The 72,089-nt window shown below is 39.5% G+C and overlaps 3 pseudogenes; 1 reads left to right on the top strand and 2 right to left on the bottom strand.

Moving 5' to 3' along the window:
• Positions 1-3,672: 3,672 nt before the first annotated feature.
• LOC130033757 (uncharacterized) lies at positions 3,673-3,769 on the bottom strand (annotated as a pseudogene).
• Positions 3,770-10,355: 6,586 nt separating this feature from the next.
• LOC130033765 (uncharacterized) lies at positions 10,356-10,466 on the top strand (annotated as a pseudogene).
• Positions 10,467-39,185: 28,719 nt separating this feature from the next.
• Positions 39,186-39,284, bottom strand: LOC130033843 (uncharacterized; annotated as a pseudogene).
• Between the last annotated feature and the right edge of the window lie 32,805 nt (positions 39,285-72,089).

A 72,089-nucleotide genomic window follows, 5' to 3' on the forward strand; every position in this document is an offset into this window, starting at 1 on the left:
TTCCTCTTAGCTATTTCTTCGACGTTTTTGAAGGCATTCCAAGCCGCTCTCTTCCTCCTGCACAGCTCGGGTGCCAGGTCATTTGTCATGTTGACCTCTCGACTTAGGTACACATAGCTGTTGCATTCGGAGACAGTCATTCCATTGAGAGCGAATGGGGCATCAGGAACAAGGCTGTTTCGCATAAACATTGTCTTCGTAAGATTCAGCTGTAGTCCTACCTTTCCACACTCACGGTCAAAGTCGGCCAGCATTTGTGCTGCTTGGCTGATGTTTGGTGTTATTAAAATAATGTCATCAGCAAAGTGGAGGTGGTGTAGTTGCCGAGCATCTATCTTCAGTCCCATTACGTCCCATTCCAGTCGTCGCATGATGTTCTCGAGGGTGGCACTGAAGAGTTTTGGTGAAATGGTATCACCCTGCCGCACCCCTCTCTTGACATCAACGATCACTTCTTTGTAGAATGGTGAGATCCTGCTAGTGAATCTGTAATACAGCTCACGGAGGATCCTGATGTACTGGTCTTGAATGCCCTGATTGGCTAGGGCTTCAATGACCACTTCCGTCTCAACAGAATCAAAGGCCTTGTTTAAATCAATGAACATTAAACAGCGGCATCTTGAACTCTAGAGAAACCTCAATGAGCTTGGTTATCGCGTGGATATGGTCGATGGTGCTGAATCCTTTGCGGAACCCTGCTTGCTCGTATGGTTGTCCGTCATCTAGTGTTCTGCCAATCCTATTTAGGATGACTCGAGTGAACAACTTGTAGATGACAGACAATAGGCAGATCGGGCGACAGTTGCCAATGTCATGGATGTCTCCCTTCTTGAACAGTAGTACGGTCCTGCTGGTTTTCCATTGAGACAGAAACTTGCATTCAGACAGGTAGCGAGTGAAGAGCCGAGCCAGTGTATTGATGAGTACTGACGGCAGGTTCTTCAGGTGTTCAGGTCTGACCTTGACTGGGCAGGGTGCTGTTGGTTTCTTTACCAACGAAATGGCGTGTCGGATTTCGGAAGGGAGAACTTTGGGAAGGACATATCCATCCTGTGTAATTTGGTATGTCGGCAAGTGGACATGGTTATCGAAGAGATTTGAGTAGAAGTCATGGTAATCTTCTCCATTGCCGTCCTGGAGGATGTGATGGATCCATCAGGACGTCGGAGGGCAGTCATCTTGGTCTTATAGTTGGCGAAGGACAGGCGGGCGTTACGAATACTTTTGCTGGCTTCTGCCGCATCTACCAGTACTTCTGCTCTTCTCTCTTTGAGGTCTTCCTTGATCGCATCTCTGCACTGCTTTGCGAGCTCGGATGTTAGCTTGCGGTTGCCTGAGGCATGCGCCAAACCACGCTGGCAAATTAGCTCAAGAGTTTTCGAAGATAGGCCATTTTTTGTGGCTATCTCTCTCTTGGCTTTCCTCACACATTCATGGAGGTGCTGAACCAGTGGATCGTATTCCTCGTCAATGTTGTCAACAATGGCATATTCCCATGTTGCCGCAATAGTACCAAAGTATAGTTCCTTAACATTTTAGTTGATTCTAATATAATATACTCGATTTTCTGAGGTATTATTGTGAATGGGATTGTTTTTCTCTATCTCTTTTTTTCTCTTTCATTTGAAATATATGGGAAAGTCATGGACTACCGGATATTGATTGTGTAATATGCTACTTTACTAAACAAATCTATTGTTCCCAGGAGCTTTTTTGTAGGTTCTTTGGGATTTTCCAAGTATAGTATCATGTTATCTCCAAATAGTAAAAGCTTGAGTTCTTCCTTTTTTATATGGATGCCCTTGATATCTTTTCTTTTTACCGAAATCCTATGGCAAGTACTTCAAGTACTATGTTGAATAGGTGTGGTGAGAGTGGGTAACTTCTTTTGTGCCTAATTGTATTCTGGGATTCTAGCTCATTGATTTCTGCTCCAAACCTTTAGTTTTCTCCCCGTTGAGAATAATGCTTGCTGTGGGTTTGTGGTAGTTTGCTTAGACTAGATTGAAGAAAGTACTTTCAACTCCCATTTTCTTGAGAGTTTTTCACCATGAATGGGTGCTGGATCTCATCAAATGCTTTATCTACATCTATCGATATGATGATATGACTTTTATCTTTATTTTATTGAGATGGTGTATTATGTTGATTGACTAGAGAATGTTAAGCCATCCTTGCATCCCCAAGATAAACCTACTTGGTCATAGTGTGTGATATTTTGTTGAGTTTCTGGATTCTCTTTGCTGGTATTTTCTTGAGAATCTGTGTATCTGTATTCATCAAGGAAATAGGTCTGTAATTTTCATTTTTTGTGGTGTCTCTGTCTGTTTTGAGTATTAGGGTGATCTTTGCCTCATAGAAGCTATTTGGGAGCATTTCTGTTTCTTCAATTTCCTGGAAAATCTTAAAAATGTTGTCAGCAGTTCCTCTTTAAAGGATTGAAATATTTCACTATTGAATCCATCTGGGCCAAGGATTCTGTTTGGGGGGATATTTTGACCATCATTTCAATTTCCTTGGTAGTGATAGGTTCAAGTATTCCAAATCTTCTTGATTCAGCCTTGGGAGGTAATTGGAATCCATTAATTTATCAATTTGTTAAAGATTCTCTCATTTCCTGCTGCAAAGATTCTCAAAATAATCTCTGATGATCCTATGGATTTCTGTAGTTTCTATTAGGATACCCCCCTTTGCATTTCTGATTCGATTTATTAGAATTCTTTCTGTTTCTTTGAGAGGCTTCTAGAGGTTTATTGATCTTGTTTATTTTCTCAAAGAAACAGCTTTTGCTTTTATTGGTCTCCTGGATTGTATTTTGGGTTTCTAGCTCATTGATTTCTACTATAAATTTTATTATTTCCTTGCTCCAGCCTAGTTTGCACTCCTTTTGTTGGTCATTTTCCAAAATCTTGAGCTCTAATTTATTCATGTAGGCCCTTTCTTTCTTCCTGATAAATTCTGGCAGAGGTATAATCTTTCCTCTTAACACTGCTTTTGCTGTGTCCCACAAGTTCTGGTAGCTCGCGTCCTCATTCTCATTTGTTTCTGGAACCTTTTTATTTCCTCTTTGATTTCTTCTCTAAGCCAACGGTTGTTCATTACTTCACTTAAGTAAAATATTTCCTTGCTGAGATTTATTCGGTTTGATCTATTGAGAAGTGACAAAGTAGTGTTGAAATCTCCACCTAGTACTGTTTTGCTATCAATGTTTTTCTATAAGTCTATTAGAAGTTGTTTTTAAGTATTTTGCTGGTCTGTCATTGAGCATCTACATTGAGGAGGGTGAGTTCTTTCTGATGTAAAGATCCCATGATCATGCAGAAATGACATTCACTGTCTCTTATAACCTTTAGCCTGAAGTCCATGTGGTCTGATACTAGTATGGCTACTCCAGCTTTGTGGAGGTGTTCTTTTCTTGAATACTTGTTTTCCAGCCTTTTACTTTTAGCCCATGGTTGCTTTGATTGCTCAGATATGTTTCTTGCAGGTATCAGAATGTTGGGTTCAGTGTTCTAATTCATCTTCCTATTCTGTGCCTCTGAATTGGCACATTTAGTCCATAGACATTGAGAGAGATTGTTGTTATGGGGATTTGTGCTATCTTTATGTAGAATTTTTGTACTTGTGGGAATTGCCTTAGCTTAAAGTAGCCATGTTAGTTCTTCTTGCAACAAAAATATGGAACTCTTTACAAGTTTGCATGTCATCTCTGTGCAAGGACCATGCTCATCATTTTATCATTTCAATTTTAGTATATGTGTAACCAAACCTAGTAGGAGTTATTTTTTCTGTTCTGATTAATTTGAGTGTTGTCCTTACTTACCCTATGGCAGACAGTGGTACCTAATCAAAGAAAGTATTTCAAAGCAGCTTGATATATTTAGAACTTTAATGTCCCAGAAAGAAAAATATGGTTTTTACCATATTATCTTTTACCATAATCAAGGCATCAGTTTTACAAAATAATTCTTTTGGAAGATGTTATATGAGTCCTGTTTAATGCACTTCCCTGAAACCTTCATTAAGACCATTAAACTAGAGCCTTTTGCTGTTCTCACCTCAGTCCCGTGTACATCTCCAGGAAAAGGTGGATGGTGTTGTCTGCACTTTGACCACCTTGAATATAAGTAGGATTTTTCTCCTGAAGGAAGAGGTGAGGATCATATTGATGATTTCATTCCACATTATTATAAGTTCAACTTGAATGGAAGTTGACACTTATGAGGCTCCTGTAAAGGACAGAATAAAGGGTCTCAGTGAAGTTTAATGGCCAACACACATTAACAACACAGATGACTCAAAGCAGCCTGTGTGCATCTTTGTGTATAGTGAGTTTCATATCTAATGATAGTGATTCTCAGTCATGACACACAGGCAAAACAGACCTATAATTAAAAATCTAGTTATCTGAGCAGAGTGGGGTTTCTTAGGTGATTGAACAAGTGTGTAGTAATTTATTACTAAGCACATACATAGTTAGAATGATGTGTACTTTTTGATCTAAAATTAATTCCAAATATGTCTAAAATGACAGTCTCCTGACCCCACACCTGGCTTTCTTCACCAGGGTCCCTTGGAGGCGGTGTGTTGTGTTTCCCTCACCGCGCCGAGCAGAGCCCCGGCACCTGAAGACCTCTGCAACCAGCCATAGGTACGCTTTAGACCACTCTCCCCAAGCTTGAAGGAGCCTCATGCATGAACGAATCTGACAGAGGAACCCAGGTGTGCGCAACCGGGGGATGAGATCTCCAAGGCTGCTCAGATCAAGACTGGGCCCCCTCCAACCAGATCCCCCATCTCCTAGTAGCTAAGTGTTACAACCATGAACTGCCCCTGGAGCCATGTAATCCCATCAATGGCCAAGATACAGAGACTGGATTTTGTTGATAAGACAACAATTATTGTCCAGTTCTCAATCTGAGAGAACCTGGTAGGCATTTGCGAGTGTCTTGCCCTTGTGTTTACCAGTCATTTACACTTCTTTCAATACATTTTATATATGATCATGGTTTATGCTTATTTTTAATATTGAAGTTTAATAGCTAAATACTGATTTTTTTCACAGCACTAATTTATTAAGAACATTCATACTTGGCCTATCATATTAATTGCCAGTATTTGTTAGTTTTGCTTGTTTTTTGATTACTTAAATTGGTTTTGGTCCTTTTCTTTCAGGTTGAAAAATTTTGACACAAATGAGTATATGTTTTTCTTTATCTTCTACAGTTTTAAACTGAGAACAACTGTTTGTTTTGTACAAATAAGATACCTGTGCATTTACTATTTCTTCTCATTTTATTTACATTTTCACACATCTCGATTCATCTACAACTTAACCTAGTAAGTGTTGTCATATTGAAAGAAACCACCAATTTTTTCAATCATAGCACTGTAGCACTGTCCTCCCGTGGTTCATCCATTTGCTCGAGCGGGAACCAGTAACATCTTACAACAAATTGTGAGACTTGTTGTCACTAGCTATGGCCTATCGAATACGTCATGGGTAGCTTGCCAGGCTCTTGCTATGTGGACGAGATATTCTGGGTAGCTTGCCGGGCAGAGGAATCGGAATCAGGGTTGGTCTCCTACAAGGCAAATGCCCAACCCGATGTGCTGTAAACGTTATCTAAAATATACTAGTAATAACAAATGTTGTTTCTTTAACAGTGCAATATAAACAATTATTTAGTAATTTTCTTGATTTGTTAATCAAATAGCTAAGCTCTTGAGCATCATGGGAGTATTTTTCTAACACAAGAGTCTGACGAAGGTGAAACTGTTATAACCGTCTTGTAGAATTCCATCTCCCTAGCCTGCTTCATTCTACCCCACTCTCTATCCATTCCGATCTTCTTCTGGGATTCTGACCTCCTGATTGGCTAGCCTCTACCTTTCACCTGCCTACTTTATGACATCATTCTCCCACCAAACGAACCACCAACTGGTAGAATCTTGGGGGTCCCATGTATTTGTTTGTAAACAAATTTGAATCTTCATGGCAAGTGACGAGTGACCAATGACCAATCACCAGTGAGCAGTCCTCTCTACTGAACACTTGTGGTCTTAAGCTGCTTCAGTGTTCAGACGTAATCTCCTACTGTCTCCTCTTCTCGTCTACCTTTCATCGGTATTTCCTCTTCTCTGACCATGTCAGGTAAGGAATAATACTTTTCAAAGTTTTTCATTAGATTTATCATCCCTAAACTTAGCAGTCAAGTAAAAACAGCACGTAGTAATGAAAGAAAATATTCAAGTAGAATTTTATAAGCCTCATTTTAGCTTGACTTTGACATTTGCTGTGTGATTTTAGACACTGGCTTACTTTCTCAAACATACAAAGTGTTTTTCCTCATTGATTACATTATATTTTACACATACTTAGGAGCTCAAATACACAAACAAACATACACACACACACGAACATATATATTTATATATATGTATATATATATATGAGGTTTGATTCTCTGTGTTTCTTTTTCCTTTTAATATTGAATTTTACATGATATTCACTGAAAACAAGTAAATCAGAGACAGTATTTTTACAGAAATAGAAAATATAGATGCTGTGAAAAACTGTTAATATATACTAGCATGTGTTCTCTGTAGTGGTCTCTCCACTTGTATTTATACTTCAGTATTGTGAATATAGTGATATTACAAAGTAATAATCATTGATCTTTGAGATTTCTATTTAAACCAGGTAATAAGAAAATATGGGGCATGGGGAAGGTGCGGAGTGCTGAGCATTAGGGAGGCAAGACCTCTAAGGTAAGCAAGTTTGGGATCACTTTCATCAAACATTGACCAATCGACACCAAGACAATATGAGGGAGAAAAAAATAGGAAAGAAAGAAAGAAGGATAGAAAGAAAGAAAGAAAGAAAGAAAGAAAGAAAGAAAGAAAGAAGGAAAGAAAGAAAGAATAGGGACTTCGATTATCAAGGAAGAGGAAAACGTTTGGACATAAAATTGAAGAGAACCAAAGACTTAACATCAAAAAAGAAAGAATATATATATGAAATATGCTGAGAATAATTCACTGAGAGCAAGTCAAAGAATTTTACTTCAATAAATGTCAGGACTAGAAATATACTATGCCTTCAATAGGGTACCAGTAGGAAAAGCTCTTTATCAGAAAGCCATCCTTCCTGGCTTTTTTCCTTATTATTTCTTAGAACACAGTACTTGGTACTTGACAATTTGGAGTATAAACACGCTTCAGAAATGATGCTCCCCATAAATAGCTAATAGTGCTTATCTAGGGCGGTGGAAGACACAGAATCTTCAATGTTTTTATTACATTCTGGTTTTTAAGTTCATGTATGCGCTGCCTGTTAAAATAAAAAAAATGGTATATTCTAACTTGAATCAGGAGGTTTGATTCATTTGTGTGGTCAGTAGGTTCCAGGTTAAAGCTGCTTGTCATCTTTACAAATATTATTTCATGTGATTTTTTCTTCCTAACATGAGAGTACTTTGATAATAGTCAAGTTTTGTTTTTAGATCCTAAAAGGAAATAGAAAAATCAAGTCTCACATGACTAATTACACATTTTTGTCATATTTGTGAATTCTGAGTTTTCCTACATAAAGATATTTTATGGGATTTTGGTGCTCATTTATTAAACATTGAGAAGAAAGTTTTCCTGTTTGATAACGATAATTCTAATATAGGCGTTGAAAGTAAATTTGCATTATTTTGTGATCACTTTTTAAATGGTCTTTTCTGTTTCTTGTGTGATCAAGTGAAATCCTCTGCTATGTTTAACACATGTTGTTTGCTGGTTAATATTCAAAGGTACTGATGAGTATAATTTTTTGTAATTTCGAAGTTTCTTTCTGTGTTTTACTCATTTAAAACATTTCATCTCTATGAAATACAATCACGTTTATTCCTATTTTCTTTTTGTTATGTAGTTACTGATAAATCCTTTCTCTTTAATGGACTGGTAAAGTGTCACTCAAAAATCACCTTCTATTCCATTTTTTGGCTAGCAGTTTTTACTAAAATAAAATAGAGTCTTCATATTGTATATGTGGAACAATTTAGTAATAACCTTATTGTACTGTTTTATTTGATTTTGTTTGGGATGCCATCCACTGTTATTCAAGGCTTACTCTTGTGTCTGTTCTCCATAACATACTGTACTATGCTGCTTGCTACAGAGCCCAGATTTCATTAATATCTACATAATTCTTTTTCAGTTCTGTGATACATATTTTTCATGATGTTTTCTTTACACTTCCTCCTATGTAAATCACATTGAATAGAAAAATTATATTCGTGTATGCATTATTATTCTTAGAGTTATTAGTAACTACATTGTTGATAAACATCTTAAGACACAGAATTTAAATAAAGTTTTCCTTCCAAAAATATTTCTTGGGAAAAACTCAAGTAATGATTTTTGAAGTGGATCAAAAATCAGGGTAACCTTCAATGCATCAACAAGATTAAGTTGTATGTGAACCATAAGTAACAGGTACTCACCTGATCTTGGGGAAGTTCCCATAATATCTCCAGCCCAAAGTAACCTGGCGCTGACACCAACTCCAACTCAGGATCAAAAAGGTAAGAATTTTGATCAGATGAAAAGTGGGCTTTCAAAACCTCTGGAGACCTACCAGATCCCAGTAGACCTAGATCATGCAAAGATCTGCAGGTAATGAACACCACTGACACCATCACTCTGAAGCAGGTGCAAGAAAATTCAAGTGGCACTAAGCGGACCTCCCATGCAAAAGGGAAGAACAAAAAGGAGGCTTCTGAACCTCTTGAGGGAGAACCCAAGGCCAAAATCCAGCCAAAAGTCTGAGAATGCTTGCTGAGGGGAGCAGGGATTGTTTGTAATGCTGCAGTCAGTGAGAGGTGTCCTGTGACCACAGCCAAAACTAACAGCAAATCTCACAAATCTGCCTCCAGCAGGATCAGCAAGACAAAGAGCCATGGGCAGCAGAAGATAAAAAACACCAGAGAAAACTCTAAGAAAGTTAATGAGTGTAAGCAGCTAGGGAACAAGGTCAAGGCAGAAGAAACTCCACCATTGGCAAGATGAAATGCAAGGAAACTCAACCTGAGTTTTGCCAAGAGGCAGTTAAATAACCCCGCCGCTACCTAGGCATACACATGCTGGATTCTGTCCAAATGTTTCGTGCTCTGGGGAAGAGTGATCCAAAACTTGGAATATTTTCCTCCCAGGTGCTGAGTAGCGCAAAGAACCCCAAAGATGTCAAGCCATCCTCAGCTGTCAAGCCATGGCTAGGTGCTACACGGGATGGAAAAGGCCTTGAGAAAACTCAGGTCAAAGCACAGAAACCAAGTAGCAGTGCTGATAAACGCTCATCTCCATCCCAGTCTGAGCTGCCACCTCCTGGGAAGGTCAAATTGGTACCTTTGCCGTTTCTTACCATGGAGAATCCACAAGCTGAACCTGTTCCTCGGAGACGAAAATCTGAAGCCACACATCTTCCTGCTGCAGCTAACCCTGCCAAGCCTGGCTCTACCAATGCAGCTCAGCCAAATGCTGCCAATTTTTCCCCGTCAACCACTGCATTTTTGCCTGGTCCTTCCAATCCTGCTAAGTCCATTTCAACCAACCTATCTCGACCAGGTTTGCAGAACCCTAGTAGCCGGCCTATTCATCAGCCTGCAGCTTCTAGACCTGATCCCTACAAGACAGCAGCTGGCACTTCTCTACAGCGGGAGGCTCCTCCTGTCTGTGTGAACAAGCGCCAGTCTCCACCCAAACGTCAGAGTCACTTTCTCCTCCAAGACTTCCGTTTCCAACCTAAACCATGGAGAAAGCCCAATGTTCCCGAGCCAGTCATGTCAAAGCCCATCACCAAAGAGCAGAGACCAGAGCGTGAGGCTATGAAAAGGAAGGCTCAGCAGGAGCGTGAGAACGATGCCAAACACACCTCTTTGGGGGAAAGTGCAGTTCTTTATTGCGAGGGAAAAAGAGTTGGACATCTCTCTCTACTATGGCTACGTAATGTAAGAGCTGGAATGGTAGGTTCCACTTTAGGTACCAGATGGTTGCCCTAGGCAAACACTGAAATGCCATACACCATTTATTTATTCTAATTTTTTTTTTCAAATTAAAGAGATGCATCGAACTCGGGTCGGCCATGTTGGCTGTGTGCAAGGCAAATGCCCTACCGCTGTGCTATCACTCCAGAGATGCATCATAGTTAATTGATTGTTAATAAATGTTCTGAATTTTGAGATGCTGTCAACTGTGGTTGATTTTGGGAGTGGCTGGGTGTTGAAGGAGGAGCTGGGAAAGAATGAGAAGTTAGATAGAGGAAAAAGGGGGAATAGACAAGACTCTAAGAAATACAAACATGGTCCAGGGCAGGGGAGATACCATGATCATGTAGGTGGTTTTCCCAGGGTGAGGCCCATCCATTGCACTTGGGATGTGCTGACCCCTGCGATTTCCCCAAATGTGGGAAACTCGACTGCATAAAGCCCTTAAGAGGAGAAATTGCATGGGCCTGATGAAGAGTGGGGTAGGGTCAGAGGAAGAGTAAGCTGACAGGGCATTTGCTCTGCAAGCAAGAAGGACACAGTTCAATTCTTGCAATCTTTTATGCTCCCCAGAGACCCACCAGATGTGAAACTTGACCACAGAGCCAAGAGTAAGACTAGAGCACAGTCAAGTATGCCCATCACTGGTGTCCTCGAAAAAAATGGGAGAAATGGCACGGTTTGCAGTTTTCGGTTAAAATAATAAATTTGGAATAGGCTGAGGAAGGCAGATGAGTCTAAGATGATGAGAAGAAAAGTAAAAATTCTTCCATAGAGGCTGTGTTTACACCTCATGGCCTCCTTTGGAAAGGAAGCAAATTTGAGACACATCACTAAAAGGTTTGGGTGGTCTATCCATAAATGATGGTTGGGGAATGCGAACACATACACTGTGGAATAAACCTACCAGATGAGTGATCAAAGCCCTCAGAGTCATTCAAGGATGACTCTTAACAAGGAAAAAGCCAAGAGAACAGTTGACGCATGAAGCCTGAAGATCAGCTCCTGGTAGATGCTAAGATAAGACACCATGTCCTCGAGCCCTCTTTTCAGCACCCCTAGCTGCACAATTTCAATTATTCCCAACAATATTCAGAGTTGCTATCATGGTGACACTTTACTAGTGAGTTTCAACAATGCGGTCCATTGCCTATGTAAGTCTTTGGATTTGTAAACTCCCCAAGGTAGCCAAGCCAGCTTTCAGGAAATTTCTGGTGGCGGGAGCTCAAATTATATTAGCTTGAGGGGCTGGTCTTTGGTCTTCCATGGTCCCTGTTGCCTGTAGCTTTCTCTAAACATCGCTTTTAACTGCCGTTCACACAAGAACCAACTTTATAAATGACGTTGTGGTTCCATTGTGGTAGGTACCATACAAAGACATGCATCCTAGGTCACCACTCCCAAAGCAGTTAGTACGAATTGACCTTGAGCCTGAAAGGTTGTGGTAGAAAGAGATGGTCCTAGGAGAGTTAATGCGGTGATGGATGGTTGGAAAGGAAACCGGGAAGGGTAGCGAAGTGGAAATCTGGTGATCATCATGGGATAATTGGTGGATTTTTTTCAAATACGTTAAAATATTTTTGAAAATGAAATTCAAGACAAACATACGAAAATAAGATAGGTTCCAAAGTACAGTTTACATATAAGACCCAGAAAGCTGAAAGGGCTGGCATTCCTTCTGGAACTTTTAATCATACCGTTTACTAAATATGTTATTTTCACATCAATTACCTGTGGAGAGGAATAGTGAGAAACAGAATGCCACCAGAAAAGCAAACTGGATGACCACCTTCATTAAAAGCCAGGTGGAAGGTGTTCACATGGATCCCAAGTGCAAATATATGTTAACAGGAACATATATTTAACCAACTCTGCTTGGTACCAGTAATAACTTTGTTGAAAATGGGGAGAAATGAAAGCAGTTTCTGAATGACATGAGACTAACCAGTTAATAGATTTTCTCAGGAAAGGGTAGTTGACTGGCTGGGAACAGAAAAACGTGAAAAGTGTTTTGCTACCTTTAATGTATGGCTGGAGGGAATTGATACCAGAAATCACTTAAAACTAACAAGCTTCAACTCTCCTGAAGGAATGTTGTATTCTTAATAACTTAATCACTTAACTTCCCGTTAGTCTTCGATTTGCTTGAGCGGGTGCCAGTAACATCTCCATTTGTCCCTGGCGCGTGCTAGTGTAGCCCAATGGCATCTGTTCGCTCCGGGAACATGAAGGGCCTCAAACCGATCGTTAATGATCTTGACGAAGAAATCAGACCATCTGGAAGTTGGGCGGCCACGCGGTCTTTTGACATCCCGAGGAATCCAGTCGGTAACAGCTCTAGTCCAGCGGTCGTCTTTAAATCTCATTACGTGACCAGCCCATCTGATTTTTGACACCTCGGTAAATGAGACAGCGTCCCTGATTATTGATCGGTGATGGATGTCAGAACTCCGGATTCTTTCTCTCAATTGAGTGAAACGTGATATTCCAAGCATAACTCTTTCTATTCTTCCTTGGGAGACCTGAATACCATTCTCATCTTGTTTGCGTAGGGCCCAGGTCTCTGAGGCATATGTTAATGCAGGAAGAACAGTGGAATCAAAGAGATGTGCCCAGAGCCGGAGGTTCTTCATCCTCTTAGCTATTTCTTCGACGTTCTTGAAGGCATTCCAAGCCGCTCTCTTCCTCCTGCACAGCTCGGGTGCCAGGTCATTTGTCATGTTGACCTCTCGAACTAGGTGCACATAGCTGATGCTTTCGGAGATGGTCGTTTCGTTGAGAGCGAATGGGGCATCAGGAACAAGGCTGCTTCTCATAAACATTGACTTCATAAGATTCAGCTGCAGTCTTATCTTCCCACACTCACGGTCAAAGTCGGCCAGCATCTATCTTCGTTGTCTACGCACCAACATCTTATTATGATGAAAGAGAAATCGAGAAGTTCTACATGGAGCTAGAGAAGTTCTATAAAGACCACACCTTCTACAAGATCATTGTGCGTGATTTTAATGCCAAGATAGGACCGAGAAGATCAGCTGAAGAACTTCACATCAGGATCCATGGCCTAGAATGGAACGAACAGGGTGAGAGACTGTCTGAGTTCATCATGTTGACCAAGACCATTCATGGTAACTCACAGTTCCAGAAGGCAGAATCTAAACGATGGACATGGGAGTCTCCCGGTGGAAGATTCCACAACGAAATAGACCACATCATATTCACTTGACGGTTTTGCCTGACAGATGTCACTGTTGTGCCAAAATTTCGAACGGGATCGGACCACCGTCTCCTTCGTGCAAAATTCTACTTCACAGAGCAGGGAGAAAGGGCTACAAAGTTCAAAAAGAGAACTCTCAGAATGACCACCAACTGTGAACTCTTTGGTACTATTGCGGCAACATGGGAAGATGCCATTGTTGACAACATTGACGAGGAATATGATCGACTGGTTCAGCACCTCCATGTATGGGCGAGGAATTCCAAGAGAGAGATAAGCACAAAAAATCGCCTTTCTTCAAAAACTCTTGAGCTAATTCGCCAGCATGGTTTGGCGCATGCCTCAGGCAACCGCAAGCTAACATCCGAGCTCGCAAAGCAGTGCAGAGATGCGATCAAGGAAGACCTGAAAGAGAGAAGAGCAGAAGTACTGGTAGATGTGGCAGAAGCCGGGAAAAGTATTCGTAACACCCGCCTGTCCTTCGCCAACTACAAGACCAAGATGACTGCCCTCTGACGTCCTAAATGGATCCATCACATCCTCCAGAATGGCAATGGAGAAGATTATCCAATTTCTGTTACTATAAATTGTTTATTGAGATATTATAATTGTAATGTTTTCAAGCTAAGATTACATTGATGTGGACATTTATATCTATTTGTCTACTTTTCTAATTGTTTCCTTAATATCAATACTTAAAAGCTAACTTACTTATGACTGGATATGTAGCTCAGGACAAAAGAACTTGGCTTGCATGTATGAATTTTGGTTTCTATTTTTAGCACTATAGAAGCAAAAGCAAAATCATTAACTGTGTTTGGAAATATGCTTCAGTGGTAAAATATTTGCCGCACATTTCTGAGGTTATGAGTTTGATCCTTGAATTTTCTTATACACACACGAAAGCTAACTTACAACAAAGTCTCACACTGGAGACCTAACTGGGCCCGCTCAAGAAAATCGATGAACAACGTGAGGACAGTGACAGTGACATTGACTTAATGAACATTAAACTGCTTTAAGCTATATATTGCCTAACTATTATACAGATTTATTTCTCAATAAAATAACTTTAAAAGGCCTATTTTCTAGCATCTTTGCTAGGGAAAGATAGCACCTGATATTTCAATACTCGTAATTTGGGGGACATTTTAATTTATCATTTTATTTTGTGCTCTTTGTCTACCAGTGAACTTGAAAATTGCTCTTGTGTGGTACTACATGGAAAATATTATGCTATGGGAAATGAGTCAGAAACAGAGGGACAGACATAGAAAGATTGCATTCATCTGGGTAATATAAAGTAACAAAATAAGACACTAACACACAAGTACAACTGTCATAAATACCAGGTTGTTCACTCCATGACTTAGAGGCCAGCTTTACTCTCTAGGGGTAAAGGCAGTGCAGATAGAGAATGGAGCACCCAATAAAGGGTGCTGGGAAGATCTGCCCAGGATGGGAGATGCCTGTTGAAATTAGTCTATGGACCGAACAGGATTGCCACCCAATGTCCCTTTTGTAGATCATAGCACCCAAAAGGAGAGATAGAACAAAAGGTAGTGCCCTGCCAAAGAGGCAGGGTGGGATGGGGGATGGGGAGTAGGAGGGATACTTGGATTGGTGGGAGTGGAGATTGGCCACTGGTGGTGGGATGGGTACTCGATCACTGTATAACTGAAACCCAAGTGCAACAACTTGTAAGTCTAAACTATACCTCATGGTGTTTCATAATAAAACAAAACAAAACAAATTTCAAAAAAAAAGAAAATTGCTCTTGTGTTTACTAGTCATTTACACTTCTTTCAATAGACATTATATGATCATGGTTTATGCTTATTTTTTCTATCAAGTTTAATAGCGAAATATTGATTTATTTCACAACACTAATTTTTTAAAACCATTCATCTTTGGCCTATCATAATAATTGCCAGTATTTGTTGGTGTTGCTGGTTTTTTGATCACTTAATTTGCTTTTTGTCCTTTTCTTTCAGATTGTAAAATTTTGGACAAGTGAGCATATGTTTTCCTTTATCTTCTAAGTTTTAAACTGAGAACAATTGTTAGTCTTGTACAATTGAAATACCTTTGCATTTACTATTTCTTCTCATTTGATTTACTTTAACACATCTAGATTCATCTACAATTTATCCTAGTATGTCTTGTAATATTGAAAGAAACCACCATTTTTTTCAATCATAGCACTGTAGCACTGTCCTCCCGCGGTTAATCTATTTGCTGTAGCGGGAACCTGTAACATCTTACACCAAATTGTGAGACTTGTTGTCACTGATTTTGGCCTATAGAATAGGTCATGGGGAGCTTGCCAGGCTTTTGCTATGTGGACGAGATACTTTGGGTAATTTGCCGGGCAGAGGAATCGGAATCAGGGTTGGCCTCCTGCAAGGCAAATGCCCTACCCGCTGTGCTGTGAACGTTATCTAAAATATACTAGTAATACCAAATGTTGTTTCTTTAACAGTGCAATATAAAAGATTATTTAGTAATTTTCTTGATTTGTTAATGAAATAGCTAAGCTCTTGAGTAACATGGGAGTATTTTTCTAACACAGGAGTCTGAGGAAAGTGAAACTGTTATAACTGTCTTGTAGGATTCCATCTCCCTAGCCTGCTTCATTCTACCCCGCTCTCTATCCAATCCGGTCTTCTTCTTGGGATTCTGACCTCCTGATTGGCTAGCCTCTACCTTTCAACTGCCTACTTTATGACATCATTCTCCCACCAAACCAACCACCAACTGATAGAATCTTGGCAGTCCCATGTAGTAGTTTGTAAACAAATTTGAATCAGCATGGCAAGTGACGAGTGACCAATGACCAATCACCAGTGAGCAGTCGTTTGTACTGAACACTTGTGGTCTTAAGCCGCTACAGTGTTCAGACGTACTCTCGTACCGTCTCCTCTTCTCGTCTACCTTTCATCGGTATTTCCTCTTCTCTGTCCATGTCAGGTAAGGAATAATACTTTTCAAAGCTTTTCATTATATTTATCATCCCTTAACTTAGCAGTCAAGGAAAAACAGCACATAGTAATGAAAGAATATATTCAAGTAGAATTTTATAAGCCTCATTTTAGCTTGACTTTGACATTTGCTGTGTGATTTTAGACATTGGCTTACTTTCTCTCACATACAAAGTGTTTTTCCTCATTGATTACATTATATTTTAGACATACTTAGGAGCTCAAATACACACACATACATAAATACATATATATGTATATATATGAGTGTTGATTGTCTGTGTTTCTTTTTCCTTTTAATAGTGAATTTTTCATGATATCCATTGAAAACAAGTAAATCAGATACCGTATTTTTACAGAAACAAAATATAAATGCTGTGGAAAACTGTTAATATATACTAGTATGTGTTCTCTGTAATGGTCTCTCCACTTGTATTCATACTTCAGTATTTTAAATATAGTGATATTACAAAGTAATAATCATTGATCTTTGAGATTTGATTTTAGCCAGGTAATAAGAAAATATGGGGCATGAGTAAGGTGTGGAGTGCTGAGGGTAGGGAGGCAAGCCCTCAAAGGTAAGAAAGTTTGGGAACACTTTCATCAAACAATGACCAATCGAAAGCTAGACGTGATGAGGGAGAAATAAATATGAAAGAAAGAACGAAAGAAAGAAAGTAAGAAAGAAGGAAAGCAAGCAAGCAAGCAAGCATAGGGACGTCGATTATCAAGGAAGGGGAAAACGTTTGTTCCGAATGTTGAAGAGAACCACAGATTTAAAATCAAAAAAGAAAGGTACCAGTAGGTAAAGCAGATTATCAGAAAGCCATCCTTGCTGGCATTTTTCCTTATTATCTCTTAGAACACAGTACTTGGTTCTTGACAATTTGAGTATAAAGACGCGTCAGAAATGATGCTTCCCATAAATAGCTAATAGTGCTGATCTAGGGCGGTGAAAGACACATAATCTTCAATGTTTTTATTACGTTATGGTTTTAAGTACATGTACACGCTGCCTGTTAAAATTAAAAATTGGTATATTCTAACTTGAATAAGGAGATTTGATTCATTTGTGTGGTAAGTAGGTTCCAGGTTAAAGCGGCTTCTCATCTTTACAAATAATATTTCATGTGATTTTTTCTTCCTAACATGAAAGTATTTTGATAATAGTGAACTTCTGTTTTAAATCCTAAGAGGAAAAAGAAAAATCAATTCTCACAGATCTAATTACACATTTTTGTCATATTTGTGAGTTAAGATTTTTCCTACATTAAAGATATTTTATTGGATTTTGGTGCTCATTTATTAAACATTGAGAAGAACGTTTTCCTGGTTGATAAAGCTAATTCTAATCTAGGGGTTGAAAGTAAATTTGCAATATTTTGTGATCACTTTTTAAATGGTCTTTTCTGTGTCTTCTGTGATCAAGTGAAATCCTATGCTGTGTTAAACACGTGTTGTTTGCTGGTTAATATTCAAAGGTACTGATGAGAATAATTTTTTGTACTTTCGAAATTTCTTTCTGTATTTTACTTATTTAAAACATTTCTTGTCTATGAAATACAATCACGCATAATCCTATTTTCTTTTTGTTATGTAGTTACTGATAAATCCTTTCTCTTTAATGGACTGATAAAGTGTGCACTCAAAAATCACCTTCTATTCCATTTTTTGGCTAGAAGTTTTTTGTAAAATAGAATACTGCCTACATATTGTATATGTGGAAAAATTTATTAATAACCTTATTGCACTGTTTTATTTGGTTTTGTTTGGGATAACAGCCACTGTTTTTCAAGGCCTACTCTTTGGTCTGCTCTCCATAACATACTGTACTATGCTACTTGCCACGGAGTCCAGATTTCATTAATATCTATATTCTTTTTCTGTTATGTGATACATATTTTTCATGATGTTTTCTTTACCCTTCCTCCTATGTAAATCACATGAAATAGAAAAATTATATTCATGTATGCATTATTTTTCTTAGAATTATTAATAACTACATTTTAGACAGTTTAAGACACAGAGTTTAAATAAAGTTTTGCTTCAAAAACATTTCTTTGAAAAAACTCAAGTTGTCATTTTTGAAGTGTATCAAAAATGAGAGTAAACTTCAATGCATCCACAAGAGTAAGTCGTATGTGAACAGTAAGTAACAGGTACTCATGGCACAAGTCAAATGGAAACCTGATGATTACAATGGTAATAGTTGTAAAGACCCCAAATGTCTAAATTAATGTAAGGTATCTTCCTTCTGGTTTCTGGACTTGTAGTGATCATGCAGGGTCCTGGCCAAAAGTCCACATGCTTTAGGATGTGTAACCTGGAAATTCAAAAGGCACTGAGAGAGATAGTACTGGAGGGCATAAGGCACTTGTCTTGTACACAGCCAATCCAGTTGAATCTCTGTCACGGCATACACTCTCCCGAATGTTCTAAGGGGTCACTCCAGAGTGCAGAGCCAGGAAGAACCCAAGATCACTGTCAGTTGTTGGTCCAAACTCTACACCACCCTACGCCCCACCCAACAAAATTTATTGGAATATAGGAAATCTCTTTGCCATCTCTGGGCCTCAGGATTCTTCTTGTCCACTGAATGTTTTCCTTTCTCTTAGACTTCTTAATTTGAAAAAGTTTCCATTCTAGGAAACAGCATAGTACTCAGTAGGAGGCAATCTACAGGAATTTCTAGGGTAAGGAGAACTGTCTGTAAGCAAGAAATCCAGGTACAGACATGATCACCTGGCTCTTCTACAGTTCTGTGTTCACTTTGGGAGCACGATACGAAATGCACAAAGTGCCAAAAAGTTCCAGGCTTTGAATCACCCCTAGTGGTTGGAATTTTGGAAACTCAGTTGACTGTTGGTACTAGAAGCATCTCGAAGGCTTAAATTTTAAGTTCAGATTGTTCCTCTCAGCGTTGAAGGAGATTATTAGTCTCACAGATTTTTTTCATCACCCTCTTGTTCCTTTCAGAAAATTTTCAAAATCCATCTGTATTGGGAACTGCACATACTCTGCAGCTTTCCCTTCCCGTGGTGAACAATGCAGCTTCCCGAACAGGAAGTGTCTGCAACTACTCCAGAGTATCTGCTCCAGCTGGTAGTTCTGCTTGGCTCCTGCCCTCAGCCTCTGGCACCTCTTTCCAACCACTGATGGGTAGTGCCTATCTTTACCAACATTTCAGCACAACAATGCTGTCTGGAGTGTTTCACCAGAGTCATATATCCACCTCAGCTGCTTCCTACCTGAGTGTTTTGGAATGGGATATTGCAGGAAGTGCTGAAGAGAAATCTTCCATGGGAGACTTTTCTGTGACTATTCTTGACCAAGACACCGCTGTCTCTTCCATATCTATGGCAGCTCGCTATGAGAAAATCCTAGATACCAACAACACGGTGTCTGTGTACCCATCACTTTCTGCCAGTCTTGTGGAAAGAACACCATTTCTGGTTCCACATCAGAGTCAAAGCCTGTCACTTCCCTACCAGGAAGGAAGCCAGGTGTATTACTATCATCCAGGCAATCTGGGAACTCTCCTTTCCGGTCTGCTGTTCTATGACTCCATTTCATACACAGGGCTAAATGGCTCTGCCCCCAATCTTACAGCAACTCATCGCGAGAGATGGTTATGGGTCTCAAGGAGGTTCAGTCCGCAAATAACCAAATACCAGACTCCTACTCTGGAATGACTTCTCTCTGTCTGCTCAACCTATCACAGAATTGAGTTATCAAGGTGAGGAAAACGGAGAGAAGAGAAAGAAAATTCAAAAATTGGGGTCAAATAAGAGGAAAACTGATCGTAGAGAGGTGGTATTCATATACACTGAGATTTTTAAATTAAAAAAAATCTCAGTTCATGTTTACTCCCCTCACTCATTTTACAGCATGTTATTTTCACACTCAATATAAGAGCTCCTAATGGAGATTGGAAGTTATGATAGTATAATGGACATCTAAGTTTCTTATAATGAAATGTCAGGAGCAGAGAAAAGAATGCCACATTTTTTCCCTTGTTATTTCATTTTTTTAATTTTTATTAGTTAAACGTCATGAGGGACAGTTGTAGACTTACAAATTATTGTGATTCGATTTCATTTATACAATCATGGAGTACCTATCCCTCCACCAGTGCCCATTCTCCAGCACCACGGTCCCAGTGTTCCTCCTACCACCCATACCCCCCATCCCACTCAGTCTCTGTGGCAGGAAATGCTACATTTTTCACTGTTCTATGTCAGCAGGCCTCAAGAATTACCACACTAAAAGTAAAATACATTTCTTAAACTAGTGTTTTGTTATTTTCTTAAGAAGTTTCAGAACTCTAATTGTAATGGTACCACTTTAACTTTCCCTTCCATAAATGAACAGCAAGGTTCTGAATACACTTGTGGTTCAGAGATTCTGACTCAAATCATGAAACCTAGAATCTGTACCTCAGCACAAATATCACGCTGAATTAGTGCTTCATTCATACTCTTATTCTATGATATTAACGGCCTTTTATTTGTTCATGAAAGTGAATAAATTGACAGTACAATACATTACAAAGCTAAGCTCTATATGGCACTTATTAGTTTGTAAAAGTAAAGTAAAGGCCCTCCCGTTGATCATCAATTTGCTCGAGCGGGCCCAGTAACGTCTCCATTGGAGACTTTGTTTTTACTGTGTCTGGCATATCGAATACTCTCGGCAGCTTGCTGGGCTCTCCGAGAGGCGCAGAGGAATCAAACTCGGGTTGGCCATGTTGGCCGCGTGCAAGGCAAATGCCCTACCTGCTGTGCTATCGCTCCAGCTGTATTAGTTTGAAAATCTATAATTACTTAAAAAAAAAAAAACTTTTGTTTGGAGGACGTTGAATCTGTGTCATAGACCGAAGTGCTCAGGGATTACTCCTGGATCTGTGCTGGAGATCACTGCTGAAGATGCTTAGGAGATCATAGGTGATGCGAAAGATCAAAGTGAGGTCAGGTGTGCGCAGGGCCATTGCCTTAACAAATGTACTATCACTCTTCCCAAGTCTCTTATTTTTCAAGTTAGTTTACACAGAAATTCTTAAAATACAAAGAAAACCAAAAAACAAGAGCACTACATGACAAACAGTAAGAACTACAACATTTACCTCCAATCTTCAAGCACAGGACTTGTCCATTATCCGTAGAATACCCAGTAACAATCCACTGCCTATTGCTGGTAGGTGCACAGTTGTTGCACCACTAGTTTTGTGGACCAAATATCTCATTTCGCAGACACTGATTTCTTCCTTGGTTCCTTTTTAGTGATGAATTTCCTGGGGATAGAGACTTCCCTGTTATCACAACTTTCAGGTAAGACATTTGGTCTGACACAAATTTCCGAATTGCCCCCATGTTGCAGTAGCAGGATTCAAAGACCTGTGAGTAATCCACCACCAGAGTTTCGGGAAGTTCCCATAATATCTCCAGCCAAAGTAACCTGGCGCTGACCCCGACTCCAACTCAGGAACAAAAAGTTAAGAATTTTGATCAGATGAAAACTGGGCTTTCAAAACCTCTCGAGACCTACCAGATCCCCGTAGACCTAAAACAATGCACAGATCTGCAGATAATGAACACCACTGACACCATCACTCTGAAGCAGGTGCAAGAAAATTCAAGTGGCACCAAGGGGGCCTCCGATGCAGAAAGGAAGAACAAAAAGGAGGCTTCTGAAACTCTTGAGGGAGAAGCCAAGGCCAAAATCCAGCCAAAAGTCCTAGAATGCTTGCTAGGGGGAGGGGGGATTGTTCGTAATGCTGCAGTCAGTGATAGGTGTCCTGTGACCACGGCCAAAACTAACAGCAAACCTCACAAAGCTGCCTCCAGCAGGATCAGCAAGAAAAAGAGGCATGAGCAGCAGAAGACAAAAAACACCCGAGTAAACTCTAAGAAAGCTAATGAGTGTAAGCAGCCAGGGAACAAGGTCAAGGCAGAAGAAATTCCACCATTGGCAAGATGAAATGCAAGAAAAGTCAACCTGAGTTTTTCCAAGAGGCCGTTAAAAAGCCCCGCCGCTACCTAGGCATACACATGCTGGATTCGGTCCAAGTGTTTCATGCTCTGGGGAAGAAGAGTGATCCAAAACCTGGAATCTCTTCCTCCCAGGGCCTGAGTAGCTCAAAGAAGCCTAAAGATGTCAAGCCATCCTCAGCTGTCAAGTCATAGCTAGGTGCTACAGGGGATGGAAAAGGCCTTGAGAAAACTCAGGTCAAAGCACAGAAACCAAGTAGCCGTGCTGAAAAATGCTCATCTCCATCCAAGTCTGAGCTGCCACCTCCTGGGAGGTCAAATTGGTACCTTTGCCGTTTCTTACCATGAAGAGTCCCCAAGCTAGACCTGTTCCTCAGAGACGACAATCTGTGGACTCACATAGTCCTGCTGCAGCTTACCCTGCCAAGCCCGAATCTATCAATGCAGCTCAGCCAACTACTGCCAATTCTTCCCGGTCAAACACTCCATTTTTGTCGATTCTCCCAAACTTGCTCAGTCCATTTCAACCACCCATTTCGACCAGGTTTGCAGAACCCTACTATCCGGCCTATTCGTCACCTCACAGCTTCTAGACCTGATCCCTACAATAGCAGCTGGCATTTCCCTCCAGCTGGAACCTCCTCCTGTCTTTGTGGACAAGCGGCAGTTGCCAACCAAATGTCAGAGTCAGTTTCTCCTCCAAGACTTCCGTTTCCAACCGATTCCATGGAGAAAGCCAAATGTTCCCGAGCCAGTCATGTCAAAGCCCATCACCAAAGAGCAGAGACCAGAGCGTGAGACTATGAAAAGGAAGGCTCAGAAGGAGTGTGAGAACGCTGCCAAACACACATCTTTGGGTGAAAGTTCAGAACTTTATTGAGAGGGAAAAAGAGATGGACATCTCTTTCTACTATGGCTACGTAATGGGAGTAGCTGGAACGGTAGGTTCCACTTGAGGTACCAGATGGTTTTCCTAGGCAAACACTGACATGCCATACTCATTTTATTTATTCTAATATATTTTTTCAAATTAAAGAGATGCATCATAGTTAATTGGTTGTTAATAAAAGTTATGAATTTTTAGATGCTGTCAACTGTGGTTGTTTTTGGGAGTGGCTGGGGGTTGAAGGATGGGATGGGAAAGAATGGGAAGTTAGAGATAGGAAAAAGGGTGAATAGACAAGACTCTACGAAATACAAACTTGGTCCAGGGTTATAAAGCCCATCAGATGAGAAATTGCATGGGTATGATGAAGAGTGGGGTAGGGTCAGAGGAACATTATAGCCTACAGGGCATTTGCTCTGCAAACAAGAAGGACTCAGTTCATTTCTTGCAGTCTTTATGGTCCCCAGAGACCCACCAGATCTGAAACTTGAGCACAGATCCAGAGATAAGATCATAGCACAATCAAGTATTCCCCATACCTGGTGTCCTCCACAAAAAAATTGGGAGAAATGGCACGATCTGCAGTGTTTGGTTAAAAGAATAAATTTGGAATAGGCTGAGGAAGGCAGATGAGTCTAAGATGACCAGAAGAAAAGTAAAAATTCTTCCATGGAGGCTGTGTTTACGCCTCCTGGCCACTTTTGGAAAATAACCAAATTTGAGACACATCACTAAAAGGTTTTGGTGGTCTATCCATAAATGATGGCTGGGGGATTCGAACTCATACACTGGGGAATAAACCTACCTGATGAGTGATCAATGCCCTCAGAGTCATTCAAGGATGACTCTTAACAGGGACAAAACCAAGAGAACAATTGAAGCATGAAGCCTGAAGATCAGCTCCTGGGAGATGCAAAGATAAGTACCAATGTCCTCGGGGCCTCTGTTCAGCACCCCTAGCTGCACCATTTCACTTATTCCCAGCAATATTCAGAGTTGCTGTTACGGTGACACTTCACTAGCGTGTTTTCACAATGCGGTCCATTGCCTCTGTTAGTCTTTGGATTTGTAAACTCCCCAAGGTAGCCAAGCCAGTTATCAGGAAATTTCTGGTGCGGGAGCTCAAATTATATTAGCTTGAGGGACTGGTCCTTGGTCTTCCATCGTGCCTGGTTCCTGTAACCTGCTCTAAACATCGCTGTTAACTGCAGCTCACACAAGAACCAACGTTATAAATGGCTTTGGGGCTGCGTTGCCAGAGGTACTGGACTAAGACATGCGCACTAGGTCACCACTTCCAAAGCAGTAGGTACCGGTTCTCCTTCAGCCGGGAAGGTGTTGGTGGAAAGAGATGGCCCTAGGAGTCTCAATCGGGTGATGGATGAATGGAAAGATAACCGGGACGGGTAGAGAACTGGACAGCTGGTGATCATCATGGGATAGTTGGTGGATGTTTTTCAAATACGTTAAATATTATTTGTAAATAATATTCAAAACAAAAATACGAAAATAAGATAGGTTCCAAAGAACAGGTTACATATAAGACCGAGAGAGCTGAAAGGGCTCACATTCATTCTGGAGCTTTCAAACATACCATTTACTAAATATGTTACTTTCACATCACTTAGCTGTGGAGAGGAATAGTGAGAAACAGAATGCCACCAGAAAAGCAAACTGGATGACCACCTTCAAAAAAAGCCAGGTGGAAGGTGTTCACATGGATCCCAAGTGCAAATATATGTTAACAGGAACATATTTTTAACTAACTCTGTTTGGTACCAGTAAATACTTTGTTGAAAATGGGGGGAAATGAACGCAGTTTCTGACTGACCTGAGAAGAACCAGTTATTAGATATTCCCAGGAAAGGGTAGTTGACTGGCTGGGTACAAAAAAACGTGAAAAGTGTTTTGCTACCTTTAATGTATGGCTAGAGGAAAATGATCCCAGTCAACTCTCAAAACTAACAAGCTTCAACTCCCTTGAAAGAAAGTTGTATTAACTGAGGAAAAATTGCTGGGAGAAAAGTCTGAAATGATGAGAAAAGAGACAATAAGGGTAAAAGGAAGGGCTTGAAATTTGGCGAAAACAAAGCTTGAAACAAGAAGATCTAGTGGGAACATGATCTACTGGGAATGGGATCTGAGGAGGAAAATAGCAATATCAGGGATGTGAACAAGGAAAACCAAGTTAATGAAGACTTAGTTAGCTGACTACTCTATGGGCAACATGGTTCCAAGAATACCAGAATTTACCAAGGAATTTACTTTAATTTTCTTTTTTTATATGGAAAATTACAACATGTATTTTTGCCTTCTTAAAACACAATTTGGAGTGTTCATTTCTTTCTCAATATTCTGTTCATTTGTGTAAGCATCTTAAACAACTGTTGGATAACAGAATTATATGATCAGACTTATTTTTTACTTTAATGTTTAGTTGAGATTACTGAAAACTCGGTCTAAATTGAAGTTTGTCTTGATTGGTACAAGTAGAGAAGGGAGGACTAGGGATGGAATTAGAGATTATAGGGTACCACATTTAGTTCCTAATAAAACAAGTAAAGCACAGTGTCCCAAAGAGACTATTGAAAAAGATATTCATCTCTATTTAACCTGTATATTCAGTATTTTCTATATTAAATTAAAAATGAAAGAATGTTCCTATATTTGGTCTTTTAAAGACATTCCAGGTTGGTTAAGGAAAGAAACACTGCCTATGAAATCATAACAACGTAACTATAAAAATCTGATTACTACTTAAATTTCCAAGAATGTCAGTGCTAAGAATTATTTGTCTTGATTTCCTTAGTGTACATGATCACTTAATCACTTAACTTCTCGTTAGTCGTCAATTTGCTCGAGCAGGTGCCAGTAATGTCTCCATTTGTCCCTGTCACGGGCTAGTGTAGCGCAATGGCATCTGTTCGCTCCGGGAACATGAAGGGCCTCAAATCGATCATACGTGATCTTGACGAAGACGTCTGACCATCTAGTAGGTGGGTGGCCATGCGGTCTTTTGACATTCCGTGGCGTCCAGTGGGTAACAGCTCTAATCCAGCGGTCGTCTTTAAATCTCATTCCGTGACCAGCCCATCTGATTTTCGAAACCTTGGCAAAAGAGACAGCGTCCTTGATTCATGATCGTCGACAGATGTCATAACTCCAGATTCTTTCTCTCATTTGAGTGAAACGTGATATTCCAAGCATAGCTCTTTCTATTCTTCTTTGGAAACCTGAATAGAGTTCTCATCCTGTTTGCGTAAGGCCCAGGTTTCTGAGGCATATTTTAATGCAGGAAGTACAGTGGAATCAAAGAGATATGCCTAGAGCCGGAGGTTCGTCGTCCTCTTAGCTATTTCTTCGACATTCTTGAAGGTATTCCAAGCTACTCTCTTCCTCCTGCACAGCTTGTATGCCAGGTCATTTGTCATGTTGACCTCTCGACCTAGGTACACATAGCTGTTGCATTCGGAGATGGTTGTTCCATTGAGAGTGAATGGGGCGTCAGGAACGAGGCTGTTTCTCATAAACATTGTCTTGGTAAGTTTCAGCTGTAGTCCTACATTTCCACACACACGGTCAACGTCGGCCAGCATATGTGCCGCTTGGCTGATGTTTGGTGTTATTAAAACAATGTCATCAGCAAAGCGGAGGTGGTGTAGTTGCCGACCATCTATCTTCACTCCCATTCCTTCCCATTCCAGTCATCGCATGATGTTCTCGAGGGTGGCACTGAAGATTTTCGGTGAAATGGTAACACCCTGCCGCACCCCTCTCTTGACGTCAACGATCACTTCTTTGTAGAATGATGACATCCTGGTAGTGAAGCTGCAATACAGCTCACAGAGGATCCTGATGTATTGGGCTTGAATGCCCTGATTGGCTAGGGCTTCAATGACCGCTTCCGTCTCAACAGTATCAAAGGCCTTTTTAAATCAATGAATGTTAAACCGAGCGGCATCTTGAACTCCCGAGAAACATCAATGAGTTTGGTTATCGTGTGGATATGGTCGATGGTGCTGAATCCTTTGCGGAACATGGCTTGCTCGCATGGTTGTCCTTCATCTAGTGTTCTGCCAATCCTATTTAGGATGACTCGAGTGAACAACTTGTAGATGACAGACAATAGGCAGATCGGGCGATAGTTGCCAATGTCATGGATGTCTCCCTTCGTGAACAGTAGTACGGTCCTGCTGGTTTTCCATTGGGACGGAACCTTGTATTCAGGCAGGTAGCTAGTGAAGAGCCAAGCCAGTGTATTGATGAGTACTGACTGCAGGTTCTTCAGGTGTTCAGGTCTGACCTTGTCTGGCCCAGATGCTGTTTGTTCCTTTACCAACGAAATGGCGTGTCGGATTTCGGAAGGGAGAACTTTGGGAATGACATGTCCATCCTGTGGAATTTGGTATGTCGGCAAGTGGACATGGCTGTCGAAGAGATTTGAGTAGAAGTCATGGTAATTTTCTCCATTGCCGTTCTGGAGGATGTGATGGATCCATCAGGACGTCGGAGGGCAGTCATCTTGGTCTTGTAGTTGGCGAAGGACAGGCGGCGTTACGAATACTTTTCCTGGCTTTTGCCGCATCTACCAGTACTTCTGCTCTTCTCTCTTTGAGGTCTTCCTTGATCGCATCTCTGCACTGCTTTGCGAGCTCGGATGTTAGCTTGCGGTTGCCTGAGGCATGCGCCAAACCACACTGGCGAATTAGCTCAAGAATTTTTGAAGATAGGGGATTTTTTGTGGCTATCTCTCTCTTGGAGTTCCTCACACATTCATAGAGCTGCTGAACCAGTCGATCATATTCCTCGTCAATGTTGTCAACAATGGCATCTTCCCATGTTGTCGCAATAGTACCAAAGAGTTCCCAGTTTGTGGTCATTCTGGCAGTTCTCTTTTTGAACTTTGCAGCCCTTTCTCCCCGCTCTGTGAAGTAGAATTTTGCACGAAGGAGGCGGTGGTCCGATCCCGTTCGAAATATTGGGACAACAGAGACAGCTGTCAGGCAAAACCGTCAATTGAATATGATGTGGTCTATTTCGTTGTGGAATCTTCCACCGGGAGACTCCCATGTCCATCGTTTAGATTCTACCTTCTGGAACTGTGTTACCATGAATGGTTTTGGTCGACATGATGAACTCAGATAGTCTCTCACACTGTTCGTTCCATTCTAGGCCATGGGTCCCGATGTGAAGTTCTTCAGCTGATCTTCTCGGTCCTATCTTGGCATTAAAATCACCCACAATGATCTTGTAGAAGGTGTGGTCTTCTTTATAGAACTTCTCTAGCTCCATGTAGAACTTCTCGATTTCTCTTTCATCATAATGAGATGTTGGTGCGTAGACAAAGAAGATAGAAACTGCAGGCAGTGAGCCACATCTATTCAAATGTAAACTTCCGATTCGGGTTGTTATTCATTCCAATGAATCAATGCTCTTGGCCAAGTTTGTGTTGACAAGGACACTGATACTTCCAACACCTCTTTTATCGCAAGTTCCCAGGAACAATTCTCCAGTGTCGAAAACGGCATCGTGAGATTCTTGTCTTCTTGTCTCGGTCAGACCAATGATGTCATACTTGATCATTCGCGCTTGTACCATCAGGTCCTCGATGGATGCATCTGATGCTAGCGTACATGCATTGAAAGTACAGACGATCATTTTTGTCTTCCTTCGTTGTGGCAGCCTAGGTCGGCCTTGAGATTTTGTCGGCCTCTCCTTTCTCATCCTTCTCAGTGCTGCCATGTCGCTGAAGCCTTTGGGATTAGGTGAATGTACATGATACAGGGTTAGTGTACATGATAGTCATATGAATACACCTGTGTGAATATATCGCTGGTATCTAGAGAATAGATATATAGAAATTAGATCACATAGCTGAGTGTGATCTTAACTTTTCTACACACTCCCATGCCCCACACACCCAAAGACTTGTACTAATCCTTATAGATCCATGACTTTTCCTCCTCCCCTCTCCCAGAGTCTTTTAAAATTTCTTTTCAAGTACTAATGTAATGCGCTTTAGAAAATATTGAGTTAAACTTAATTGTTGTCATGTAGCTTTTAGATAGAGAACCAAGAAAATCTTATTAAAAGAGTATTTTTGTATTCTTTGAAAATGGTAATAAGAACATTATCCTTGAGTCCCGCAATAGACATTATATAAAGAATGTTGTGAGGAATTCCCTGTACAAATCAATACTCGAAGAAATAAATGACTTCTCTGAATGAGGATGAACTGGGACATTTCAAAGTATCAATCAGTGAATCAAAGATGAATCATACCATCCTATAGATAAAAATGATCTTGATGTAATCTAGTCAACACCATTACCTTTTTTTTCTTATACCAGCTGATAGCGCTTTTAATTTTTTAATTTTTATTTATTTATTTTTATTAATGAAACACCATGAGGTGCAGTTGTAGACTTACATACCTTTGTACTTGATTTTCAGATATACAAGAATCAAGTACACATCTTTCCACCAGTGAACATTCTCCACCACCAAGAAACCCAATGACCCTCCCACCCCCCATCTCCCCCATTTTGCCCCAACTCAGGGCATTCCCTTTGCTTTTTCTTTGTTTTAGGGTGTTGCGGTTTGCAACGGAGGTCAATACCATTACATTTTCAAAGAAGAAAATAGGCCCCTATATGTTCAAGACACTACTACTGTCCTGCGGTTCTTTCCAGTATGTACATTGCTCCAAGCCAGCCCTTTGAAAATATGCTGGGAAGTACAACTGGATGTTCCTTTCCTCACACTGACCTGGAAGACTCTTGCTGATTCTCAGCCACATCAACTATTTCATTTGTTGCCTGATATCACCTACTGTCCTTAATTTTTTAAAAAAAAATATTTGATTTGTTTCGGGAATATAAAGAAAAAAATTAAATGGACTAATAAAACAAAAGTAAAATCAAACCTTTACACTCTGACATCAAAATCGTCCTAATAGGAGGGGAAGTAAATGACTGAAATGCGTAGGGGAGTGTTGTTAGTAGGTTGTGGACAATAGCTGGATATTTGACAGTGCATGGAGTATGAATACACAGTTGCAGAGATCAGGAACTCTGTACTTGAAGCGAATACAGTTTGTAAACTAGTCATCACAATTATATGTCTATATGAAATTTCTCTACATATGCTTTGTGCCTTCCATGCATGTATGTGTTATGCATTCCTTTATCATGAGCTCAGAAATGCATCTGAGGACACTCGGAAAATTAGTTGCGCCCCAAGTATGGGGAGAGAAGTAGTAAATAATTGGAGGAGAAAGAAATATGAGTTGGAGCTTAAGAGCCATGTAAGAGGAATATATAGATATGTATGTGTGTGTAAATACACATATATATGTATAAATATATATATGGGCTGGAGCCATAGCACAGTGGGTAAGACGTTTGCCTTGCAAGCGACCAACCTGGGTTTGGTTGCTCTCCTCCTCTCAGAGAGCCCGGCAAGCTACTGAGAGTAACCCTCCCTCATGGCAAAGCCTGGCAAGCTACCTGTGATATATTCAACATGCCACGAACAGTAACAAACAGTCTCACCATAGGGACGTTTCTGGTGCCCGCTCAAGCAAATCAGTGAACAATGAGAGGACAGTGCTACGGTGCTATGGTTAATTCAAACGTTGTTTATGCAAAATATGAAAGAATCAAATAAATATTCTATAAAGCTTATTTTACCTATTAAATTAATATAACTTTAAATAGTGTTTAGAAATGAAGTTGAAGAATTTTAAGGCTATAGAAAGATATTGACAATATATCAAGAAACACATGGATTTTTGAGGAGAAAGAACACGTACCTGTTGTCCTTTCTTAAGGTTATTTTTTTGGCTTTTATAGAATATGTTTTCCCTGAGTTTTTGTTAATCGCTTCCGTTTTTTTAGAAAGCATCATAATAAATTATATTTTTTAAAGAAGTAAATAAAGTTGTGTTTGTGAGTGGATTATGTATGTTTGGAACCTGGGAAGTATTTTGCTATGTAAGTTACATTAAACATGATATTTATAACAGAAATACCATCTGCAGTACTATTGACAATAGCCAGAAGAAACTATGGTATACCTACACAATTGAATACTACACAGTTTGCAGGAAACTGACATCATGAAATTTGCTTATAAATGGATGTACAGGGAAGAATATCATGCTCAATGAAATCAGTCAGAAGGAAAGGTGTATACCGATTGGACTACCCCATTTTTTGGATATAAAAAACCAGAGTATGAGACTAATACCCAATGATAGCAGAAACACAGGCCAGGAGAATTGATCAATTGTTGGATGCTTGCCACAAGTGCTGAAGGCGAGCATTTGGAATAAAGAAGGGACTGCTATGACAATGATAGTTGGAAGTGATTACTCTGGGTGAGAACTGAGTCCTGAAAGTAGGCCAATGAATAAACGTGAGAACCTCTCTCTCTCTGTATTACAATCCATAATGCCCAAAGGATGAGAGAGAGAGAGAGAGAGAGAGAGAGAGAGAGAGAGAGAGAGAGAGAGAGAGGTGCCTGCCATAGTGTAGAGAAAGCAGGCTGTCAGGTGGGGTTTGGGGTTGGGAGAGGGAGTGGTGGGAGAGAAACTGGGGACATTAGCAATGGAACTGTATACTAGTGGAGGTTAGGTGTTAAAATATCCTATGATTGAAACTGAATCATGAAAAGGTTTGTAATATGTGTCTCCTGCAGATTCAATACAAAAATATGATATTTAGTTTCTACCAGCATGACTAACCTATGAATTTGCTGAAATTTACTTTTATCACCTTGGCTGGGCTCATTACATGGATGTCTGTGTGGTAAAACTTTTTCCATTTTATGCGGACTGAAGAGACAAAAATCATAGGGTTGGGACTTCTGGTGGAAGGAGAGAAGAGCACAAAACACCCTGTTGACCACACCTCAGCAGGGTCACCTAACTTGCCTAATGACAGACCTCCTTCAATGATTTCTTCTTTTGTAATGTGGAAAAATGAAAAGACATTGCAGGCAGACAGGGGGTTGTCCCCTCCAGTAAACACTTTTTTCTTTTTGATCAGAATTGTTTAAAGATTATTTGAAAAATTTGGAGCTTACTGATTTGTTCTCATATATTTTCCCTACATAGTGTCAGTGGGCATTGATCTAGGAAGGCCAGCATGAAAAACTTGAGGTGTATGTCTTAACCACCAATGCCAACAATACTGTAAGTATGGAACCCAAAGTACAATAGTAAAACTTCAAAATGTGTTTGTCAAGGAAATCGGTGGGAATGCAGGGAGAAATGTGTAATCTGTTGGTGGAAGCATGCAGACACTGGTGGTGTGATTAGAATTGGAATATTGTATGACAAATCTCCATTATAAATGACTTTGAAAATCAAAATTGCCTAAATTTTTAAAAAAAGAGAAGTCAACTTACGTCTATGTTTCAAGAAAGCTTGTCTTAGCAAATTTTGGCAGGGAGACCATAGTTGGTAGAGAGAGGGAGAAAGAAAGGGAGATTTGACATTTGGGAAGAGAAGCCTGGATATCATGGAAGAGATGAAAGCTAATCTTAGAAGATTTGGAGCCATCAGAGTTTAGTGAGTTAAATGGTGAGAACATTGCAGTTTAGATACTTAAATTGTGAGATTGTTTTCAGTCATCACCACTGTATATATAGAAAGAGTTCAAAGACCTCACAGACATTCAGGCTATAATAACTAACAAGGGAAGCGTTTTTTTCCTGAAGCACTATGTAAGGATAATATATTGCCAGGAAAATGATAAAAATTTGGTTCTCTTTTTCAGAGATTAATACATTAGAGATGAAAATTTTATACAAAGGTATCTATCATCTTGCCCTGTTGCTCTGTTTTCTTGTCATCATTCCATTCTCCACCATGACCCTACCTAATCAGGGCTTGCCACATTTCTCAGCAGTATCACCACATAGCCTAAGAGCATGTGTTAACTGCCGGTAGCTCACAGCTCTCATGTTTGCCCCCCATCCAAGCCAGAGCCATCCTTCTGAAACCATGGATATTTGCTGAAGGCCCGTTCTTCCTTGAAGTGGCAGTCATGGTTTACCTCTTCTTAATCATTGTGTTTACAAATTTAGATGAATGTCACAATACTAGTGACAGGGATTTTCCAAACTATGGTAAGCATAAACATTTCCCTTTCCCCCACGAATTTTGGGCTAGTTATTTTCTATCCACTGCTAATAATTTGTGATAATGAGGAAACAGAACTGAAGTAAAAACAGGGACATTTGTCAATTTGGTGCCATGACTAATCAGTCTTAGTATAAGTATATATTTCTAGAAAAAAAAAGCAGAAGAAAAGGAGTTGGTTTCTAGCAAAGAATGCCAAAACTCTGCCAAGAAATCCTTTGAAAATAAAAATTCTGACTATGTACTGAACATGATTGACACTCAATGCCTCTTTTGCAGACCACAACACCCGAAAGGAGAGAGAGAACAAAAGGGAATGCCCTGCCACAGAGTCAGGGTGGGATGGGGGGTATTGGTGTGGGAGGGATACTGGAATCCATGGTGGTGAAAAATGGGCACTGGCGGAGGAATGGGCACTTGATCATTGTATAATCGAAACCCAAGCACAAAAATTTGTAAATGTACAACTGTACATCATGGTGTTTCACTAATAAAAATTTTTAAAAAAATAAAGTAAAAATTTTTTTTTGTCTGCGAGAGATCAGCAGATGGGAACCTGAGTGAAGGCAAAAGATTACATTGGTTGACTTTTATTTTTCCTTGAGTATATTAATTTGATTTTGGAGTCAATTTATATGAGAGTTCATCAAGACACAGAAATTTTTAGCGCTTCTCTTGTTTAAAAGTATAGTGATACACCATATCTCTATCTCACATTCTTTTTATTTCTGATAGTTTGACACAAAAGATACGTCAAAATCTTAGATAAATGTAAATTATTTAAATACTTTTTTGATTATGTAAAATTACCTTATAGAATTACATTATAGAATTTCATAAATTTTAGGATTATGCAGAATCATATTACATGTGCATGTATCATATTACACTCACTACTGAAAGGCCTACTCTGTCATTCACCATTGTTCAGTTTTTCCACTTTGATTATACTTTTCGATCTGGTAACTAAATAGTCTCATAATTCTAAAGTTTGTTTTTATTGCTTTGAAAAGATTAAAATTATGCAATTTTCAACATTGGATGAAACTAGAGGATATCATGCATGTAAAGTTAGCCTTAAATAAATGAACAGATACAGAGAGATTTTTCTCATATGTGGGATGTAAAGACACACAGCAAGGTAGAAACAAAGGTTCAAGAGCAATGTAAGGGGAGAACTGATCCACACAATTGAGTCAGGGGATTGAGAGTGAGGGATTATGGAGGATTGGGGGAGAGGAAGGGTTTATTCTTTGAGAGAATGAGGAGTGTCATGTTGGAATTATGTGTATGAGAAACCATTGTTAATTGAATTATGAATTATAGAATATAAATAATGTTTTAGATGTTTGTCTGTCTCATTTTATTCTTTTAATTTTTTTTCTCCATATGCCACATATGCATGAACTTGTAGGATGCCTATCTTTCTCTGCCTGGTTTATGTCACTAAACATAATTTCCTCATGTTATCCATTTTATATACAAATAATAAGAAAATTTCACTTCATACAACTGAGTAGTATTCCATTGCTTTACCACCTTTCATTTTCAAAATTTGTGGTTTAAAAGATACAAATATTGGTTTTAACAATGCTCTGGTGTTTTAAAATTTTTAGTTTAGTGAAGCTAAATAGATTTTACTGAAAAACACTCAGAAACTTGTGAAACAGGTGTAGGGTGGAATGGAATAATTGTTCAAGCGAGAACAGTCATTTAACAAAGCAAGCAAAGAGAGACATAGAGAAAGGAAGCACGGTATTTCTTCTTATGAGATCAAATCTTGAGGACCAAGCCCACTCTGGTAGTTTAGGAATAAGAACTTATAGTGGTATGAACTTAACTTGTGCACTTTAGGGGAGAACCTGAGTGAAACTATTATAAGTATGTTCAGGATCATGATAAACTGGAGTCTGCACTTGGAGTGAGGTGGGTAGAGAGTTCTTTGGGGAGATCTGAACTATGGAGAACAGTAATATTATAACATTAATGATAGTATCTTACCGTGGGATTCCAAAAAAATCTGTAACAGTGGCATCAGAAATGATAACATTCTTAGGTATTTGGATTTCCTGTGGAAACAACGGGAAAGCTGAGTTTATGCTCTGGATGCATCCACCTGAAACAAGGTCAACAAATCATGAATGAAAAATTAAAAGTTACATGGATCAAGGATTCTAATCCCAGTGGAAGGCTAGATTTCGGGTGGACAATTTCTACTGATGGCCTGATGTAGATTCTGATCCTGGGATACGTAACAGAAAGGAGGTAGTGACAGGTATCCTAAGAAGTGAAGCCTCTGAAACAGAATTCATTCATGACAACTTATGGGTTATCAAAATTTGCTCATGGCTGCTACCATTATAACATGCTATTCAATGGTTCTGTGGTTTCAATTTACTGTGTCAATGTAAAGATGAAGTTTCCAAATGGAAGGTAAAAATCTGAGGCCCTCAAGATGATGAATCATAGTGAGGGGGGAGCTGGAGCTATAGTACAGCAGGTAGGGCATTTGCCTTGCACACAGCATACCCAGGTTAGATTCCCAGCATCCTATATGGTCCCCCCAAGCACCGTGAGGAGTAATTCCTGAGTGCAGAGCCAGGAGTAACCACTGTGCAACGCCACGTGTGACCCAAAAACGCAAGAAAATGATGATCTGGGATTGATCCTTAGCATTGCAAACAGCATTATTTTCTAATTTTTAATTTTTTTCTTTCTTTCTTTCTTTCTTGCTTGCTTTTTTGTTTCCCTTAGCTTTAATGTCATGAAGGGATCTTCCCACATTTTTCTTCATATATCTTAAGAATTCAGGTATGATAGTGAGGCCTTTAATACATTTGATCTGACTTTGTGCCTGGCACTATAAAGAGGTCTGAGTTCATTTTTTTTGCATGTTGCTGTCCAGTTTTCCCAGCACCAGTTGCTGAAGAGACTTCCTAGCTCAACTTCATATTTCTTGAGCATTTATGAAAGATTAGGTAATAATAATCTGAGGGCCAGCGTCAAGATATTTGACTATATTCCATTGATCTGAGGCCTGTCTTTATCTGAATATCATGGTATTTGGATGACTACAACTTTGTAGTAGGGATTGAAGTTGGGGAAGGTGTTCCCTTCTTTTTACCAAAGATTGCTTTAGCTCTTCATGGGAGTTTATGGTTTTGTATGAGTTTCAAGAGTGTTTAATCTATTTATTTGAAAAAATGTTATGGGTATCCTTATAGAAAGTGCATTAAATCTTTATAGAGCTTTGGGGTGTATTGCCATTCTGACAGTGTTAAACCTCTCAATCCATGAGCATGGGATGTGATTCCATTTCCTCATATACTCTCTTATTTTGTGAAGTAGTGTTTTGTAGGTTTTTTTTTTGGTATAGTTCCTTAAGTAAACCCTGAGTATTGCTGGATGTACCTTCCAAAACAGAAAGAAAATGTCAATACTGATTGAATGGTACTAAGAAATTGTTTTTAATTTTTAGACGTATTGTATTATGTATGCGTGCACATACACATGCATGCTTAATTCTTATCTATTGAAGAGATCTGCTGAAATTATTTGAAATTTCTTTCAAAATGGAGAGAGGACATAAGGGTTGATAGCACAGCGGGTAGGGCGTTCGCCTTACAAGCGGTCAACATGGCCGACCCGAGTTCGATTCCTCCGCCCCTCTCGGAGAGCCCGGCAAGCTACCGAGAGTATTCAATATGCCAGACACAGTAACAACAAAGTCTCCAATGGAGACGTTACTGGGCCCGCTCGAGCAAATCGACGATCAACGGGAGGGCCTTTACCTTTACCTTTACCTTAACCTTTTTAGTTGATTCCAATATACTCGATTTTCTGAGGTATTATTGTGAATGGGATTGTTTTTCTCTATCTCTTTTTTCTCTTTCATTATTAATATATGGGAAAGCCATGGCGTACCAGATATTGATTTTGCAATATGCTACTTTACTAAACAAATCTATTGTTCCCAGGAGCTTTTTTGGAGATTCTTTGGGATTTTCTATGTATAGTATCATATTATCTCCAAATAGTAAAAGCTTGAGTTCTTTCTTTTTTATATGGTTGCCCTTGATATCTTTTTTTTTTTTTACCAAAATCATATGGCAAGTACTTCAAGTACTATGAAGAATAGGAGTTTTGAGAGTGGGTAACTTGTTTTGTGCCTGATTGTATTCTGGAATTCTATTTCATTGATTTCTGCTCCAAGCCTTTGGTTTTTCCCCCTTGAGAATAATACTTGCTGTGGGTTTGTGGTAATTTGCTTTGACTATATTGAGGAAAGTACTTTCAACTCCCATTTTCTTGAGAGTTTTTCATCATGAATGGGTGCTGGATCTCATCAAATGCTTTATCTACATCTATTGATATGATCATATGACTTTTATCTTTATTTTATTGAGATGGTGTATTCTGTTGATTGACTAGAGAATGTTAAGCCATCCTTGCATCCCCAAGCTAAACCTACTTGGTCATAGTGTGTGATCTTTTGTTGAGTTTCTAGATTCTCTTTGCTGGTATTTTCTTGAAAATTTTTGTATCTGTATTCACAAAGGAAATAGGTCTGCAATTTCCTTTTTTTTGTGGTGTCTCTGTCGATTTGAATATTAGGGTGATCTTTGCCTCACAGAAACTATTTGGGAGTATTTCTGTTTCTTCAATTTCCTGGAAAATCTTAAAAATGTTGGAAGCAGTTCCTCTTTAAAGGTTTGAAATAGTTCACTATTGAATCCATCTGGGACCTGGATTCTGTTTGGGGGTATAATTTTGACCATTATTTCAATTTCCTTGTTAGTGATAGGTCAAGTATTCCAAATCTTCTTGGTTCAGCCTTGGGAGGTAATTGGAATCCAATAATTTATAAATTTTTTCAAGATTCTCTCATTTCCTGCTGCAAAGATTCTCAAAATAATCTCTGATGATCCTATGGATTTCTGTACTTTCTATTAGGATACCCCCTTTGCATTTCTGATTCGATTTATTAGAATTCTTTCTCTTTGTTTCTTTGAGAGGCTTCTCATGGTTTAATGATCTTATTTATTTTCTCAAAGAACCAGTTTTTGTTCTTATTGGTCTTCTGGATTGTATTTTGGGATTCTAGCTCATTGATGTCTGGTACAAGTTTTATTATTTCCTTCCTCCATCCTAGTTTGGACTACTTTTGTTGGTTATTTTCCAAAATCTTGAGCTCTAATTTATTCTTGTAGGCCCTTTCTTTCTTCCTGATGAATTCTGGCAGAACTATAATCTTTCCTCTTAACACTGCTTTTGCTGTGTCCCACAAGTTCTGGTAGCTCGTGTCCTCATTCTCATTTGTTTATGGAAACTTTTTATTTCCTCTTTGATTCTTCCCTAAGCCATCGGTTGTTCATTACTTCCCTTAAAGAAAATATTTCCTTGCTGAGCTTCAGTCTGTTTGATCTCTCGAGAAGTGACAAAGAAGTGTTGAAATCTCCTACTAGTATTGTGTTGCTATCAATGTTTTTCTATAAGTCTATTAGAAGTTGTTTTAAAGTATTTTGCTGGTCTGTCATTAGGATCATATACATTGAGGAGGGTGAGTTCTTTCTGATGTACATATCCCATGATCATTAAGAAATGACCGTCACGGTCTCTGATAACCTTTAGTCTGAAGTTCTTGTGGTCTGATACTAGTATGGCCACTCCAGGTTTGCGGAGGTGATATTTTCTTGAAAACTTGTTTCCCAGCCCATGGGTGCTTTGATTGTTCAGACATGTTTCTTGCAGGCAGCAGAATGTTGGGTTCAGTTTTCTAATTCATCTTCCTATTCTGTGCCTCTGAATTGGCACATTTAGTCCATTGACATTGAGAGAGATTGTTGTTTTGGGGATTTGCGCTCTCTTTATGTATAATTTTTGTACTTGTGGGGATTGTCTTAGCTTAAAGTATACCTGTTAATTCTTCTTGCAACAAAAATATGGAATGCTTTACAAGTTTGCATGTTATCTCTGTACAAGGACCATGCTCATCATTGTATCATTTCAATTTTAATATATATGTTATCAAACCTATTAGGAGTTAATTTTTCCATATTTTTCTCTTCTTATTACTTTGACTGTTGTCCTTTCTCACTCCTATGGCAGACAATGATTGCTAATCAAGGAATGTATTTCAAAGCAGCATGAATAAATAGATTTAGAACCTTAATGTCCCAGAAATAAAAATATGGTTTTTACTATATTATCGTTTACCCTACCCCCAGGCATTAGTTTTACAAAATAATTCTTTTGGAAGATGGTATATGAGTTTTTTTAATGTTGTTCCCTGAATCCTTCATTAAGAACATTAAAATAGAGCCTTTTGCTATTCTCACCTCAGTCCTGTGTACATCTCCAGGAAAAGGTGGATGGTGTTGTCTGCATTTTGACCACCTTGAATGTATGTAGGATTTTTCTCCTGAAGGATGAGGTGAGGATCATATTGATGATTTCATTCCACCTTATTACAAGTTCAACTTGAATGGAAGGTGAGACTCATGAGGCTCCTATAAAGGACAGAACAAAGGGTCTCAGTGAAGTTTAATGGCCAACTCACATTAACAACATAGATGACTCAAAGTAACCTGTGTGCATCTTTGTGTGTAGTGAGTTTCATATCTACTGATAGTGATTGTCAGTCATGACACATGGGAAAAACAGACCTGTAATTAAAAAATCTAGTTCTCTGAGCAGAGTGGGGTCTCTGAGGTGATTGACCAAGTGCGTAGTAATTTATTACTAAGCACATAAGTATTTTGAATGATGTGTACTTTTCGATCTAAAATTAATTCCAAATATGTCTAAAACGACAGTGTCCTGACCTCGCACATGGCTTTCCTCACCGAGGCCCCTTGGAGGTGCCGGGATGAATTTCCCTCACGGACCTGATTAGAGCCCCGGCAGCTGAAGACCTCTGCAACCAGCCATAGGTAGGCTTAAGACCACCCTTCCCAAGCTTGAAGGAGCCTCATGCATGAAGGAACTGGAAGAGGAACCCAGATGTGCAGAACCGGGGGATGAGATCTCTATGGCTGCTCAGATCAAGACTGTGCCCCCTCCTTCCAGATCCCCCATCTTCTAATAATTCAGTGCTACAACCACGAACTGCCCCTGGATCCATGTAATGCCATCAATGGCCAACATCCAGAGACTGGATCCTATTTAGAAGACAGCAACTCTGATTGTCCAGTTCTCACTCTCAGAGAACCTGGTAGGCTTCTGCGAGTATCTTGCCCGCATGGCGGAGTCTTTGTTTCTGGTCACTGTTTCTTTTGAGGTACAGAAGCTGCTTAATTTAAGATAGTCCCCTTTGTTTATCTCTGTTTCCAGTTGCTTGGCAAGTGGCGTGTTATATTTGAAGATACCTTTAGCTTCAATGTCGTGGAGGGATTTGCCGACCTTGTCATCAATGAACCTGAGGGATTCTGGTCTGATGTTGAGGCCTTTGACCCATTTTTATCTGACTTTTGTGCATGGTGTTAGGTAGAGGTCTGAGCCATTTTTTTTTTTTGCATGTAGCTGTCCATTTTTTTCTGCACCGTTTGTTAAGGAGGACTCTCTTGAACCACTTCACATTTCTTTCTCCCTTATAAAGATTAGATGATTATATATTTGAGGGTGTGTGTCAGTATATTCAATCCTTTTCCATTGGTCTGCAGCTGAGCCTTTGTTTGAGTCCCATGCTGTTCTCATTATTATCGTTTGTAGTAGAGTTTGAGGTTGGGGAAGGTGATGCCTCCATTGTCTTTTCCCCAAGAATTGCTTTAGCTATTCGTGTGCGTTTGTTGTTCCATTTGAATTTCAGGAGTGCTTGATCAATTTCTTTGAAGAATGTCATGGGTATCTTTATAGGGATCAAGTTGAATTTTTACAATGCTTCGTGGAGAATTGCCATTTTGACAATGTTAAATCTCCCATTCCATATGCAGTATATATGTTTCCATTTCCTCGTGTCCTTTTTAATTTCCTGATGTATAGGTCCTTTACCTCTTTAGTTAAGCTGATTCCAAGGTTCTTGATTTTCTGAGGCACGATTGTGAATGGGATTGCTTTTTCATGTCACTTTCTTCTCTCTCATTACTTGCATATAAAGAAGCCATAGACTTTTGGGTATTGAGTTTATAGCCTGCAATTTTACTATAAATGTCTATTGTCTCTGGGAGTTTTTCGTAGAGATTTTAGTATTCTCTGAATATAGTATGATATCTTCTGTGAAGAGTGAGAGATTATTTCTAATTTTCATACATGAAAAACCCTTAATATCTTTTTCTTATCTATTTTCTCTTCCAAGTACTTCCAGTAGTACATTGAACAGAAGTTCCAAAATGAATTTTTACTTAGCACATTCTGTCTGTAAATTTCTATGCTAAGAACGGTGGAATAAACAGTGATATCTTAGTAATTTACAAGTAAATTATGAAGACAGATAATTTAAAAGAATTTCTTTGTATAAATTTCCAAAATATGTAGCTTTTATTAAATATATTAAGAATAAATCGTAGGTCTTGATTATACCATGAAGATTATTTTCCTGTTAGAAGATACCCTTCTGAAATGCAAAAAGAGACACATTTTGAAAATGTTGATTATTCGTTCATTCATTCAATGAATATTTGTTAGTCTGGTGGTGCAGTGCCTGCAGGAAGTCAACCTGTACCCTCAGGTGAGTACATCAACAGTCTGATGGTGTCTTCATGCTTCCTGATAACCTCAAATCGCCACTGTGCCTCTGGCTGGCTCCCAACAACTCAGGACTACGTTTCCCGAGAAATTAAACTCCCAAAAGATATGTGGGACCCATGTTCACAAACCACCCCTGGCTCAGCTATACAAGCTAATGCATTGGTCTTGTTTCAGAGACCCATAGACATATCTGGAACACATCAACAGCCACAGTTAACCTTGGACCTGCAAAACGCTGAACACACTAGGGTAAATCGGAGGGAGGCAGGTTAGTTTGGTGCCCACCCAACCAGAACCCAGTGCAGCCACTTGCTCTCACAATCCAAAATCGCCACCATGCTCTCCTCTGGTTTCCATCGTCTCAGGATGGCTCTCACTGAAATATAACAGCTGAAAATCCGGATATGCGGGTTTTGTCACTGAAATCTCCAGGCTTTCTCTGGGCAGGATGGGCATCCCACCCTCACTGCCCTGTACTTATGGAAGCCTCAGCAGACATTTCCATACCTCAAAGCTACTACAGGCTTACCTTCCTGATAAAAATGCTAAATTCCTTGAACAAACATGATGACCTCTTAGTACCTGTACGAGACCCTTAATGCACAAAATAAAAAGGAGACAGAGAGAAAGAATTAAAGAGCCTGCCATAGAGACACACTGGGGGTGGGGGTAGTTTGTTGGGGGATGGTTTTAGGGAACCAGGAATATTGGTTTTGGGAAATGTACACTAGAGGAGGGACGGATGTTGGATCGTTGTATGACTGGAAGCAAATTATGAATAGATTTGCAATGGTCTATCTCACAGATATTGGATAAAACATTAAAAATATATATCCTTCATTTGTACCTCAGAATACTGATGGAACTTTAAAACCCAGCATATCTATTTTTGTGTTCTCTGTAGGTAAAAAAGTTTTACTCACCTGTGTGCCAATAGCTTGTAGAAAGCTAAACGCAAAGATATATCAATGACTGTCTTTGGCATGAATACTGTAATTGCAGCTATGTTATGTTTTAGAATCAGTTCATGGACAAGACGTCAAGAGGAGCAGTGGCAAAGTGCATCAATGTTGAATGGATAATGTTTCAGAAGCTTGCAAGGGAGATGGGAAGTTTTGGCATGAGTAAAGGGAAGAAACAGAAGAGTGAAGTACTAATAAGTATCATGAGAAAAATGCAAGGGAGGACATTTCCTGGCAAGTGTCACACTCTGTTGAGCTTTTGCTGAGGATAAGTATTAGAAAGTATCTTTCCCATTTAGTGGCAAAAAGGTAACTTTGATGGGTGTATTTAAAATTTACTTTAACGATTAGAATTACCAAGAGATACAAAGTTACAAAGTTGCTCATAATTGAGTTTCAGTCATCTAATGTTCTAGAACCTTTCCAGTATATTGGGGCATTTTTGAAGGAATATCCCTGGTGCGAAGACTAGGGCATCTGAATCTTAACACATTTCACCAAATATATGATCTGTACTCACATGATTTACACTGTCTCCCCTGCTCTTTGATTTATGTTTTCATGCAATATTTCCTTGTGAACCTCACCTCAAGTGAGGCTCCCTATTTAAGACAAGTACATGTTTCTGGGGCACTACATATTTTTTGGTTGCTGGGAGAGACTCTAAAGCAATGCTCAGGAGGTGTGGGGGCCCCACAGACAATTCTCAGAAAACGTGGCCATGGTGCTTGGGGTCCTCTGAGGCTAAACAGCCTTTGATACTCTGGCAAGCAGGTGGTGCTGGGAGTCAAATTGGGTGCATGTGAGACAAGTTCCATAAGCACTACACTATCTCCTGCGGCCCTGGGTATTAGATTTATGTCAGCATTCTGTCATCCTCCCTTTTGTCAGAAAGCAGAGACTTGTGCAGGAGAAAGTGGAAGAGACTTTAGGGTTTAGCTAGGTTGACTGAGTAGCTGGTGATACCATTAAGATTGGAACATAAAGTAAAAATAAAACAAGAGCTCGGTGCCTTTTCCCGCTGAACTCGACACCCTCCACAGGGGTACACCTGCGGGCAACAACTGCAGCAGCTCCTTTGGACTATCCATCAGCTAATCAACCCCTCCCCTCCAGGTGGGTAGAGGGAGCACAAGACAGGTTCACCACTCCTCCACTCCTCAGCCCCAGCCCCCGCCTTTTCCTGCAGAACTGGACACCCTCCAGCAGGGGACACCTGAGGCAGCTCCATGGGATTTTCCATTGCTCCTCCTACATTCCAGGATCCTGGGTGGGAGTGACCCTGGGATGAGCCAGATGCGTGGCCACCATATAGGGAGCAGTTCCTCCCAGAATTGGGAGTGGCCTTCTCCTGGGTGGCCAGCCGCAGTTATATTTCCCAATCTGGGCACTCAGGACTTTCATCTCTCACTTAGTCGCTTAATACCGACTAAAAATTTCTGACCACCTCTACTAGAATACAATAACATCCCACTCTCCTACTCCATTTATAACAAAAGTCCTGTATGAAATGTGCTGTACAAGCTCAAAACTAAAAAGTACCTCCTCCAAAGCGCAAATCTCCACCACGAGGAGAATATGAAGAAAAGAATCCCGAATCTTCAATCGAGGTTTTCCACAATTGCACTCTCTTTGATAAAGAATTCCAGGATAAAATGCAGAGGGTGTTCAAGGACCTACTCAAAGAATCAATGGAATAGATATCCAAAGACTAAAAGAAGAAATGAAAAAACAATAGAAAAGAGAGCCAAGAAAATACAGGAAGAAAAGAGAACAGAATTTTAAAAAGCTACAAAAAGAAGAGTCACAAATAAAGGATTCAGTGGATGAAATTAAAAAGTTAGTAAGTGCCCTTAGCAATAGGATAAGTGCAGCTGAACAGAGGATCAGCGAGCTTGAAGATGAGCAACAGAAATCCCACTGGGAAGAACAAGCAATAGGAAAAGACCTCAACCCCAATGAAAAAGCTAGAGTAAAAGAAACCATTGCTGAAAAGCTCCCAGAGTTAAGGAAAGCAGACATCCAGATCCAAGGAGCCAGAAGGGTACCAGCTAAAGGAGACCCCAGAAAAAACACTCCAAGCATATCATAGTCAGAACGATGGATGCTGTGGACAGAGACACAATATTACAAGCAGCAAGGTCAAAGAAGGAAATTACATACAAAGGAGCACCCCTTAGATTCACAGCAGACCTATCAGTGGAAACCCTCAAAGCCGAAGGCAATGGTTGTATATAGTGAAAAAATTCAAAGAAATGAACGCCTCACCGAGAATACTCTATCCAGCAAAACTCTCACTCAAATTCGATGGAACGATACACCACTTTTTAGATAAACACAAACTCAGCAACTTCATACACTCAAAACCAAATCTAAAAGAAGAACTAAAGGGGCTCCTGTAAGAAAAGAATGAAAACACGTGTAAACACAATCAACTCCTACAGGAAGATGGCACAAAACCCCATGACAATACTCTCCCTTAATGTCAATGGTCTAAATGCACCTACCAAGAGACACAGAGTGGCAAAACGGATCCAGAAACTGAAACCACAATTCTGTTGTCTACAAGAAACTCATCTGAACAATCAGAGTAAACACAGACTCAAAGTGAAAGGATGGAAAACAATCCTGCAAGCAACCAGCTCCATCACAAAAGCTGGGATGGCCACACTAGTATCCGACAACATTAATTTCAGGCTGAAAAATATTAGAAGGGACAGCGAAGGCCACTTTCTCTTCATCAAGGGATACATTCCACAGGAAGAAATCATACTCTTAAATGTATAAGTACCTAATGAAGGAACAGCTAGATACTTAAAACAACTGCTAACAGATTTTAAAGAGGACAGTTCTAATAACACAATAGTAGATGGAGACTTCAACATCGCTTATCACCTCTGGATAGATGAACAAGAACAAAACTCAGCAAGGAAACATTGGCTTTGAATGAAGAAATAGAAGAGAAAGGTCTTATAGACCTATACAGGGCTTTACACGCCCCAAAGAAAGAATACACATTCTTCTCCAGTGCTCCTGGAACATTTTCCAAAATCGACTATGTGCTAGGCCACAAAACATACCTCAATAGAATCAGGAAGATAGAAAGAGTATCAACAATCTTTTCAGACCATGATGCACTGAGGCTAGATGTGAATCACACGCAGACACGGACAACCAAATCGAACACCTGGAAAATAAACAAGTCACTGCTGAACAATGTGTGGGTCAAGAAGGACGTCAAGGAAGAAATCAAAAGATACCTGGAAACAAATGAGAACGAAGACACGAACTACCAGAGCTTATGGGATGCAGCTAAAGCCCTATTAAGGGGAAAATTCATAGCTCTGCAAGCATATCTAAGGACAGAAGAAAGAAAAGATGCACATAAGCAACTTATTTCACAGCTCAACATCTTAGAAAAGGATCAAGAAAAGGAGCCTAAATCGGGCAGAAGGACAGAGATCATAAAACTTAGAGCAGAATCAACGACATGGAAACCTAAAAAACAATCTGAAAGATCAATGAAACCAAGAGCTGGTTCTTTGACACCAGCTAAAAGATCTGAAAGTTCAATGAAACCAAGAGCTGGTTCTTTGACACTATAAACAAGATAGATAAACCACTAGCAACACTCACAAAGAAACAGAGAGAGAGAGAAAACTAATAAACCGAATCAGAAATAAAAATGGAGATATCACAATGGAAACCAAAGAAATTCAAGAGATCATCAGAGACTACTTTGAAAGTCTGTATGCCAAGAAAAAAGAGAAGTTAGAAGAAATGGATAACTTCCTGGATTCCTATAATCTCCCAAAAATGAGTCAAGAGGATATAAAATACCTGAATAGACCTAGTCATGAAAATGAAATTGAAACTGTAATCAAAATTCTTCCCAAAAACAAAAGCCCAGGTCCAGATGGATTCACTACCAAATTTTTCCAAACATTTAAAAAGGATCTACTGCCCGTCCTTCTCAAACTTTTCCAGGAAATTGAAAAAACAGAAACTCTCCCAAACAGTTTCTATGAAGCCCATCTCTCTCTAATACCAAATGGAAACAAAGACACCACGAGAGAAGAAAACTACAGTCCGATATCACTGATGAACACGGATGAGAAGATCCTGAACAAAATACTAGCAAAGAGATCTCAACAGCTCATCAAAAAGATCATACACCATGACCAAGTGGGATTCATCCCGGGGATGCAAGGATGGTTTAACATTTGGAAATCAACCAACATAATCCATCATATCAACAAAAGATAAAAATCATATGATCATATCAATAGATGTAGAGAAAGCAATTGAGAAGATACAGCATCCGTTTATGATGAAAACTCTCGCCAAATTGGGGATTGAGGTGATTTACCCCAATATAGTTAAAGCCAGCTACCACAAGCATACAGCAAGCATCATCCTCAATGGGGAAAATCTGAGAGCGTTCACCCTAAGATCCGGAACGAGATAAGGATTCTGACTCTCTCAACTGCTGTTGAACATAGTTCTGGAAATACTAGCAATAGCAATTAGGCAAGCAAAAGATATTAAGGCCATCCAAATAGGAAAGGAAGAAATCAAGCGCTCTCTATTCGCAAATGATATGATACTATACTTAAAGAACCCTAAAAACTCTACCAAGAAACTCCTAGAAATGATAGACTCGAGAGTAAATTTACAGGTATAAAATAAATACCTAAAAGTCCATGGCTTTACTATACACAAATACTGAGAGAGAAGAAAATGACAAGATGAAAACAATCACATTCACAATTGTGTGCCAGAAAATCAACTACATAGGAATTAGTTTAACTAATGAAGTAGAGGAACTGTACAAAGAAAACTACAAAACGCTGCTTCTTGAAATAAAAGAGGAAGCAAGGAAATGGAAAAATATCCCCTGTTCATGGATCTGGAGAATTTATATTGCCAAAATGGCAATACATCCAAAAGCACTGTACAAATTCAATGCGATCCCTATTAGGTTATGCATGACATTCTTCAAAGAATTGGAGCAAACACTCCTGAAATTTATATGGAACAATAAGCCCCCACGAAGAGCTAAAGCAATTCTTGGTTAAAAGAAAATGGGAGGAATTAACCTCCTGAACCGCAAACTTTACTAAAAGTAGTAATAATTAAAACAGCATGATACTGGAACAAAGGTAGAGCTGCAGAGCTATGGAACGGGGTTGAATATACTGACATCTCCCCTCAAACATATGACCATCTAATCTTTGAAAAAGGGGCAAGAAATGCGAAGTGGAGTAAGGCAAGTCTTTTTAACAAATGGTGCTGGCAAAACTGGACGACTACGTGCAAACTACTGGGCTTTGATCTCTGCCTAACACAATGTACAAAAGTAAGATGAAAATGGACCAAAGACCTAAACATCAGACTGGAACCCATAAGGTACATTGAAGACAAAGTTGGCAAAACCCTCCATGACATTGAAGCTAATGGTATCTTCAAGGATGTCACGTCACTGGCCAAGCAAGTGGGAATATCTTAAACTAAGAAGCTTCTGCACCTCAAAAGAAACAATGACTAAAATACAGAGAGAGTCTACAGAATGAGGAAGGATATTCTCCAAATACACATCTGAGAAGGGGTTGATATCAAATATATACAAAGTACTGATTGAACTCCACAAGAAGAAAACATCCAACCCCAACAAAAAGTGGGGCAACGAAATCAACAGAGACTTAATCAACGAAGAAATCCGAATGGCTAAAAGGCACATGAGAAAATGCTCTACATTTTTAATCATCAGGGAGATGCTGATCAAAACAACAATGAGATATCATTTCACACCACAGACACTGGCCCACATTCAAAAAAACAAAGGCAACCTTTGTTGGCATGATGTGGCGACAAAGGGACCCTCCTTCACTGCTGGTGGTAATGCTGACTGGCTCAACCCTTTCGGAAAACAGTAGAGATGATTCTCAAAAAATTAGAATTTGAGCTCCCATTTGACTCAGCAATACCACTCCTGGGAATATACCTCAGAAAAGCAAAAATGTATAGTCGAAGTGACCCCTGCACTTATTTTTTCATTGCAGTACTATTTACAATAGCTAGAATATGGAAAAAAACCGATTGCCTGAGAATAGATGACTGGTTACAGAAACGTTGGTACATCTACACAATGGAGTACTATGTAGCATTTAGAAAAAAAATGAAGTCATGAAATTTACTTACAAGTGGTACTGCATGGAAAATATTATGCTAAGCGAAATGAGTCAGAAAGAGAGGGACACACATAGAAAGACTACATTCAACTGGTTAACATAAAGTAGCAAACTAAGAGAATAACACCAAGAACAGCTGTGATAAGTACCAGGTTCTTCACTCCATGGCTAAAATAACAGCCTCACACTCTAGGGGTAAAGGCAGCTCAGATAGAGAAGGGAGCACCAAAAAAGGGTGCTGAGCAGATCCACCCAGAGTGGGAGATGCATGCTGACAGCAGTCTATAGACAGAACATGATTGCCACCCTAAGTCTCTCCTACAGATTAAAGCACCGAAAAGGATAGATAGAAGAAAAGGGAGTGCCCTGCCACAAAGGCACAGCAGGATGGGGGATAGGGGGTGTGAGGGATACTGGGAGTGGTAGGGGTGAAGAATGGGCTCTGGTGTTGGGGTGGGTACTCAATCATTGTATAATTGAAACCCAAGCACACAACTTGTAAGTCCACAACTGTAACTCATGGTGTTTAATAAAACAAAACAAAACAAAATAAAACAAGAGAAAGGTCTAACAATAGCAAACAGGACTGTAGTACTCAAAATATTTGGAAACAGGAACATTGGCAAGTATTTTTAAATAAGCATCCAGGAGAGGATGTAGCATTGTGAGTGAACAAATCTACTGTATGGATTCATCTCATCCTTGAAACGGTAAAGGACAATGTGATACAGTTACAAATTTTCAAATAAGATGTATACCATCTACTTTTTGCTGTGTTTGTATGCTTTGCAGAGTATGATTCTAATTTTTAAATTTACTTTAATAATTGAAACAGTATTTGCCTGCATTAATCATTTTAATTAATGTTTTATTAAAATGTTTTTAAAATTATCAAAAATGTTTTATTAAAATGTCATTTTAAAAAACAAACATATAGTCCAAACAGCTATTGCAGTATGTAGAGGGTGTTTACCTTGTATGCAGCTAACCTGAGCTCAGTCCCCAGAACCCTGAACCTGCCAGGAGTGATCTCTGGATACAGAGTGGGAAGTGAGCCCGGAGCACATCTAGGTGCACTCCCCTCCCCACAAAAAAGGAAGAAAAGAAAAGAAAAACATATAAATGATTCTTGAGTAACATAGAGAATAAGAGTGCTAACTCCTATATAACATTTGAAAATCGTCAAATTTAAGAGATAGTCTGCTATTGGCCAAGAAGATGGTTTTTTAAAATACAAATTATCGACCATCTATCTTCACTCCCATTCCTTCACATTCCAGTCTTCGCATGATGTTCTCAAGGGTGGCACTGAAGAGTTTCGGTGAAATGGTATCACCCTGCTGCACCCCTCTCTTGACATCAAGGATCACTTCTTTGTAGAATGGTGAAATCCTGGTAGTGAATCCGCAAAACAGCTCACGGAGGATCCTGATGTATTGGGCTTGAATGCCCGATTGGCTAGGGCTTCAATGACCGCTTCTGTCTCAACAGAATCAAAGGCCTTCTTTAAATCAATGAACGTTAAGCAGAGCGGCATCTTGAACTCCCGAGAAACCTCAATGAGTTTGGTTATCGTGTGGATATGGTCGATGGTGCTGAATCCTTTGCCGAACCCTGCTTGCTCGCATGGTTGTCCTTCATCTAGTGTTCTGCCAATCCTATTTAGGATGACTCGAGTGAACAACTTGTAGATGACAGACAATAGGCAGATCGGGCGATAGTTGCCAATGTCATGGATGTCTCCCTTCTTGAACAGTAGTACGGTCCTGCTGGTTTTCCGTTGGGACGGAACCTCGCATTCAGACAGGTAGCGAGTGAAGAGCCAAGCCAGTGTATTGATGAGTACTGACTGCAGGTTCTTCAGGTGTTCAGGTCTGACCTTGTCTGGGCCAGGTGCTGTTTGTTTCTTTACCGACAAAATGGCGTGTCGGATTTCGGAAGGGAGAACTTTGGGAACAACATATCCATCCTGTGGAATTTGGTATGTCGGCAAGTGGACATGGCTATCGAAGAGATTTGAGTAGAAGTCATGGATAATCTTCTCCATTGCCGTTCTGGAGGATGTGATTGATCCATCAGGACGTCGGAGGGCTGTCATCTTAGTCTTATAGTTGGCGAAGGACAGGCGGGCGTTACGAATACTTTTCCCGGCTTCTGCTGCATCTACCAGTACTTCTGCTCTTCTCTCTTTGAGGTCTTCCTTGATCACATCTCTGCTCTGCTTTGCGAGCTCGGACGTTAGCTTGCGGTTGCCTGAGGCATGCGCCAAACCACACTGGCGAATTAGCTCAAGAGTTTTCGAAGATAGGCGATTTTTTGTGGCTATCTCTCTCTTGGCGTTCCTCGCACATTCATGGAGGTGCTGAACCAATGAATCATATTCCTTGTCAATGTTGTCAACAATGGCATCTTCCCATGTTGCCGCAATAGTACCAAAGAGTTCTCAGTTGGTAGTCATTCTGGGAGTTCTCTTTTTGAACTTTGCAGTCCTTTCTCCCTGCTCTGTGAAGTAGAATTTTGCACGAAGGAGACGGTGGTCCGATCCCGTTCAAAATTTTGTGACAACAGCAACATCAGTCATCACATGATTGAATATGATGTGGTCTATTTCGTTGTGGAATCGTCCACCGGGAGACTTCCATGTCCATCATTTAGATTCTGCCTTCTAGATCTGTGAGTTACCATGAATGGTCTTGGTCAACATGATGAACTCAGACAGTCTCTCACCCTGTTTGTTCCATTCTAGGCCATGGGTCCCGATGTGAAGTTCTTCAGCTGATCTTCTCGGTCCTATCTTGGCATTAAAATCACCCACAATGATTTTGTAGAAGGTGTGGTCTTCTTTATAGAACTCCTCTAGCTCCATGTAGAACTTCTCGATTTCTCATTCATCATAATGAGATGTTGGTGCGTAGACAACGAAGATAGTGTGGTCTGTAAACCTGTAAATTTGATACATTTAAAAATTTATAATGGATTTTACAATAGTCTTTCAATTATGTATTTACATTAGTCTATATACAAGCATGATTTTTAAACAATAAATTTCAGTGACAATAAATTTTTGGAGTTTTTCATAATTGTAATGATTTACTGCTCAGTCTATATTGATGTGAACATTTTTATCTATTTGTCTAATGTTCTGATTGTTTATTTAAGATCAGTAATTAACAGTTAACTTACCGATGACTGATTATGTGGCTCAGGGCTAAAGCACTTGGCTTGCGTGTATGAAACTTTGGGTTGGCCTCCTGGAAGGCAAATGCCCTACCCACTGTGCTGCAAAAGTTATATAAAATATACTAATAATAAGACCTAATGATGTTGGTGAACAGTGCAATATAATTGATTATTTAGTAATTTTCTTGATTTGTTAATGAAATGTGTAAGCTCTTGAGTATAATGGGAGTATTTTTCTAACATAAGAGTCTGAGGAAGGTGAAACTGTTATAACTGTCCTGTAGGATTCCATCTCCCTAGCCTGCTTCATTCTACATCTCTCTGTATCCAATCCAGTTTTCTTCTTGGGAATCTGACCTCCTGATTGGCTACCCTCTACCTTTCAACTGCCTACTTTATGACATCATTCTCCCACCCAACCAACCACCAACTGGTAGAATCTTGGGGTTGGTACCGCTTAACCTTGAGCGTGGAAGTTGGTGGCGGAAAGAGATGGTCCTAGGAGAGTTAATGGAGTGATGGATGGATGGGAAGGAAATCGGGAAGGGGAGGGAACTGGATAGCTGGTGATCAGCATGGGAGATTTGGTAGATGTTTTCTAAATACTTTAACATGTTTTTCGTAAATGATAAGCAAAACAAAAATACGAAAATAAGATAGGTTTCAAAGAACAGGTTACATATAAGACCGAGAGAGCTGAAAGGGCTGGCATTCCTTCTGGAGCTTTCAATCATACCATTTACTAAAGATGGTATTTTCACATCACTTAGCTGTGGAGAGGAATAGTGAGAAACAGAATGTCACCAGAAAAGCAAACTGGATGACCACCTTTCATAAATGCCAGATGAAATCTGTTGACATGTATCCCAAGTGCAAGTGTATTAACAGGAACATATATTTCACTAAGTCTGCTTGGTACCAGTAACTACTTTGGTGGAAATGGAGGAAAACAAATGCAGTTTCTGACAGAACTGAGACTAAACTGCTAATCAATTTTCCCAGGAAAGGGTAGTTGGATGGCTGTGAACAGAAAAACTTGAAAAGTGTTTTGCTACCTTTCATGTATGGCTAGAGGAAAATGATCCCAGTCATCTCTCAAAACTAACAAGCTTCAACTCCCTTGAAGGTCAGTTGTATTCAGTGAGGAAAAAATGCTGGGAGAAAAGTCTGAAATGATGGGAAATAGACAATAAGTGCAAAAGGAAGGACTTGAAATTTGGGTTCCTCTGAAAACAAAGCTTGAAACCACAAGATCTGGTGAGCACACCATTTACTGGGAATGGGATCTGAGGAGGATAGGAGTGATATCAGGGATGTGAACAAGGAACATCCAAGTTAAGGAAGACTTAGCTAACTGATTACCCCATGGGCAACACGGTTCCAAGACTACCAGAACTTACCAAGGAATTTACTTTAATTTTCTTTCTTTTATATGGTCACTTACAACATGTATTCTTTGCCTTCTTCAAACACAATTTGCAAATGATTTTTAATTATTAAAAATGTTTTATTAACATGTCATTATTAAAAAGAAACATATAGGCCAAAGAGCTAGTGCAGTATGTAGAGGGTGTTTACCTTTTATGCAGCTACCCTGAGCTTAGTCCCCAGAACCCTGACACTGCCAGGAGTGATCTCTGACTACAGAGTTAGAATTGAGCCCAGAGCACATCTGGGTGTGCTACCCTCCCACAAAAAAGGAAGAAAAGAAAAACATATAACTGTTTCTTGAGTAACATAGAGGTTAAGGGTGCCAACTGCTATATAACTTTTGAAAACCCCCAAATATAAGAGATAGTCTGCTGTTGACCAAGAAGATGGTTTTTTAATAATATTTACTCACATTGTCTGCAAGTAATGCTATTTGTGGCCTGTAAATCTGTAAATTTTGATACATTTTAAAAAAATTATAATGGATTTTATAATGATCTTTATAAAGAATTTGTATTTTATAGTAATAAGTGATAAATTGTATTTCTGTTTTTGTGGGGTATTTGGGCCATAGTATGTGGTGCTTGGGACTTCTGACTCTGTGCTCAAGTGTCATTCCTGGTGATGCCAGCCATTAAGTTCAGTTGACTGTGTTCATTGTAAGTGCTTTAACCCCTCTACTAATTCCGGGGGGCCAATCAAATAAATTATCTGCATATATTTTATACATGCATGGCATAATTTGTCTTAGATTTTTTGATATTTCTAGGATATATTGATCGTCTTTAATTATTTTACATCAATACCAATCTCCAAAAAAGTTTCAAAATATAATTATTGACAAAAAATCATATAGAGGTCCAAATTTGTATTGTTCATGGGATAACTATATTAAGAAGAAAATAGAACCACAATAAACATACAAGTAAAATGAAGGTACATTTCTTTGGAGTCTTTATTTATTTATTTATTTATTTATATTTGTATATTTATATTTATATTTGTATATATTTGTATATATACAAATATAATCTTTGAAAAATAAATCTCAGATACTATAACATTTTATTGAGTTTTTTATAATTGCAATGTTTTATTGCTAAGATGATATTGTTGTGAACATTTATATCTATTTGTCTACTTTTCTGATTGTTAACTTAAGATCTGATATTAAAAGCTAACTTACTAGGGCTCGAGCCATAGCACAGCTGGTAGGATGTTTACCTGCAAGCGGCCGACCTGGGTTCAATTCCCAGCATACCATATGTTTCCCTGAGCACCGCAAGGGGTAATTCCTGAGTGCAGAGCCAGGAGTAATCCCTGTGCATCGCGAGGTGTGACCCAAAAAGAAAAAAAAAGCTAACTTACTTATGACTGGGTATGTAGCTCAGGGCTAAAGCACTTGGCTTGCAAGTATGAAATTTTGGGTTCTATTCCTCACACTATAGAAAAAAACCAAAATCACTGACTATGGTTGAAAACATATCTCAGTGGTAAAATATTTGCCTCACATTTGTGAGGTTATGGGTTTGATCCCTGAATTTCCATATACGCTCACAAAAGCTAATTTACTTAAAGAATATTAAACTGCTTTAAACCAAGTATATATTGCCGTACTATTATACAGATTTAATTATCAATAAAATAACTTGAAAAGGTCTATTTTTAGCATCTTTGCTAGGAAAAGATGTTACCTGATTTTTAAATGTTTGTAATTTGGGGACACATTTTAATTTGTCATTTTATTTTGTGCTCTTTGTCTACTAGTGAGCTTGAAAATTGCTCTTGTGTTTACAAGGAATTTACACTTCTTTCAATAGAGATTATATGATCATGGTTTATGCTTATTTTTTCTATACAAGTTTAATAGCTAAATATTGATTTATTTCACAGCAGTAATTTATTAAAAACATTCATCATTTGCCTATCATATTAATTGCCATTAGTTGTTTGTTTTGCTTGTTTTTTGATCACTTAATTTACTTTTTATCTTTTCTTTCAGATTGTAAAATTTTCACACAATTGAGCATATCTTTTTCTTTATATTCTACAGTTTTAGATTGAGAACAACTGTTTGTTTTGTCAAATAAGATACATGTGCATTTACAATTTCTTCTCATTATTTTTACATTTTAACACAACTCGATTCATCTACAATTTATCATAGTAAGTGTTGTCATATTGAAAGAAACCATCATTATTTTCAATCATAGCACTGTAGCACTATCCTCCCGTGGTTCGTCCATTTGCTCGAGTGGGCACCAGTAACTTCTTACAACAGATTGTGAGACTTGCTGTTACTGGTTTTGGTCTATTGAATACATCATGGGTAGCTTGCCAGGCGTTTGCTATGAGGGCAAGATATTCTCGGTATCTTGCCGGGCAGAGGAATCGGAATCAGGGTTGGCCTCCTGCAAGGCAAATGCCCTAACCGCTGGATCTAAACATTATATAAAAATACTAGGAATACCGAATGTTGTTTCTTTAACAGTGCAATAAAAATGATTATTTAGTAAATTTCTTGATTTATTAATGAAATATGTAAGCTCGTGAGTATAATGGGAGTAGTTTTCTAACACAATAGTCTGAGGAATTTGAAACTGTTATAACTGTTTTGTAGGATTCCATCTCCCTAGCCTGCTTCATTCTACCCCTCTCTCTTATCCAATCCGGTCTTCTTCTTGGGAATCGGACCTCCTGATTAGCTAGCCTCTACCTTTCAACTGCCTACTTTATGACATCATTCTCGCACCAAACCAACCACCAACTGGTAGAACCTTGGGGTTCCCATGCGGTTGTTTGTAAAAAATTCGAATCATCCTGGCAAGTGACCAGTGACCAATGACCAATCACCATTGACCAGTCATCTGTACTGGACACTTGTGGTCTTAAGCCGCTGAAGTTTACTGATTTACTCTCATACTGTCTCCTCGTCTCCTCTACCTTTCATCGATATTTCCTCTTCTCTGACCATGTCAGGTAAGGAATAATACTTTTCAAAGCTTTTCATTAGATTTATTATCCCTAAACTTAGCAGTCTAGTAAAAACAACATGTACTAATGAAAGAAAATATTCAAGTAGAATTTTATAAGCCACATTTTAGTTGACTTTGACATTTGCTGTGTGATTTTAGACATTGGCTTTCTTTCTCTCACATACAAACTGTTTTTCCTCATTGATTACTTTATATTTTAGACATATTTATGAGCTCAAATACAAACATATATATATATGTTGATTCTCTGTGTTTCTTTTTACTTTTAATCGTGTATTTTACATAATATCCTTTGAAAAAAGCAAATCAGAGCGAGTATTTTTACAGAAAAAGAAAATGTAGATGCTGTGGAATCCTGCTGAAATATACTCGCATGTTTTCTCTGTAATGGTCTCTCCTCTTGTATTTATACCTCAGTATTTTAAATATAGTGCTATTACACAGTAATAATCATTTATCTTTTAGTTTTCTATTTAAACCAGGTAATAAGAAAATTTGGGGCATGGGGAAGGTGTGGAGTGCTGAGCGATAGGGAGGCAAGCCCTCAAAGGTAAGAAAGTTTGGGATCACTTTCATCAAACATTGACCAATTGAAACCAAGACGATATGAGGGAGAATAAAATAGGAAAGAAAGAATAAAAGAATATGGACGGCAATTATCAAGGAAGGGGAAACCGTCTGGATTGAATGTTGAAGAAAACCAAGGATTTAAAATCAAAAAAGAAAGAATATATGTTAAATATGCTGAGGTAAATACACAGAGAGCAAGTCAAAGCAATTTACTTCAATAAATGCCAGGACTAGAAAGTATTCTGTTCCTTGAGTAGGGTACCAGAAGGAAAACCAGTATATCAGAAAAGCATCCTTGGTGACTTTTTTCCTTATTATCTCTTTGAACACAGTACTTGGTACTTGACAATTTGGAATATAAACATGCATTAGAAATGATGAATCCCATAAATAGCTAATAGTGGTTATCTAGGTGGGTGGAAGAAATAGAATCTTCAATGTTTTATGACGTTCTGGTTTTTAAGTACATGTACGCGTTGCCTGTTGAAATTAAAACAATGGTATTTTCTAACTTGATTCAGGAGATTTGATTCATTTGTGTGGTAATTAGGTTCCAGGTTTAAGCTGCTTGTCATCTTTACAAATATTATTTCATGTGATTTTTTCTACCTAACATGAGAATAGTTTGATAATAGTCAACTTCTGTTTTAGATCCTAAGAGGAAATAGGAAAATCAAGTCTCACATGTAGAATTACACATTTTTGTTATATTTGTTAATTTTGATTGTTCCTACATTAAAAATATTTAATGGGATTTTGGTGCTCATTTATTAAACATTAAGAAGAACGTTTTCCAGGTTAATAAAGTTAATTTTACTCCAGGTTTTGAAAGTAAATTTGCAATATTTTGTGATCATTTTTTATATGGTCTTTTCTGTTGTTTCTGTGATAAACTGAAATCATATGCTATGTTTAAAACGCGTTGTTTGGTGGTTAATATTCAGAGGTATTGATGAGAATAATTTTTGTAATTACAAAGTTTCTCTATTTTACTCATTTAAAACATTTCTTACCTATAAATACAATCACGTTTCACTTAATCACTTAATCACTTAACTTCCCGTTAGTCTTCGATTTGCTCGAGCGGGCACCAGTATCGTCTCCATTTGTCCCTGTCGCGTGCTACTGTAGCCCAATGGCATCTATTCGCTCTGGGAACATGAAGGGCCTCAAACCGATCGTTCATGATCTTGACAAAGAAGTCTGACCATCTGGTAGGTGGGCGGCCACGCGGTCTCTTGACATCCCATGGAATCCAATCAGTAACAGCTCTAGTCCAATGGTCGTCTCTAAATCTCATTACGTGACCAGCCCATCTGATTTTTGACACCTTGGCATATGAGACAGCGTCCCTGATCCTTGATCGTCCACGGATGTCAGAACTCCGGATTCGTTCTCTCATTTGAGCGAAACGTGATATTCCAAGCATAGCTCTTTCTATTCTTCTTTGGGAGACCTGAATGGCATTCTCATCTTGTTTGCATAGGGCCCAGGTCTCTGAGGCATATGTTAATGCAGGAAGAACAGTGGAATCAAAGAGATGTGCCCGGAGCCGGAGGTTCTTCGTCCTCTTAGCTATTTCTTCTACGTTCTTGAAGGCATTCCAAGCCGCTTTCTTCCTCCTGCACAGCTCGGGTGCCAGGTCATTTGTCATGTTGACCTCTCGAACTAGGTGCACATAGCTGATGCATTCGGAGATGGTCGTTCCATTGAGAGCGAATGGGGCGTCAGGAACAAGGCTGTTTCTCATAAACATTGTCTTCGTAAGATTCAGCTGTACTGCAATGAACAAACAAGTGCAGATATCACTTCGGCTACACGTTTTTGCCTCTCTGGGATATATTCCCAGGAGTGGTATCGCTGGGTCAAATGGGAGCTCAATTTCTAATTTTTTGAGGAACGTCCATACTGTTTTCCAGAAGGGCTGAACCAGTGGACATTCCCACCAACAGTGAAGGAGTGTCCCTTTCTCGCCACATCCGCGCCAGCAACGGTTGCTTTTGTTCTTTTGAATGTGGGCCAGTCTCTGAGGTGTGAGATGGTATCTCATTGTGGTTTGTTCATTGCAGCACTCTTTACAGTAGCCAGAAACTGGAAGAGACCTGAGTGCCCAAGAACAGATGACTGGTTAAAGAAACTTTGGTACATCTACACAATGGAGTACTATGTGGCTCTTAGAAAAAATGAAGTCATGAACTTTACATACAAGTGGTACAATATGGAAAGTATCATGCTAAGCGAAATGAGTCAGAAAGAGAGGGATAGACATAGAAAGATAGCATTCATCTGGGGGATATAAAATAATAAAATATGAGATTAATACCCAAGAATAGCTGAGAGCAACATCAGGAGAATTACTCCATAACTTAGAGGCCAGCTGGGTATTCTAGGGGAAAGGACAATTCAGATAGAAAGGGGAACACCAAGTGGAGGGTGTTTGGAGGATCCTCCCAGGAGGGGAGATGCAGGTTGAAAGTAGACTGGACTGAACATGTTCGCCACTCAATGCCTCTTTGGCTGATCACAGCGCCCAGGAGGAGAGAGAGAACAGGGGGGAATGCCCTGCCACAGTGGCAGGGGGGGATGGGGGATGGGAGGATGGGGGGGGGAGGGTATTATCCTGGTGGTGGAAAATGGGCACTGGTGGAGGGATGGGTATTTGATCGGGGTATGACCGAGATCCAAGCACAAAAATTTGTAAATCTACAACTGTACCTCATGTCGTTTCACTAATAAAAAAGAAAAAAAAAAGATTCAGCTGTAGTCCTACCTTTCCACACTCACGGTCAAAGTCTGCCAGCATTTGTGCCGCTTGGCTGATGTTTGGTGTTATTAAAACAATGTCATCAGCAAAGCGGAGGTTGTGTAGTTGCCGACCATCTATCTTCAGTCCCATTCCTTCCCATTCCAGCCGTCTCATGATGTTCTCGAGGGTGGCACTGAAGTGTTTCGGTGAAATGGTATCACCCTGCCGCACCCCTCTCTTGACATCAACGATCACTTCTTTGTAGAATGGTGAGATCCTGGTAGTGAATCCGCAATACAGCTCATGGAGGATCCTGATGTATTGGGCATGAATGCCCTGATTGGCTAGGGCTTCAATGACCGCTTCCGTCTCGACAGAATCAAAGGCCTTCTTTAAATCAATGAACGTTAAGCAGAGTGGCATCTTGAACTCCCGAGAAACCTCAAGAGCTTGGTTATCGTGTGGATATGGTCGATGGTCCTGAATCCTTTGCGGAACCCTGCTTGCTCGCATGGTTGTCCTTCATCTAGTGTTCTGCCAATCCTATTCAGGATGACTCGAGTGAACAACTTGTAGATGACAGACAATAGGCAGATCAATCACGTTTATTCCTATTTTCTTTTTGTTATGTAGTTAGTGCTAAATCCTTTTTCTTTAATGGACTGGTAAGGTGTGCACTCAAAAATCAACTTCTATTCTGTTTTTTGGCTAGCAGTTTTTTCAAAAATAGAATACATTCTTCATATTGTATATTGTATATGTGGAACAATTTATTAATAACCTTATTGGACTGTTTTATTTGGTTTTGTTTGAGACCACATCCACAGTTATTAAGGGTTTACTCCTGGGTCTGCTCTCCATAACTTACTGTACTATGCTGCTTGCTACAGAGTCCAGATTTCATTGATATATATATATATATACATCTTTTTCAGCTCTGTGATACATATTTTTCACGATGTTTTCTTTATACTTCCTCCTATGTAAACCATATGACTTGGAAAAATTAAATTTATGTATGCATAATTATTCTTAGAGTTATTAGTAACTACATTGTAGATAAACAATTTAAGACACAGAATTTAAATAAAGTTTTCCTTCCAAAAACATTTCTTGGGAAAAACTCAAGTAGTCATTTTTGAAGTGGATCAAAAATCAGGGTAACCTTCTATTCATCAACAAGATTAAGTCATAAGTGAACCGTAACTAACAGATATTCATTGCACAAGTCAAAGGGAAACCTGTTGATTACAATGGTAAGAGTTGTAAAGACTCCAAATGCCTATATTAAAGTAAGGTATCTTTCTAACTGTTTCTGCATTGTAGTGAAAATGCAGAGTCCTGGCAAAAAGTCCACATGCTTAGGTTCCCTAACTTGGAAATTCATAAGGGGCAGAGAGATAGTACTGGAGGGGATAAGGCACTTGCCTTGTACACAGCCAATCTGCTTGTATCTCTGTTACTGCATACACTCTTCTGAATGTTACAAGGGGTCACTCCAGAGTGCAGAGTCAGAAAGAACCCAAGATCACTGTCAGTTATTGGTCGAAAGTATACTCCTTAAAATGCCCAATAAAAATTATTGGAAAACATGAAGTCTCTTAGTCATTTCTGGCCCTCAGGTTTCTTCTTGTCCAGAGAATGTTACCCACTCATAGACTTCCTAGTTTATAAAAGCTTGCCTTATAAGAAATAACATATGAGTCAATAGGAGAACAAGCTACAGGCATTGCTAGGGTAAGGAGAAACTATCTGTAAGCAAGAAATCCAAGAACAGACACGATCACCCGGTTCTTCTAAAGTTCCGTGTTCATATTGGGAGCACGATACCAAATAGACAAATTGCCAAAAGGTTCCAAGCTTTGAATCACCCTAAATTGTTGGAAATTTGGAAACTCAGTTGACTGTTAGTACTAAAAGCATCTCGATGGCTTAAATTTTAAGTTCACATTGTTCCTCTCAGCGTTGAAGGATATTATAAGTCTCACAGATTTTTTTTCATCACCCTCTTGTTCCTTACAGTAAATTTTCAAAATCCATCTGTATTGGGAACTGCCCATACTCTGCAGCTTTCCCTTCCCGTGGTGAATGATGCAGCTTCCCTAACAGGAAGTGTCTGCAACTACTCCAGAATATCTGCTCCTGCTGGTAGTTCTGCTTGGCTCCTGCCCTCAGCCTCTGGCACCTCTTTCCAACCACTGATGTGTCGTGCCTATCTTTACCAACATTTCAGCACAACAATGCTATCTGGAGTGTTTCACCAGTCTCGTATATCCACCTCAGCTGCTTCCTACCCTATTGTTTTGGAATGGGATATTGCAGGATGGGCTGAAGAGAAGTCTTCTATGGGATACTTTTTCTGTATCTTTCCTAGACCAAGACACTGCTGTCTCTTCCATTTCTAACGCAGCTCGCTGTGAGAACACACTGGACACGTACAACACGGTGTCTGTGTACCCATCACTTTCTGCCAGTCTTGTTGAGGGAACACCATCTCAGGTTCCACATTAGAGTAAAAGCCTGTCACTTCCCTAACAGGAACGAACCCAGGTGTATTACAATCATCAAGGCACTCTGGGAACTCTCCTTTCTGGCCTGCAGTCCTATGACTCCATGTCATACATAGAGCAAAATGGCTCTGCCCCCCAATCTTACAGCAACTCATCTAGAGAAATGGTTATTGTTCTGAAGGAGGTCCAGCCCCCAAATAACCAACCACCAACTTCCTCCTCTGGAATCCACTTCTCTGTGTCTGCTCAACCCCTCACAGAATCGAGATATCAAGGGGAGTTAAACTGAGAGAAGGGAAAGAAAACTCAAAAATTGGGGTCAAAAAGAGGAAAACTGTCCATAGACAGGTGATATTTAAATACATTGAGATTTTTAATTTTATGAAATGAAGTTAACTAAGTTCATGTTTACACCCCTCACTCATTTTACAGCATGTTATTTTCGCACTCAACATAAGAGCTCCTAATGGACATTGGAACATGTGATAGTATAATGGACAACTGGGTTTCATATTATAAAGTTCAGGAGCACACAAAAGTATGCCACATTTTTCCCCAGTTATTTCAATTATATTTAAATTTTTATTAGTTAAACATCATGAGGCACAGTTGTAGACTTACAAATTATTGTGCTTGGATTTCATTTATACAATGATGGAGTACCTATCCCTCCACCAGTGCCCATTCTCCACCACCATGGATCCCAGTATTCCGCCGACCACCCATACCCACATCCCACCCAGCCTCTGTGGCAGGGAATGCCACATTTTTCACTGTTCTATGTCAGAAGTCCTCCAGAATTACGACACTAAAAGCAAAATACATGTTTCAAACTAGTATTTTGTTATTTTCTTAAGAAGTTTCAGAACTCCTATTGTAATGGTACCACTTTAACTTTCCCTTCCATTAATGAACAGCAAGGTTCTGAATATACTTGTGTTTCAGAGATTCTATCTCAAATCATCAAATCTAGAATCTGCACTTCAGCACAAATATCATGCTGTAGGAGTGCTTCATTCATACTCTTATTCTATGATATTAACGTCCTTTTATTTTTCTATGAAAGTGACTAAATTGAGAGTAAAACACATTACAATGCTAATCTCTGTATGGAACTTATTAGTTTAAAAATCTTTATATTTTTTAAAAAAAAGGTTTTGTTTGGAGGACATTGAATCTGCGTCATAGCATGAAGTTCTCAGGAATTACTCCTGGGTCTGTGCTAGGGATCACTGCTGAATGTGCTTAGGAGATCATACGTGATATTAAAGATCAAATGGAGGTCAGCTCTTCGCAGGGCCAGTGCCTTACCAAATGGACTATCCCTCTGTCCAATTCTCTTATTTTTTAAGTTAGTTTACACAGAAACTCTTTCAAATACAAAGAAAACCAAAAAACAACAGCACCACATGACAAACAGTAAGAACTACAACAGTTACCTAAAATCTTCTAGCACAGGGCCTTGCCATGATCCGTAGAAGAGCCAGTAACAATTCCTTGTCTATTGATGGTAGGTGCACAGTTGTTGCAGCAGTAGTTTTGTGCAGGGAATATCTCATTTTGCAGGGACTGATTTCTTCCTCGGTTCCTTTTTAGTGATGAATTTCCTGGAGATGGAGACTTCCCTGGCATCGAACTTTAGGTCAGACATTTGGTCTGACAAAAATTTCTGAATTGCCCACATGTTGCAGTAGAAGGATTCAAAGACTTGAGAGGAATCCACCACCTGACCATGGGAAAGTTCCCATAATATCTCCAACCCAAAGTAACCTGTCGCTGACGCAACTCCAACTCAGGAACAAAAAGTTATGAATTTTGATCAGATGAAACCTGGGCTTTCAAAAGCTCTGGAGACCTACCAGATCCCAGTATACCTAGATAAATGAAAAGATCTTCAGGTAATGAACACCACTGAGACCATCACTCTGAAGCAGGTGCAAGAAAATTCAAGTGGCACTAAGGGGACCTCCCATGCAAAACAGAAGAACAAAAAGGAGGCTTCTAAAACTCTTGAGGGAGAACCAAAGGCCAAAATTCAACCAAAAGTCCAAGAATGCTTGCTATGGGGAGCAGGGATTGTTCGTAATGCTGCAGTCAGTGATAGGTGTCCTGTGACCACAGCCAAAACTAACAGCACACCTCACAAAGCTGCCTCCAGCAGCATCAGCAAGACAAAGAGGCATGGGCAGGAGAAGATAAAAAACACCAGAGAAAACTCTAAGAAAGCTAAGAAGTGTAAGCAGCCAGGGAACAAGATCAAGGCAGAAGAAAAGCCCACCATCGGCAAGATGACATGCAAGAAAAGTCAACGTGAGCTTTGCCAAGAGGCTGTTAAAAAGTCCCGCCACTACCTAGGCATACAGATGCTGGATTCTGTCAAAGTTTTTCATGCTCTGGGGAAGAAGAGTGATCCAAAACCTGGAATCTCTTCCTTCCAGGTCCTGGGTAGCTCAAAGAGGCCTAAAGATGTCAAGCCACCCTCAGCTGTCAAGCCATGGCTAGGTGATACACGGGATGGAAAAGTCCGTGAGAAAACTCAGGTCAAAACAAAGTACAGAAACCAAGTAGCAGTGTTAAAAGACGCTCATCTCCATCCCAGTCTGAGCTGCCACCTCCTGGGAAGGTCAAATTGGTACCTTTGACTTTTCTTACCATGGAGAGGCCGCAAGCTCGACCTGTTTCTCCAGAGGACAATCTGTGGCCTCACATCGTCCTGCTTGCAGCTTACCCTGCCAAGCCTGGCTCTACCAATGCAGCTCAGGCAATTGCTGCCAATTCTTCCCGGTCAAACACTAAATTTTTGTCTGGTTCTGCCAAACCTGCTCAGTCCATTTCAATCAACCCATCTCAACCAGGTTTGCAGAACCCTAGTAGCCTGTGTATTCTTCGCCCTGCAGCTTCTACACCTGCTCCCTACAAGATAGCAGCTGGCACTTCTCTACATCTGGAACCTTCTCCTGTATCTGTGAAGAAGTGGCTCTCGCCACGCATTCATCAGAGTCAGTTTCTCCTCCAAGACTTCCGTTTACAACTGATTCCATGGAGAAAGCCCAATGTTCCCGAGCCAGTCATGTCAAAGCCCATCACCAAAGAGCAGAGACCAAAGTGTGAGGCTATGAAAAGGAAGGTTCAACAGGAGCTTGAGGTAAAATGTAAAAGGTAAAGGCCCTCCCGTTGATCATCGATTTGCTCGAGCGGGCCCAGTAACGTCTCCATTGGAGACTTTGTTGTTACTGTGTCTGGCATATCGAATACTCTCGGTAGCTTGCAGTGCTTTCCGAGAGGGGCTGAAGAATCGAACTCGGGGCGGCAATGTTGGCCGCATGTAAGGAGAACGCCCTACCCGCTGTGCTATCGCTCCAGCCCAGGAGCTTGAGAACGATCCCAAACACCCCTCTTTGGGGAAAGTGCAGTTCTTTATTGAGAGTGAAAAAGAGATGGACATCTCTCTCTAATATGGCTATGTAATGTGAGTAGCTGGAATGGTAGGTTCCACTTGAGGTACCAGATGGTTGCCTTAGACAAACACTGAGATGCCATACACAGTTTATTAATTCTAATACCTTTTTAACCAAGTGAAGTGATGCATAGTAATTAATTGGTTGCTAATAAAGTTTCTGAAGTTTGAGATGCTGTCAAATGTGGTTGTTTATGGGAGGGCTGGGGTTTGAAAGATGGCATGGGAAAGAATGGGAAGGTATAGAGAGGACAAAGGGGGAATAGACAAGACTATGAGAAAGAGAAACTTGGTCCAGGGTTCTAAAGCCCATCAGAGGAGAAATTGCATGGGCCTGATGAAGAGTGGGGAGCTCAAATTATATTACCTTGAGGGGCGGTTCTGTGGTATTCCATGGTCCCGGGTGCCTGTAGCCTTCTCTAAACATCGCTTTTAACTGCAGCTCACACAAGAACCAACTTTATCAGTGTCGTTGGGGCTGCGTTGCGGGATGTACCGGACTAAGACATGCGCACTAGGTCACCACACCCAAAGCAGTCTGTACCGCTTGACCTTGAGCCTGGAAGGTGGTGGCAGAAAGAGATGGTCCTAGCAGAGTTAATGGGGTGAGGAATGGATGGCAGGGAAACCGGGAAGGGAAGAGAACTGGACAGCTGGTGATCATCATAGGAGAGTTGGTGGATGTTTTTAATTACGTTAACATGTTTTTCGTAATGATAAGCAAAACAAAAATACGAAAATAAGACAGGTTCCAAAGAACAGGTTACATATAAGACTGAGAGAGCTGAAAGGGCTGGCATTCCTTCTGGAGCTTTCAATCATACCATTTACTAAAGATGGTATTTTCACATCACTTAGATGCGGAGAGGAAAAGTGAGAAACAGAATGCCACCAGAAAAGCAAACTGGATGACCACGGTTCATAAAAGCCAGGTGGAAGGTGTTCACATGGATCCCAAGTGCCAGTGGGTTAACAGGAACATGTATTTCACTAACTCTGCTTGGTACCAGTAACTACTTTGGTGGAAATGGAGGAACGCGGATGCAGTTTCTGACAGACCTGAGACTAAACTGCTAACAAATTTTCCAGGGAAAGGGTAGTTGACTGGCTGGGAACAGAACAACTTGAAAAGTGTTTTGCTACCTTTCATGTATGGCTAGAGGAAAATGATCCCAGTAAACTCTCAAAACTAACAAGCTTCAACTCCCTTGAAGGAAAGTTGTATTCACTGAGGAAAAAATGCTGGGAGAAAAGTCTGAAATGATGGGAAAAGAGACAATAAGTGCAAAAGGAAGGACTTGAAATTTGGCGAAAACAAAACTTGAAACAACAAGATCTGGTGAGCACATGATTTACTGGGAATGGGTTCTGAGGAGGAAAAGAGCGATATCAGGGATGTGAACAGGGAACGTCCAAGTGAAGGAAGACTTTTAGCTAGCTGATTACCCCATGGGCAACATGGTTGCAAGACTACCAGAACTTCCCAAGGAATTGACTTTAAGTTTCTTTCTTTTATATGGTCACTTACAACATGTATTCTTTGCCTTCTTCAACGACAATTTGGAGTGTTCGTTTCTTTCTCAATATTCTGTTCACTTGTGTAAGCATCTTTAACAACTGCTGGATAACACAAGTATTTGATCAGACTTATTTTGTACTATCATCTTTAGTTGAGATTACTGACAACTAGGTCTAAAGTGAAGTTTGCTTTGATTGGTAGAAGTAGAGTAGCGAGGACTAGGGATGGAATTAGAGATTATAGGGTACCACATTCAGTTCCTAATAAAACAAGTCAAGGACAGTGTCCCTAATAGACTATTGAAAAAGACATCCATCTCTGTTTAACATGTAAATTCAGCATATTATATATTAAATTAAAAATGAATTAATATTCCTGTATTTGGTCTTTTAAAGACATTCAAGGTTGGTTCAGGAAAGAAACACTGCCTATGAAATCATAACAACTTAATCATAAAAACCTGATTACTACTTCAGTTTCCAAGAATGTCAGTGTTAATAATCATTTCCCTTGATCTCCCTAGTGCATATGATAGGCATATGAATACATCTGTGTGAATAAATAATTGGTATCAAATTTCGAGTCTCACCATACATGGTTGTGGATATTGTAAAATAGTTTTATATATTTTCGAAATTTTGCAATAAGATCTCTGGGTGTGAATCCTTGAATCATAAATACCTTTTCATATGTTCCAGCACCACCTCCTCCCACCTTGATTACTATAAATATGACCTCCTAAGGAGTCATTTGCTTTGTTCACTTTGTTTTAGTCCTCTCTCTCTCTTTTCAAAGGTGAGTTATATGTTTCAAATCAAGGTGCCGGAATTTGGTGTGGCAGTTTTAATCTTTATGAATGATTTAAAATTTCTTCATTTATTTTTTAATTGAAGCACCATGAGATGGGCCATTGCAAAGCTGTTTTGTGCAATTTAATTTTTAATCCTTTCATTGAAGCCAAGGAAAATCTCTTACTCGTGAAATTCAGAATTTCAATATTTCATGTGAATCAAAACTGATTGTTTTTGTGTGATTTTTTAAATTTTTTATTATTTTTTATTTATAGAAAAGGGATCACCAAATAATGGGTGTTGGGAGTATCCTCCCAGGATGGGAGATGCATGCTGAAAAGTAGACTCTAGACCGAACATGATTGCCACTCAGAGTGGCAGCTCTGATAGAGAATGCAGCTCAGATGGAGAATGGAGCTCTGATAGAGAAAAAGCAGCTCAGATAGAGAATGGAGCACCAAATAAAGGGTGTTGGGAGGATCCTCTCAGGATGGGAGAGAGTGCTGAACATAGATTAGAGACCAAGCATGATTGTCACTCAATGCCTCTTTTGCAAACCACAACACCTAAAAGGAGAGAGAGAACAAAGGGGAATGCCCTCCCACAGAGTCATGGTGGGATGAGGGGATGGGGGTTGGGAGGCATACTGGGATCCTTGGTGGTGGGAAATGGGCACCAGTGGAGGGATGGGTATTTGATCATTGTATAAATGAAACCCACGCACAAAAATTCATATGTCTACAACCGTACCTCATGGTGTCTCATTAATAAAAACTTAAAAATTAAAAATAAAAAAATTGGAACATAAAGTAAAAATAAAACTAGAGAAAGATCTAACAATAGGAAAGAGGCCTGTAGTACTCAAAACGTTGAGAAACAGGCACATTGGCAAGTATTTTTAAATACGCATCCAGGAGAGAATATAGCATTGTTCGTGAACAAATCTACTCTATGGATTCATCTCATCCTTGCAATGGAAAACGACAATGTGTTACAGTTACCAATTTGCAAATAAGATATATACCATCTATTTTTTGCTATGTTTCTATGCTTTACCGAGTATTATCCTGATTTTTAAATTTACTTTAAGGATTAAAACAGTATTTGCCTGCATTAAACTTTTTAATTAAATGTTTTATTAGAAATGTTTTTTGATGATTAAGAATGTTTTATTCACATGTCATTTTCTAAAAGAAACATATAGGCCAAAGAGCTAGTGCAGCATGTAGAGGGTGTTTAACTTGTATGCAGCTAACCTGAGTTCAATACTCGGAACCCTGAGTGAGCTTGAAAATTGCTCTTGTATGGTACTACATGGAAAATATTATGCTATGGGAAATGAGTCAGAAAGAGAGGGACAGACATAGAAAGACCGCATGTATCTGGGTGAAATAAGGTAACAAAAAAAGAGACTAACACCCAAGAAGAGCTGTGTTAAATACCAGGTTGTTCACTCCATGGCTTAGAGGCCAGCTGCACTGTCTAGGGGTAAAGGCAGTGCAGATAGAGAAGGGAGCACCCAATAAAGGGTGCTGGGAGGATCGGCCCAGGATGGGAGATTCCTGCTGAAAGTAGTCTATGGACCGAACAGGATTGCCACCCAATGTTTCTTCTGCAGAACACAGCACCCAAAAGGAGAGATAGAACAAAAGGGAGTGCCCTACCAAAGAGGCAGGGTGCGATGGGGGATGGGGCTGGTTGTGGGATGGGCACTCCATCACTGTATAACTGAAACCTAAGCGCTACAACCTGTAGGTCTACAACTGTACCTCATGGTGTTTCACTACTAAAACAAAACAAAACAAAAATTAAAAAAAAGAAAATTGCTCTTGTGTTTACTAGTCATTTACACTTCTTTCAATAGAGATTATGTGATCATGGTTTATGCTTATTTTTTCTATTCAAGGGTAATAGCTAGGTACTGATTTATTTCACAGCACTAATTTTTTAAAACCATTCATCCTTGGCCTATCATATTAATTGCCAGTATTTGCTGGTTTTGCTTGTTTTTTGATCACTTAATTTGGTTTTTGTCCTTTTCTTTCAGATTGTAAAATTTTGACACAAATGAGCATATGTTTTTCTTTATCTTCTACAGTTTTAAACTGAGAACAACTGTTTGTTTTGTACAAATAAGATACCTGTGCATTTATTATTTCTTCTCATTTTATTTACGTTTTAACACATCCCGATTCATCTACAACTTATCCTAGTAAGTGTTGTCATATTGAAAGCAACCACCAATTTTTTCAGTCATAGCACTGTAGCACTGTCCTCCCGCGGTTCATCCATTTGCTCGAGCGGGAACTAGTAACATCTTACAACAAATTGTGAGACTTGTTGTCACTGGCTTTGGCCTATCGAATACGTCATGGGTATCTTGCCAGGCTCTTGCTATGTGGACGAGATACTCTGGGTAGCTTGCCGGGCAGAGGAATCGGAATCAGGGTTGGCCTCCTGCAAGGCAAATGCCCTACCCGCTGTGCTGTAAACCTTATCTGAAATATACTAGTAATACCAAATGTTGTTTCTTTAACAGTGCAATATAAACGATTATTTCATAATTTTCTTGATGTGTTAATGAAATAGCTAAGCTCTTGAGTATCATGGGAGTATTTTTCTAATACAAGAGTCTGACGAAGGTGAAACTGTTATAACCGTCTTGTAGGATTCCATCTCCCTAGCCTGCTTCATTCTACCCCGGTCTCTATCCAATCCGGTCTTCTTCTTGGGATTCTGACCTCCTGATTGGCTAGCCTCTACCTTTCAACTGCCTACTTTATGACATCATTCTCCCACCAAACCAACCACCAACTGGTAGAATCTTGGGGGTCCCATGTAGTTGTTTGTAAACAAATTTGAATCATCATGGCAAGTGACGAGTGACCAATCACCAGTGAGCAGTCGTCTGTACTGAACACTTGCGGTCTTAAGCCGCTTCAGTGTTCAGACGTACTCTCGTACCGTCTCCTCTTCTCGTCTACCTTTCATCGGTATTTCCTCTTCTCTGACCATGTCAGGTAAGGAATAATACTTTTCAAAGCTTTTCCTTAGATTTATCATCCCTAAACTTAGCAGTCAAGTAAAAACAGCACGTAGTAATGAAAGAAAGTATTCAAGTAGAATTTTATAAGCCTCATTTTAGCTTGACTTTGACATTTGCTGTGTGATTTTAGACATTGGCTTACTTTCTCTCACATACAAAGTGTTGTTCCTCATTGATTACATTATATTTTAGACATACTTAGGAGCTCAAATACACACACACACGTATACATATATATGAGTGTCGATTCTCTGTGTTTCTTTTTTCCTTTTAATAGTGAATTTTACATGATATCCATTGAAAACAAGTAAATCAGAGACTGTATTTTTACAGAAACAGAAAATATAGATGCTGCGGAAAACTGTTAATATATACTAGCATGTGTTCTCTCTAATGGTCTCTCCACTTGTATGTACACTTCAGTATTTTAAATATAGTGATATTACAAAGTAATAATCATTGATCTTTGAGATTTCTATTTAAACCAGGTAATAAGGAAATATGGGGCATGAGGAAGGTGTGCAGCGCTGAGCGGTAGGGAGGGCTTACCAAGCCCTCAAAGGTAAGAAAGTTTGGGATCACTTTCATCAAACATTGACCAATTGAAACCAAGACGATATGAGGGAGAAAGAAATAGGAAAGAAAGAACGAACGAACGAAAGAAAGAAAGGAAAGAAAGAAAGAATAGGAACGTCGATTATCAAGGAAGGGGAAAACGTTTGGACAGAATGTTGAAGAGAACCAAAGGTTTAAAAT

Source organism: Sorex fumeus, unplaced genomic scaffold (genome assembly GCF_029834395.1).
Source record: "Sorex fumeus unplaced genomic scaffold, SorFum_2.1 ptg000054l, whole genome shotgun sequence".
In the NCBI taxonomy this organism is placed as follows: domain Eukaryota; kingdom Metazoa; phylum Chordata; class Mammalia; order Eulipotyphla; family Soricidae; genus Sorex; species Sorex fumeus.